Source organism: Ursus maritimus, unplaced genomic scaffold, assembly GCF_017311325.1.
Source record: "Ursus maritimus isolate PB19 unplaced genomic scaffold, ASM1731132v1 scaffold_19, whole genome shotgun sequence".
In the NCBI taxonomy this organism is placed as follows: Eukaryota; Metazoa; Chordata; class Mammalia; order Carnivora; family Ursidae; genus Ursus; species Ursus maritimus.
In genome coordinates this window covers 45142204-45211006 of record NW_024424341.1, presented here as the reverse complement: position 1 = coordinate 45211006, position 68803 = coordinate 45142204, and the positions used below count along the sequence as shown (strand labels likewise).

The 68803-nt window shown below is 50.3% G+C and overlaps 5 protein-coding genes across 8 annotated transcripts; 3 read left to right on the top strand and 2 right to left on the bottom strand.

Moving 5' to 3' along the window:
* Positions 1-9950: 9950 nt before the first annotated feature.
* On the bottom strand, positions 9951-38385 carry LOC103682497 (protein FAM187B). Of its 2 annotated transcripts, none has more exons than XM_008712090.2 (2): positions 12551-13706; positions 9951-10338 (listed from the first exon to the last, which is right to left on the bottom strand). In XM_008712090.2, exons 1-2 carry the CDS (start codon positions 13393-13395, stop codon positions 9951-9953), a joined length of 1233 nt encoding a protein of 410 aa, XP_008710312.2. In that variant the 5' UTR covers positions 13396-13706. The 2 variants fall into 2 exon arrangements, 1 of the variants encoding a protein (XP_008710312.2); XR_573413.1 differs by lacking the exon at positions 12551-13706 and adding an exon at positions 38320-38385 and having other exon boundaries at positions 10305-10338.
* LOC103682496 (protein FAM187B-like) lies at positions 27883-28602 on the bottom strand. The gene has a single exon (XM_008712089.1). It carries the CDS (start codon positions 28600-28602, stop codon positions 27886-27888), a length of 717 nt encoding a protein of 238 aa, XP_008710311.1. The 3' UTR covers positions 27883-27885.
* A 185-nt stretch (positions 38386-38570) lies between the features above and the next one.
* LSR (lipolysis stimulated lipoprotein receptor) lies at positions 38571-52482 on the top strand. Of its 2 annotated transcripts, XM_008712088.2 has the most exons (10): positions 38571-38942; positions 40061-40405; positions 45774-45893; positions 47702-47758; positions 48279-48425; positions 50762-50923; positions 51076-51135; positions 51235-51366; positions 51624-52252; positions 52346-52482. In XM_008712088.2, exons 1-10 carry the CDS (start codon positions 38834-38836, stop codon positions 52379-52381), a joined length of 1797 nt encoding a protein of 598 aa, XP_008710310.2. In that variant the 5' UTR covers positions 38571-38833; the 3' UTR covers positions 52382-52482. The 2 variants fall into 2 exon arrangements, with proteins under 2 accessions (XP_008710310.2, XP_040488716.1); XM_040632782.1 differs by lacking the exon at positions 47702-47758.
* A 1136-nt stretch (positions 52483-53618) lies between these two features.
* Positions 53619-63062, top strand: USF2 (upstream transcription factor 2, c-fos interacting). 2 transcript variants are annotated; one of them, XM_040632854.1, is made up of 10 exons: positions 53619-53702; positions 53977-54023; positions 54133-54251; positions 54387-54587; positions 55003-55153; positions 55285-55372; positions 55666-55724; positions 61992-62086; positions 62199-62327; positions 62415-63062. In XM_040632854.1, exons 1-10 carry the CDS (start codon positions 53641-53643, stop codon positions 62502-62504), a joined length of 1041 nt encoding a protein of 346 aa, XP_040488788.1. In that variant the 5' UTR covers positions 53619-53640; the 3' UTR covers positions 62505-63062. The 2 variants fall into 2 exon arrangements, with proteins under 2 accessions (XP_040488788.1, XP_040488789.1); XM_040632855.1 differs by lacking the exons at positions 61992-62086; positions 62199-62327; positions 62415-63062 and adding an exon at positions 60111-60235.
* A 2119-nt stretch (positions 63063-65181) lies between these two features.
* LOC103682498 (hepcidin antimicrobial peptide) lies at positions 65182-66490 on the top strand. Its single transcript, XM_008712092.2, has 3 exons — positions 65182-65288; positions 66153-66212; positions 66296-66490. Exons 1-3 carry the CDS (start codon positions 65202-65204, stop codon positions 66398-66400), a joined length of 252 nt encoding a protein of 83 aa, XP_008710314.1. The 5' UTR covers positions 65182-65201; the 3' UTR covers positions 66401-66490.
* Positions 66491-68803: the final 2313 nt, after the last annotated feature.

Sequence of the window (68803 nt, the reverse complement as noted above, 5' to 3'; positions counted from 1 at the left end):
TATCTGCCATGTGGGTCCGCACGATCTGAGCCGATGACGGAGCCTTGGAGGCTGCCGGCAGAGTGTGAGGCCGGAGGCTGGAGGCCTGGTGTGGTCCACGCGGGCACACCCATAGGGGCCTGGCCTGGCGACAGGCCAGCTCTCCAAAGCCGCCGTTGAAGACAATAGAGGCAATAGCCCCACAGCCGATGTTGAGAAGCATGTGCTCCAGGCCACGCACTGTTCTAAGTGTTACAGTCTTGGGCTGCTTGCCACTTGAAAATCAACACTCAAGAGACAAGCGATGGTGGGAAAGGAAAAGTTTCCTTGTGCAGGGAGCCGGCAACCTGGGAAGATGGTGCACTGAAGTCTCAAGACCACGTTGGCCGTCCAGGGGCAGCGGGAGGGTTTTAACTGGGAAGGCACGGAGGGGGGCCTGCATGCAGGAAACGCGGGTGCTGGGGCGGGGGGTCAGCCCTATGTCCACACCACCCTGAGCAAATGTGCTGGCACCCATGGTAGCTGTTTCCAATGAGGTCAGGCCTTATCTCCGGGGCAAGTTTGGTCTTTCACTTCTCAAGGCCAGTGATCCAAAATGTCAAGGAAAGTGGGTTCTGACAGAGCAAGGGCCTTAGGTCTGCAAGCGAGCAGTGCTGTAAGTGTGAAGCAAGCTCTCCCTGAAGACCTGTCGGAGTGCCGCTGCCGCAGCACGGCCTGGCATCAGCTTGCTCCAACCTCTCAACAAGGGCACGAGGCACGCCGTGGAGATCCCGGGAAAGGCCATGGCGCTGGGGCCTCCCACACGGCTCCCTGCAGACTAAGGCCAAATCAAACAGCAGACTCCCCCAAGGGCCGACAGTTACTTGACTCATTTGCGGTGCTCTGGCTTCAATCTCAGCCGTGGGAGCCACAACATCTGTGCAGAAGTGCTGAGCTCAGTGGCGGCGGGGGGGGGGGGGGGGGGGTGCAGCGTGGAGGAGCCACCGGGCAGGGCCTCGATCTGCCAAATGGCGATAATGAGGGTGTTTATTAGGGAATCCACTGAGGCTGGTGAGCTTCCATATGGGGAGAACTCAAGGCACAAGGGACCATCCCTGATGCCAGCTCTTGTGAGTGCTGTGATTATAGCCTTGATAGAAGGAAAGGAAGGAAGGAAGGAAATAGGAAGGGGGTAAGACCACAAGAGAGAGAAACAAGAAAGAAGAAAACATTTTCACATTCAAGAGGAAGAAAGGGAGTGAAGAAGGAGGGGAGGTGCAGAGGAAGAGACGTGAAGCAGGTGGAATGTTCCCAAAGATTCCCACAAACAGCTGGAAAGAGGGCTTTGTCCTTCATGGGGTAGATGGCGGGGTCCCGAGGAGGAGGTTTGCCAAGTGGGTTAAGAGTCCTCCTGGATCCATTTTCAGCCCTGCTGCATCCCAGCTGAGGCGATGAGCACCTGACCTTCCCCCTCTGAGCTTCAGTTTCCCCCTGCCCCCAGGTTGCCATGAGGAGCTGATGAGCCCATGTCGCAAAGCATGCTCACTGTCTTTGTTAAGGGCGGGCAGCCACGCCTGGATTCTGCTCACGGGATGTCATTACATTTACCCAGTTCTCAGTTGGCTGACAAATCAAAAGGATATAAATAGCCATGTTTGGTTTCTCATAAATGCATTAAAAATGACTTGGCATCTTGCCCAGGCTCCCTGTCAGGGCGGTGGGCAAGGATTGTTTTGCAGAGATCTAACGGGTGTCAAGGTCGTGGGTTCAGAAGGAATTCCAGCTGCCCAGTGGTACCAGGTGTCGTCTCAAGGAGCCCACGCCCTCCTTGGCACAGGCTCACGCCGCCACTCTGGGCCCTGGCAAGCCCTGCCGGGTGACTCAGGCCCAGCCACTGCCTGTTCGCCTGGACTCAGCCCTCTGGCCCAGCCTGCATTAGGTCAGTCTGCTCACAAGTGGGCTCTGGGAAGGCTGTGCCAGGCGGCGGGTGGAGGGGAGAGCAGAGAGAGGCACACACGGCGAGGGGAAAGACTGGGTTGTCCTGGGGCTTCCCTCTGTCTTTCTTCATGAACTTCTCAGAGGCTGACCTCACCCCTGGCTCAGGAGGGGGACCCTGGAGGCAGATGATACAAATTCTGGACTCCACTGTCTGGGTTCTAGTTCCTAGCTGCCCCACATGTGATCTTAGGCTTATTTACCCTATCAGTGTCTCAGTCTCCCCATCTGCAAAATGGACATAATAGCAATGCCTACCCCATAGGGTTGCTGGAAGGTTTAAATGATTACATGGATATTATTACTACTGTTACTATTATTATTATTATTATTATTATTATTATTTCCTGATGTGCCAGTGTCAGGTGCAGAGTATCTGCTCTGATTAGGATATGCTATTGTTACTACCTTTCTGTGATGTAGTTAAGAGCAAGGACTCTGGAGCAGCCTGGTTGGGTTCAACTCCCAGCCTCAACACTCATGAGCACCTGGATCTAACTGTTCCTGAAGCAGAACCTACTCTTGGACTTCTCCATTCCAAGAGCCAAGAAACACCTCGTTAGCTTAAGCAACTTTGCTGGGATTTCTGTTACTTGCAGCCACATGTGTTCTGACTAACACAGAAGGCTCCTGGGATTCAAATAACAGATAGGGAAGGCATCTGAGGAGACGAGGTAGCTAAGGAAAGGAACAGAAGTGATACAGCTTGAGAAGAGTTAGCATCCTCTTCCTGGGTTAGAATCCCAGCTGTGTTCCTTACTGCCACTGATAAAGTGATTACAGAGGGGGTGCAGTCCTTCACTCCTCCCTGTGTACATCCTTACAATGTGACTTTGCTACTCTTCCCATCAAGCGATAAGTCTACTTCCCCACCCTTTGAATTGGGGCTGACCTTGTAACTTCCTTTGGCCATGGAGAAAGTGATGCTGTGCCAGTTCCAAGGTTAGGCTTCCAGAAGCCTACGCAGCTTCCGCTGACTCTCTTGGACCCTTGCCGTGACCTTGCGAACACGTCCAGGCTAGCCTGCTGGAGGGTAGGAGACTGAAGGCTCTCCAGCCACCTGCCTCCCAGCCCCCCCACCCCCACCGAAGCAGAGCCATCTAGCTGCTCAGAGCTGACCACAGATGCGTGAAGGAGCCCAGCCAAGACCAGACGAACCACCCAGCTGAGCCTGGCCTATGTCACTAACCTACAGATTGGAGAGAGAAAGAAATAATCATTGTATCAAACCACTGCACTTTGGGGGTTTCTTATGTAGCAGGAGATAACAGATACATCTTGTCTAACCCAGCCTTGCCCAAGGGACTTCCCAAAACCTAACCTTTAAGGCACATGGCAAGCTAAGGCCACTATGCCCCAGTCCCTGGTCAAGTGCTGCCTCTGAGCCTGGCCCTCAAGAGGCCTTGCAGCTTCTGTTCGCTTTCTTGGAGCCCTGCCACCACCTTGTGGACAAGCCTGGCTCAGCCTCCTGGTGGGTGAGAGGCCGTGCGGAGAGCCCCGCTGCCCCAGCTGACGGCACCTGCTCCAGCCCAGCCCACCGACTCCTACACACGGAAGACACCTCAGCCAAGACCGGAGAGCCAACCCAGCCCACTGTTGATCAGAGAAGCACGAACCTTCTCTAAACTTGCATGCGGGCATGGTAGGCCGGGAAGATAGTCAGTCTGATTCTAGGAGCAAGGAATGGCCATTGCTGGGGCTTCAGGTACACATAGGGTCTCCTGAATTTGCTTGAGCATTCAGGGAGAGCATGGCCAGGGACTCTCATGAAGGCCAATGAGGGGTGCCCTGAGCTGTTGCAGAAGGATGTGGGCCCTGTCAAACTCTGTGTCTCATAAGTCTATGGCAGATTCAAAGCTTTATTTTTACCTAAAGATGAGAAGAGGTGATCTTTTTGTGTCTGAACAACAACAACAAAATGAGTATATCCACGTTTTAGGAATTCAGAAATGTCCATTTAAATAGTCCCCTCAGGTCAAGAAATTAGTATAAGGAATCAGAATTACAGAATTTTTTTTAGGGGTTAAAATTGCTTCAGAGCACACAGCCACAGTCTCTGAACCCTGGATTGCGGCAACAATTGGCCAGATGTTCACCAACTTACCTCCTCTTCCTGGCAACACAGAAGACCACATTTCCAAGGTTCCTTTGCAGTTAAGGAGGGGCTGCATGACCAGGCTCTGGCCAATGAAATGTGGACAAAATGAATGACGCTTGTAAGCCTGGCTCTAACCCTCACGCCCGATTCCATGTTCTTTCTGTCCCTTCTGTGGTGACCTTGGAAACCACACTGCAGATGGCAGCCTGTCCCCTCTGAGTCACTGCTTGGAAGAAAGCCCTGAGCTGCATCTGATCAACATGTGACCAAGAAATAAAACTCCGTGCTTATTCTGTGGCTTATCTGTTACTGTAGCAAAGCCTGTCCTAGCCTGACTTCTAGAATGATTTACAGGGCTCCTCTAATAGAAGTAATATTTGTAAAGGCAATTTCATGATGCAGAAGGTGTCTGTATTCAGGGTTACTGCGCAGAGGTGCATAGGTCAGCATCAGGCAAAGTGGCCGGGCAAGGGGCAAGTAGGGACCCACTCCACGCCTGACTCACCAAGCCAGTACCCTGATATAAGGCTGTGTCCGTGTGAAGGAAGCCCATTTTAAATTGTGCAGTAAGGTGACATGTAGGCTAATGGCAGCTTTGTCTGCCAAGAATAGTTTCTCCATTCTCCTTTCTTTCTCTAGCAGATGGTATAAATGATAAATTGTATTTATTAGTAATTATATTTTTTAAAAAAGTAAGCCTGAGGATTTTTAAAAGTTACAACGTGGAACACCTCACCAAAGAAGATATACAGATGGCGATTAAGCAGATGAAAAGGTGCTCCACATCAAATCTCATCAGGGAAATGCAAATTAAAACAGTGAGATAGCACGCCACGCCTATCAGAATGGCCAAAATCCGGGACACAGACGACACCAAACGCTGGCGAGGATGTGGAGCAACAGGAACTCCTATTTATTGCTGTGGGAATGGAAAACAGTAGAGTCGTTCTGGAAGATAGTTTGTCAATTTCTTACAAAACTAAGCGTACTCTTATCATACAACCCAGCAACTGCTCGCCCTGGTATTTACCCAAAGGAGATGAAAACTTAGGTCTATACAAAAACCTGCACACAGATGTTCACAGCAGCTTTCTTCGTAAGAGCCAACACTTGGAAGCCACCAAGATGTCCTTCAGTAGGTGAATGGATAAACAGCGGTGGAGCCAGACAATGGAAGATGATTCAGCGCTAAAAAGAAATGAGCCAGCAAAGGCCATGAAAAGACGTGGAGGAGCCTTATGTGCATATAGCGAAGGGAAAGAAGTCAGTCTGAAGAGGTGACGTCCTGTACGATTCCAACTATATGACATTCTGGAAAAGGTAAAGTCTGGAGACGGTTTGATGAGTGGTTGCCTGAGTCTGCTGGGAGACAGGGGTGAATGGCAGAGCACAGAGGGGCTTTAGGACAGCAAAATGACTCTGTTGGACACTACAATGATGCATGTGTGTGTCCAAATCCATAGAAGGGACACCATCAAGAGCGAACACGAGTGTGCGGTGTGGACTTCAGGTGATAATGACGTGCCAATGCAGGCTCGTCAATTGTCGGAGACGTAGCCCTCGGGTAGCAGGCATGGATGTCGCGGAGGCTGGGCCTTCACCACACGTTGATAATGCAGGGGGAGGGGAAATAGAGGCAATCTCTGTCCCTTCCTCTCGATTTTGCTGTGAACCTCAAACTGCTCAAAAAAAACCCAAAGTCTTAAAATTACAATATGACAAGGAGAGACACCTGGGTGGCCAGTCGGTGAAGCGTCTGCCTTCGGTTGAGGTCATGATCCCGGGGTCCTGGGATCGAGTCCTGCACTGGCTCCTTGCTCAGCAGGGACCCTGTTTCTCCCTCTGCTGCTCCCCTTGCTTGTGCTCTCTCTCTCTGACAAATAAAAAAATACATAAAATCTTAATAAAAAACAAGTTAAGAAAAGTAATATGACAAGGAAAGGGGCAAAATAGGATGGTTAAAAATGGAATATGGGGCACGTTGTGCCTTACCCTGCACTTGGAGGTGTGGGGAAGAGGTGGCAAGAGCTGGCCTCCCCACTTCTCCCGCGGGGTGACAGACGCTTCTCGTTGTCCAGTGGGCTGCATGGAGAGTGGCTGCTACCCCCCACCCTTACCCATCAGGAACTCTACCTTGTCAGAATCACCTTTTTAAATGGACATCCGATCAGGGGTCTCCACTGCTCAAAAGCCTCCTGTGACTCCTATCTCACTTCAAATAGAATCCAAAGCCCTCACCCTGGCCTACCGGGTCCTGCAGGATTTGGCTGTGCTCCCTCCCTCTTGTCCTCCCTGCCCCAGTCGGCCCCATCCACCATGTAGACACCCACTCCGGAGCCCTTATACACGTGCGGACTCTGCCCAGAACTTGTGACAGGCTGAATGACAGCCCCTCAAGGGGGTCTCCTCCAAATCCCTGGCATCCGTGAAAAAACGGTACCTTAACATGGTGGAAGGGACTTTGCAGTTATGCTTAAGGTCAGGATCTTGGGATGGGAACGTTATTTCAGATTATCGGATGGGCCCAATGTCATCCTAAAGGTCGTTGTAAGAGTAAAGCAGGAGAGTCAGAGTCGAAGAAGGAGATGTGACCCTGGAATCATGGGTCAGAGAGTCAGAGAGAGAGATTTGAAAATGCCCCGCCGTTGGCTTTGATGATGGAGGACATGTTAAGTTGCTGAAGAGGCAAACGAAGGACTCTCCCCTTCGAGCCTCCAGAAGAATCCAGTCCTGCCGACGCCTTGATTTTAGACCCATTCGAGACCCCAAGCAGACCCGTTTTGGACTTCTGACCTCCAGAACCGTAAAACTGTCCATGTGTGGTGCTGAAGCCATTCCGTTTGTGGTCATTTGTCGTGGCAGCCGTAGGAACCCCATACCTACCGCCCTAGACCCCTACTTGTCTGGCTCTTTCTTATTGTTCAAGACTCATCATGTCACCTCTTGAGAGACGCTGTCCCTGGCTACTCATTGCAGCTCAATGAATATTTATTGAATGAATCATTGAAAACAGACATGTCCATTTGACCTCAGTAAAGGTTGAAGCAAGAGCCTGCAGACTAACACCTGTGGGCTGATGTGTTTTATTTGGCTGGGTTGTGTTTGAAAACCTTTTCGAGCCAATATTTATGAGTTGAAACAGTTTTGCTCAGACACCTCGATTTCTGGAGGCACGTGAAGCTTTCGGAGGAACGAGAGGCCTCCATTCATGCCTGGTGGAAATTAGCTAGAATTTTCTGACGTGGCCCCAGAGCCCCTCCCCCTCCCAGTATAAAAACTCCTACACTGCCACAGCCCCCGCCAGGCCTTGGCCCTCTTGTAGGGTTTCTGCTTGGTCCAGGCAGGCCGCCAAGTTAGCAACCTTGGCACCTCAGCTAGGGTTCCCCTAAAAGCAAATATGAAAAGAGAAAGTATCAACAAGGAGGAAGGAGGTAGGTATGAACAATCAGATGGAAATTCGAGAATTACAAAATACACTAACCCAAGTAAAAGGCTCACTGGACAGACTGAAGAGCAGAAGGAAGATGACACAGGAAGGTGTCAGCAAACTCGAGAGATCAACAGACATTCTCCTACCCACACAGCAGAGAAGATGGGAGGAAGATCAAGTCTTGGGGACCTGGGGGGACAGCAACAGCTCTGACATCCATGTCCTTGGAGTCCTGGGAGAGGAGAGGGAATGTGGGCAGAGAAAATATTTGAAGAATCTAATCTCGGGGAGAGGAAGTGAGGGAAAGCCAGGCAGGGAAGGGGCTAACCTGATCCACGAGTGCCTTAACAAGCCGCTCGCTGCTGTATCCACCGGAAGCTCGGCGCCACAGAGGACCTGCAGAGGGAATGTGTAGAATGTGGCCCAGAGTTGTGGCTCCCACTCCCATGCCTTCTGGGTAAGGGTTGCTCTCAGGGGCACCAAGCACCCAGCTGCCAGCCCGGTCCATGCCTGGCGCAAGGGACCGTCTGCGTAACTGTTGAAGCTACAGGGTAACTCAGGGAGGACTGGGGGCGTGGGGGGTGTATTTGTTGCCTACCACTACATAACGAATTGCCAGACATTAAGGGGCTTAAAACAACCCACATGCATGATACCCCAGTGTCTGTGGGTCAGGAGTCCAGAGGCGGCTTGACTGGGTCCTCTGCTCAGGGCCTCCCAAGTCTGCAATCAAAGTGTCGGCCAGGCTGTTCTCATCCGGATGCTTGACTGGAGAACCTGCCTCCGACCTTCTTCAGATTGTCGGCCGTGTTCACTTTCTTGTGGTTGTGGCCTCAGGTCCAAAAGACCACCTCAGCTCCTGGAGGCCGCTCACTGTCCCCACCAAGCGGGCCTCCTCAACATGGGGTGAGCCTCTCTCGCTCCAGCAGGCTGAGACGGAGTCCGACGTGATGTCACCTAATCCAGGGCTGACATGCTGACCCCTTCACAATCGGAAGGGGGATATGGTTGGAAACAGGTCACAGGGGCCATCCGCGTGGAAAGGGAAGGGATTCACACAAAGGTGTGGACACCAGGAGGCGAGAATCGCTGGGATCCTGAGGGTCTGCCTGCCACGGTGGGACACAGACCGCCTGGGTTGTGGGTTGTGGGTTGTGTTCTTCAGGGCTATGCGTATAGGCCTGGGCGTCCGGCCTGTGCTCAGCTCTTGTCCCCCTCCCGCACCCCAGCTACTACACAATGTGCCCCTGCGTGTGCAGGACACAGGGGTTTCTGGGGAGCTGGTCAGGAGGGACCCAGAAGCCTCCTCCCAAGGTCACTGTGTGACTTCTGGCAGGGTGTTTGAAACTCCTGTGCCTTAATGTTCTCAGCTACAAATGAGGTTCGTAGGAAACTCAGCTTCATGGGTGGCCGTGAGGACATAATGTTCATAAGTTCTAATCCTGCCAGGAAGTTCACAAACATTTGCCCTTCCTGTCTTCATGATTCTCTGCCTCTGCTTCCTGATGGACCCCGTTTAGTTCTCCACGAATGTTCCCCCATTCTGCAGGAATCTTTGCGTCTCTGGGCACTGCACGAAGCCTTAAGTGTTTTGGCAACAGTGTCCAGTAAGTGAGGAGTGAGCTCTGCCCTCTACTCAGGGGCAGAAGTTCTGTTCTGGAAGTTTCAGATCTCTCCCATCGTGGCTTCACAATGGAATAGCAGGGCAATGAATTTTACAAGGCATTAATATTTTATTTCTCACTCTTGCATTCTGCTGAACAGTGTATAGAATTTCTGGGAAGAGTCAGGCTTGGTGATTCCCGTGGGCCAGCTGGGCCCCGCCTGGTGCCTTGTCCTGGTAGAGAGGGTCTGTTTCTCCTTCTCAGGGCCTGAGGGGGCTGTCTGCACTGTGAGAGCCAGGAAGGGTGACACGTGTCCAGCAGCTCTGGGCCACCCCCTGGCAGCACACTCTGCCTTGGAGAGCTATGGCTAAGCCCGAAGGCCCTAGGCGCAGTGGGACAGGGTGGGGCAGGCGACAAGCATGGAAAGGCAGCAGCCCAGAGCAGATCTCAGAGTCTGGGTGCTCCCCACCCCCACCCCATCTCAGCCCTTGTCCTCGGGGGAGTGCAGTCAGGAAGATGGCGACAGTTTACCAACTCCCAGGGACCCACCCTGAAAATGGCCTCATTCCATCTCTCCCTCCCTATGAGGAACACAAGACTTGAGCCAGGCAACCTGAGTTTGCCCTGGAAACTTCCCCCACCCCCACCCCCCACCAATCTCTAGACAGTAGTCTTGCCTCAGCTTCCCCATCTGTGGGACGGGGAGTGCTAATGAGGTAACAGAGCAGGACCTGGAACAGGGAAGGCTCGGCCTCAGCTGTGGCCATGGGTCAGTCTTGTGCCCCCCCCGCCCCAGTGCCATGGGAAGGACAGTTCACGGGATGAAGACACAGAGACCAGGTGTCCTGGGCACCGAGGGCTCGCTTTATTTCACCAGCAGCACCTGGTTGCTTCTTTTGTGGTGGGAAGGGTGGAAGAGCTTGAGCAGCAGCCCGAGCAGGCCCAGGACGATGCCCACCAGCAGCATCAACTTGAGTGCCTTGAGGACAGACCTGGCCTTCCCCTTCCAGGCCTCCCTTGACTCCTGCTGTGGTCTGGGTGCATCTTGGCTGAGGATCTCCGGCAAATCTGGAACGGGCTTGGGGTTGAAGCGAGCCACGAGCTCCTGCTTCACGAAGCACCTGTAAACGGCTGGCTCGAAGACCCGAAGTTGCCTGCCACCGTTGGTGGGTTCCAGAATGGTGTTGTAGTCCTGGTTGGAGAGCTGGCCCTGCCAGGTCAGGGGGATGTCGTTGGCTTCCCAGAGGATGGGCCTGCAGAGGAGGACAAGGTGAGCTGCGGCAGCCCGGGGATGAATGGGAGACGGAGGTCTGGAAGGAGGTGGAGACGGTGGCACCCTCCTCCCTGGGGAACAGCCGACAGGGCACCCCTCCAACAGGGCTTGGGGAAGGCAGGGCCGGGCTGGTGGGGAGCTCGGAGCCCCCTCCCCCACCCTAAATGGGCAAGGGGCATAGGCCTCTAGCTTTTTGAGCCTCGACTACGTTGCCTGAAAACTGGGGGTGTAAAGATTGTACCTGCCTCACAGGGCTATTTGGAGGAATGAGCGAGAACACTGTCTACGTGAGCACCCCCCACCCCCCACCCCTGCTCACCCTGCCTGGCCTCCTTCTCTCTGCTCTCCCTCTCTCTCACTCTGCCCCAGCCGCACTGGCCTCTGAGGTGGTCCTCCAACAGGCTGGGCCCCATCCTGCCCCAGGGCCTTTGCCCCTCCCTCCGCTGGGAGTGCTCTCCCTCAGCACACAGGGGCTCCCTCACGTCCTTTCAGTCTTGGCAACTTCTCAGATGGCTTCCCTGCCCTCCGTATTTAAACCGATCCTCTCCTTCTCTCCCATCCCCCCTCCCGGCCCTTACCACCATCTAGAATACTGTATGTTTTATTCATGAGATTGTTTATGGCTCCTGGAGGGCAGGAATCTTTTCTGGTTTTGGTCTCCGCTGCATGCCAGGTACCAAGAATAGTGCTTGGCTTGTAAACACTCAGTGAAACTATGGTAAGTGAACAAGCAAACTGGGGACATAACACAGCCATCATGGCGGAGGAAGAGAAGAAACACTCCACGGACAACACTGACAAGGCCAATAATCATACAAGCAAAAACTAACACCTCTTAGAGTGTGGAACTTTCGTCAGACACTGGTGTAAGTGTCTTTATAGGCATTTGCCCCCTCAGACATCACAATGACCCCATGAGACCGGGGCCAGCAAGACCTCTGTACTGAGCTGGATAATGTCCTCACCAAGTGCATGTTCTAAACCTCGGAATATGACCTTATTTGGAAATCGGGGTGTTGCAGATGTAATTAGTTAAGATGAGGTCTGACTGAAGTATCCCCGGGCTCTAAATCCAATATGACCTGTGTCCTTTTATGAAAAGGAAGAGACACAGAGACAAAAACACAGGGAAAAGGCCAAGTGATGATGGACAGATCGGGAAGACGTAGCTAGAAGCTAAGGAAGGCCAAGGATTGCCCGCCACTCCCAGAAGCGAGGAGGAAGCAAGGATGGAATCCAGCCAGCATCTCAGAGGGCGCGGGGCCCTGCTGGCACTTTGACTTTGTACTTCCGACCTCCAGACTGTAAGAGAATACATTTCGGTTGTTTTTAGCCACCCCAGTGCGTGGTACTGTAGGACAGCCTGAGGAAACGCATGCAACCCCCATTCAACAGACAGGGAGACTGAGGCCCAGAGAGAAGCCACAGGCCCAAAGTCACACAGCTGCGAAGCGTGGAGACCAGGCCGGGCTGAATCCGGAGTCCAACACATAAACCTCACATGGAATGCCACTCTACTCAACCCCCTAGAGACGTGGCAACTCTTGAAGCCTCAGTGACCTCCCTTGATTCTTTTTTTCTTGTTTTAAAGTGGGCTCCACACCCAGCATGGGGCCCAACGTGGGGCTTGAATTCACAACCCTGAGATCAAGACCTGAGTTGAGATCAAGAGCTGGATGCTTAACCGACTGAGCCACCCAGGCGCCCCACCTCTCTTGATTCTTCTCCGGGGTTCCCAATGACTGGCACTCAGGAACTGCTTGTCTGGCAAATGACACACAGCAGGTGTCCCTGGCAGATAGCAGGGCCTCGGGCACTTTCCTGAGCTGGGGGGGGGGGTTTGTAGAGACTACGGGCTACTTTTATACTTAAAGGAGGAGGAAAAAAGGAGGAAGGGAGACAAAAGAGAGTATGGGAAAGAGAAGAAGAGAAATCACAGCTGGAATAAGGAACACCAGACAGAGGTGGTGGGACCAGATTTGACAGAGCAGGTGGCTGCAGAGGCCCCAAGAGGTCATGCAGGCTCCCCCCTTGCAAGGGAGTGGCTGCCACAGGCCCGTGGGGAAGGAGGGTGAGGGGGACCCCAGGGCCAAGAATATAGGATTTAGGGTTGCCACGGCTCCCCCTGGACAAGGACTGCACCCCTCCAGCTATAGTTTCCCCATCTCTTAAATGGACCCCCGCAGAGTCACCTGTAGATAGATCCCTGGGGGCAGGTGAGCCACACGGATCCTGAATCCTCACTGATCTCAAAGTTGTCGAAGGTGATGACATCCAACGTGGATGTTTGGCACGGGACCTGGCAGGCCTCCACCTGCATCTCGGGCCGCATGCGGCTAGACCACAGTTTCATATCTCCCAGGTAGAGCCAGCAGGGCACGGGCTTCTGCGGGGGCTCCATGATGTAGCAGTAGCCCAGGCGCTTCCGCTCCCCCCGCTCCCCGCAGCGGTTACAGCCCTGCCAGGGCTCCCACCGGGTGAAGATGAGCTCCTCACCACCCAGACTCAGGGTCTCATTCCGCAGGGGCTTCTGGCCCAGGCCTTTGTGGGTAATATGCAGGGTGCTGACATCCTGGAAATCAATCTCGTACTGCACCACTTGGATGCCATTCTTGTCCCGGCAGCGGTAGAAGCCCGTCTGGGAGGGCAACGGGTTTCTGATGAGAATGCCGGATTCAGATATTATTTCTATGTTGGGAACACTGGAGACCTCGTTGGACCAGCTGGTCTTGTCTTGCAGGAAGAAGAAGTACCACTGCGCCCCAGAAGTGTTGCAGGGCAAAAAGATGTCATTATCTGAGAGGAGGGCTTTTTGGCATTGCTTCTCGTTGGGACAGTTGAAGGAAGCGTAGAACCCCAGCAAGGGGGCAGGGAGGCTTAGCAGCAGCCACAGGGTGGTGAGCATGGTGGACTGGGACCAGGGCAGTGGGCAGGGTACCACCCTGGCCATTGTGAAGTCACCCCTGAAACCCAGGGCCCAGCGAGGGTGAGGTGTCCTGTGGTCCACTGCATGGGTGTGTGAGGTCACAATCCCCATTTGGTTGGTGACAGTTTAACAACTCTGTTTCGTGTCTATTCCAAGTCCTCCACTCTGCTGGGATAGGAAGAAACTTAATTTATCTATTCAGGGTTTTCTCTACCATTCCCTGCTTTGGCATTCAAGCATCACATGTGAGCATTCGACACATTTTTCCCCGAACACTGACTATGTTCTGGGCACAATTCTTAGTGCTGGGAGTGGAGAAGTGAATAAAGCCTCCCTGGTTACCATTCTGACTTCCTATCCCTTTCTCCCCAGCCCTTCCTCCCCAGCCATGCTGGCCTCCCTGCCATCTTCTGAAAACATCAGGCAAGCAAAGGGCTCCTGCCTCAGGACCTTTGCACACACTGGTCCCAGACTCTTTCCACAGATAGCTGTGTGATTCAATTCATTTTATTTTTTTTTAAAGATTTTATTTATTTATTTGACAGAGATAGAGACAGCCAGCGAGAGAGGGAACACAAGCAGGGGGAGTGGGAGAGGAAGAAGCAGGCTCATAGCGGAGGAGCCTGATGTGGGGCTCGATCCCACAACGCCGGGATCACGCCCTGAGCCGAAGGCAGATGCTTAACCGCTGTGCCAGCCAGGCGCCCCTCAATTCATTTTAAACAAATAAATATTTTTCTCCTTCCCAAACCATTTCCTAAACTCCTTCTCAGTCCTGAAATTAAAAATAATTATCATGCAGCCTTGATTTGCCATCACTCACTCATTTCACAAATGTTTACCAAAGGCCTACCATGTGCTGGCCCTTATTCTAATCACAGCCCTGAGCAGGTTAAACAAAGCCTGCCCCCCCCCCACTTGGACTTACCTTCTAGTGGAAGAGACAGATAACAAGCAAAAATGGAATACATAATATCAGATACAGTCGATTCTCCTTATTCATGGCAGTTATAACTGTTCTATAAAGTTGCTGAATTAGCAAATACTGAAACATTGTTCCTAAGAGAAATGCAGGCTCAAGATCCTACAGGCCTTTGGTCTTAACATTTTTGTCAACTGCTGGACACATAACCTTGCTTTATGTGTATTTTTCTTTAAAGACCTCTTATTTAATATATATTGTTAATTTCATTAACATTGAACTTGTAACCAACAGCACTATTAACTCATGCCTGAACAAAGCTTATCTAATACACGTGTTTTCTTCATAAGACACCTCAGAGCCTTCTTGTGCTTAGGGGCACTGGCCAGCGCTTTCAGCACTGCCCGGGAGCCATTTTAAATAGCAGAATCAATAAAAAGTACAAAAATGCAACAACAACAACAACAAAAAGTGGTCTTAAACAGACCCTGAAAAGGGTACTTGTTACTAGTAAGAGAACTGAAACCAGAAGGCGGTCGCATGGTGTTGGACCTCGGCTGGGAATGTGCTCAACGTTTTCACCACTCCGTGCGTGTCTGCAGGTAACTACACAGCCACTGTGGGTAGTGCCCCGGGGCCACAATACATGTTAGCAAGCCGGTGAATTCACAAGTATGGAGTCCTCAAATCATGAGGATTACCCAATAATTGCTAAGGATAAGAAGAGAGCAGGGAACTGGGGCTAGAAAGTGACGTGTTGGTATATAGGTGTGAGCTCTTTCAGGCAGCATGATCAGGCCTGTCTCAGCACTCGCTGAGGAGGTGAAATTCCACAAACACGTGAATAAAGTGAGATAAAGAGCCATGTGGATAGTTGAAGGAAGAATATTCCCAAGAGATGGTTAGACCCTGAGACAGCTGCCATATTTAAAGGGCATAGAGGCCAGAGTGACTAAGCAGTAGTGGACAAGAGGGAGAGTGGTGAGTGGGTGAGGTCAGAGGTTCATGAGGTCTTTGCTAAGACATCCTGCGTTGCTCTGTACCTGGCTCCCTATGGCTGGGGGCTCTCTTAGTTGCGTCCCTGTCCCATGCGGGGACCTCTATAAGCTGTGCTTGGCATAAGCTGTTTGCTTAGACTGGAACTGCTGCTTCTAGGGCATTTTGCTGCCACCTTCACCCCAGGAGTGGGCCATACATCCCCTCTGTTCTCACATCTGTTAAAACCACCTAGAGTTTTTGTCTGCTTCCCAGGACCTTATAAAGTCCCTCTACTGCAGATATACTAACATCTACACTTCTGTTGCTTCTCCTCCAGCTCCCTCTCTCTCTCTCCTCCACCCACGTATCTTTTCTAAACAAGTAAGCAGGGCTACGCAGACACTGTGCGATACCTCACTTCTGATTTTCACATTGTCTAGGTGAGAAGTAACAAACTGGCTGGATCCAGCCTGAATAAATGTTTTCATTGGTCTCTCTAGGATGTTTTTAGAATATTTAAATCAGTGACCCAACATGTAAAATCCAAGAGATTTCATATGAGAATTCAGATTCCCTGCTATTCTTTAAATAGTGTGGGTAAGGTTTCCGCTTATGGCTACAATTGGGAAGCTTTCATCAGACCAACACTCTTGCTAATAACAACTATACACCTTAAGATAACTGTGATTAATATGTCCGGGAGATGACAAGATGAGGATTTTGAACCTACATAGAAGAATCAAATGGAAATACTAGAACTAAAAAATAAAATTTCTGAAATTGAGAATTCACTAGAAAGGGTAGCAAGCTATTAGACACAACAGAAAAGAGGATTAAGTAAGTAAAAGATGGGCCCACAGAAAAATATCTATACTGAAGCATGAAAAAAAAAAAAAGATAGGAAAATACAGAAAAGAGTGTAAGAGACATATAAGATATGGTGAAAAGTTCTAACATTCCTGTAAATGGAGATTCAGAACCAAAGGAGAGACAGGAACATAAGTAACATTTTAAGACACTGAATGAAAACCTTCCAAAACTGATGAAAGACATCAAGCAACAAATTCAAGATGGCCTTCAAACCTGGTGCAGAATAAATATAAATGAAGCCACCCCTAGGCAAGTTATAGGAAAATGCTACTGAAAACCAAAGAGGAAATAATAAAAATGGCCAGGGAGGAAAAAGATATATGCTTTCAAAGTAACAATCATAAGACCCTACATGGACTTTTAAAAATTATTATTACTATTATTATTATTATTATTATTATTAAGTAGGCTCCACACCCAGCATGGAGCCCAATGCAGGGCTTGAACTCATGACCCTGAGACCAAGACATGAGCTGAGATCATGATCCTACACTGACTTTTAAAAAGAAATGATGAGGGGCACCTGGGTGGCTCAGTCAGTAAGGTGTCTGGCTCTTGGTTTCAGCTTAGGTTATGACTGAGGGTCATGGTATTGAGCGCCCACTGGGCTCTGCACTCAGCAGGGAGTCTGCTTCTCTCCTTCTCCCTCTGCCCCTCCCCTCACATGCTCTCTCTCTCTCTCTCTCTCTCTTTCTCCCTCTCTCTAAAATAAATAAATAAATCTTAAAAAATAAAAAAATAAAATAAATAAAAATAAATGATGGAAGCTAGAAGACAAAGGAAAGCCACCTTCAAAGCACTAAAAGAAAATGACTACCAATCTAGAATTCTATATGTAGAGTTCTATATTCCACAATAAAAATACTCTTTAAAGATAGAGGCAAAAAATAAAGATATTTTCAGATGAAAACTGAGAGGATTTACCACAGCAGAGTACACTAAAAGTAATACTAAAGAGAATTCTTCAGGCAGCAGGAAAATGATCCCAAAAGGAAGCAAGGTAATGCAGGAATGAAAACTACCAAAGAGCAAATATGTGGGTAAAATTAAATGAGTATTTAGAGTGTTTAAAAATAATGTTTTGTGGGGGCGCCTTTGGCTCAGGTCATGACCCCAGGCTCCTGGGATCAAGCCCCACATTGGGCTCCCTGCTCAGCAGGAGGCCTGCTTCTCCCTCTTCCACTCCCCTTGCTTGTGTTCCCTCTCTCACTGTGTCTCTCTCTGTCAAATAAATAAAATCTTTAAAAAAAAATAATATCTTGTGGGGTTTAAAATATATTTAAAATAAAAACACCTGATAGTAAGAGCACGACAGTTGAAAGGGGAACAAATGGAGCTAAAAAGTTATAAGGTCTCTACATTATCTAGGAAATGGTACAAGTACGAATTTATATTATATTCTAATGAGTGAGAATTAATTTTGTAATCTCTGGAGAAAATAATAAAAGAATGCATATCTAATAAAGTAATAGAGGGGAAAATGAGATAATTAAAAAATATTCGGTGAAAAAATATACTTAGTGAATCCAGTACTATGTTGAATAAAAGTTGTGAGAGTGGATACCCTTGTCTTGTTCCTGACCTTAGGGGGAAAGCTCTCAATTCTTCACCACTGAATATCATGTTCACCGTGGGTTTTCATATATGGTCTTTGTTGAGGGCTTTTATCATGAATGGATGTTGTACTTTGTCAAATGCTTTTTCTGCATCTATTGAAATGATCGTATGGTTTTTAACCTTTCTCTAATTAATGTGATATATTACATTGATTGATTTGCAAATATTGAACGACTCTTGCCTCCGAGGAATAAATCCCATTCTCAAGTACCAGAAATCAATTAGATAGAAAACAAAACTACAATAAACAAAACCAATAAACCCAAAGTTGGTTCTTTAAAAGATGAATGAGATTGATAAAACCCTAGCAAGACTAATCAAGAAAAAAACAGGAAGAAGGCCTAAATAATAAATACTAGTAATGAAAAAAGAGATTACTACAGATCTTACAGGCATAAAAAGATAAACAGATGATATTAAAAACAACTTTTGGCCAAAACCTTTAAAAATTTATATAAAAAGGATAAATTCATTGAAAAACTTAACAGCACTGGCACAAGAAAATATCTGAACTGTTCTATATTTATAATGAAAGAAACTGAATCTGTAATTAAAAACCTATGCACAAAAAACTGTCTAATGCCAGAAAGCTTTACCACTGAATTCTTCCAAATATTTCTTAGAAATTAGGAAATGGCATCAATCTTTCAAAATCTTTCCAGAAATATAAAAAGATGAAACACTTCCAAACTTCTATGAGGCCTGCATCACCTTAATACCAAAACCATATAAGGTTATTACAACTAAGGAAAGTATCAGGCCAATCTCTGTCATGAACAAGGACACAATATCCTAAACAAAATATTAGCAAATTTCCTCTAATGATAAACAAAAATAATAAATAACATGACCACATTGGGTTTATCCCAGGAAGGCAAGGTTGGTTTTACATATGAACACAATAAATGAAATTCACCATATTATCATAGTAAAGGAGAAAAACCATATTATCATCTCAGTAGATGCAGAAAATGCATTTAATAAAATTCAACACTCATTCATGGATCAAAACTTTTGGAAAACTAGTAATAAAAGGGAATTTTATTAATAGTTTTTCTATTAAAAACCTAGGGCAGGGGCACCTGGGTGGCACAGCGGTTAAGCGTCTGCCTTCGGCTCAGGGCGTGATCCGGGCGATCTGGGATCGAGCCCCACATCAGGCTCTTCCTCTATGAGCCTGCTTCTTCCTCTCCCACTCCCCCTGCTTGTGTTCCCTCTTTCACTGGCTGTCTCTATCTCTGTCAAATAAATAAATAAAATCTTAAAAAAAAAAAAACCTAGGGCAGTATTATTTACTAGTGAAATATTAAGAACAACATAAGTATGTCTGCCATCAACTTCTCTAGTCAGCATTTTATTGGACGTAAGTGAATTTAGCAAAATAATTTGATACAAAATCATATACAAATGCCAAATATAGGGACACCTGGGTGGCTCATTTGGTTAAGCATCTGCCTTTGGATTGGGTCATGATCCTGGGGTCCTGGGATTGAGTCCTGCATTGGGCTCTTTGCTCAGCGGGGAGCCTGCTTCTCCCTCTACCTGCCACTCCCCCTGCTTGTGTGTTCTCTCTCTCTCTGACAAATAAATAAATAAAATCTTAAAAAAAAAACAAATACCAAATATATTTTTATAGACCAACAACAAACAATTAGAAGATGAAATTTAAAAAATACAATTTGTCTCTCTAGTTGCCCCTCCAAAGCTAACAGGCATGTGTTCCAGCCCGGCACTCACCTGCAACCCTGCTAAAGCTGATGAGTGCACCCAGTCCTGTGCTCCCCTCCTGCCTCATGAAAGTTAGCAGGTACACACAATTGACACAGGGGATCCTCCCTTGATTGCCTGGTTCTGGTGGCTGGTTGGGGTGTGTGTGTGTGAGGATTTGTGTTTCTGGGCTCCGTGGGACTGAAACAAATGGAGAGACAGCTCTTGGCAGGCTACTATCCCCAGGGCACTCCACAGACAGCAGAATGAAACACATCACAGTCTTCCTGTGAAAAAGACCTATTTACTCATCCTAGAGATTTAGCCTGAGGGCCAGGCTTCTAGTTTGCCATACATCTAGAGGCTATGATGGAGTTCTCAGGGAATGTAGGGCAAGGGACACCAACTATTTGCTCTCCCTTGGTCTCACTACAGTTCACTGTTACCTCCAAGAAAAGAGCTTATATACTCACCTGGAGCCCCAATTATCAGTACTCTCACAGAAGGGACACCTTCAGATCACCTAGTCTAGAGATCAGCAGGGTTACAATTGCAATCTGATAGGACTCTATAAATTTGCATAATTTAAAAGCTGCTGCCAGAGGGTCTGGCTTTCAATCAGCCAGAAACCAGGTGCTGACTGAATTCCTCACTTTGAAACTCTGACAGGTCTTGGCACACCCTCAACAACTGGGACCTATTGAGATTAATTCAGGCTGCTTGGACATTCACAAAGGTATGACAGAAAACCAAGAACTAGGACAAGGTTGAATGATAAAGGTTCATCTCCTACACATTCAAGACTGGGAGAGGTAGCTGTTTCACCTAATACACAGAAACAGACACAGATAGTTGAGCAAGATGAGGAAACAGAAGAGTTTGTTCCAAATGAAGGAACAAGATAAAACTTCAGAAAAAAATAAAATAGAGACAATTAATTTACCTGATAGAGTAAGAGTTCAAAGTAATGGTCATAAAGATATTCAGGAGAAGAATGGATGAACACAGTGAGAACTTCAACCAAAAAAAAAAAAATTAATTAATAAAATCTAAGAAAGTACCAAACAGAACCCACAGAACTGTAAACAATAACTCAGCTGAAAATACACTAGAGGGGTAGAGAGGTTCAACAGCAGACTAGATGAAACAGAAGAAAAGATCAGTGATCTGGAAGACAGGGCAGTGGAACTCACACAAACAGAGCAGCAAAAAGAAAAAAAAAAGAATTCCAAAAAAGTAAAGATAGCTTAAGGGACCTACAGGGCAATATCAAACAAAATAATATTCATATTATAGGAGCCTCAGAAGGAGAAGAGAGAGAGAAGGGAGAAGAAAACTTATTTGAAGAAATAATGGCTGAAAACTTCCTTAAACACACATCCAGATCCAGGAGTCCCAGAGAATTAAAAAAAAAAAAATAGATGAGCCCAAAGAGATCCACACAAGACACATTTATAACTACAATGTCAAAAGTTAAAAATAAAGAGAGACTTTCAAAAGCAGTGAGAGAAAAACAACTTGTTACATACAAGGGGACCCCCCCCCCCAATAACACTATCAGCAGATTTTTCAGCAGAAATGTTACAGGACAGAAGAGAGTGGCATAATATATTCAAAATGTTGAAATGAAAAAACTTCCAACCAAGAATACTCTACCTGGAAGGGTTATCATCTAAAACCAAAGGAGAGAAAAAAGAGTTTTCCAGACAAGCAGAAGTTAAAGAAGTTCATTGCCGTTAAACCAGCCTTATGAGAAATGTTAAAAGAAGTAAAAATCTCACTGGTAAAGATAGGTATATAGTAAAGGTAGTGGATTAATCACAAAGCTAGTATGAAGGTTAAAAGACAAAATTAGCAAAAACAACTGTACTCATAATAATTAGTTAAGGGATACACAAAAATAAAAAGATGTAGAATGTGACATCAAAAACATAAAATGGAAGTAAAAATGCAGAGTTTTAGAATGTGTTCAGCTGGGGTGTCTGGGTGGCTCAATCAGTTAAGCATCTGCCTTTGGGCTCAGGTCATGATCCCAGGGTCCAGGGATTGAGTCCCTCATGGGGTTCCTAGCTCAGTGGGGAGTCTGCTTCTCCCTCACCCTGCACGTGCGCTCTCTCTCTCTCTCTCTCTCTCTCTCTCAAATAAGTAAATAAATCTGAAAAAAGTTAAAGAAAAAAAAAGAACGTGTTCAACTTAGCTTGCTATCACTTAAAATAGACTAATATATATATATGCCATTATATGTGAAGCTCATGGTAAACACAAAGCAAAAACCATATATTAGATACACAAAAGATGAGAAAGGAACCTAATCATAACACTAAAGAAAGTTATCAAACCACAAGGGAAGAGGGCAAGAGAAGAATAAAGGAACAGAGAGGAACTACAAAACAGCCAGAAAACAATGAACAAAATGGGAATAAGTATAGACCTATCAATAATTATTTTAAATCATTAAATGGACTAAATTCTCCAGTCAAAAGACATAGGGGGTGCCTGAGTGGCTCAGTCAGTTAAGTATCCAACTCTTGATTTCAGCTCAGGTCACGATTCAGGGTTGAGATCAAACCCTGTGTTGGGCTCTGCCCTGGGTGGGGAGTCTGCTTAAGATTCTCTCTCCCTTGCCTTCTGCCCTTCCCCTGCTCTCTCTCTCTCTATTGTCTCTTAAAAAAAAAAATACATAGAGTGGCTGCATGGATTTAAAAAAAGAAAAAAACCCGGATCCATTTATATGCTGCCTATAAGAGACTCACTTCAGATGTAAAGTTACATACAAACTGAAAGTGAAGGGATAAAAAAAAGATGTTTCATGCAAATGAAAACAAACAAACAAAAGGCTGGTAGCTATACTTATATCAGACAAAATAGATTTTACAATAAAGACTGGGACACCTGGGGGGCTCAGTTGGTTAAGGGTCTGCCTTCAGCTCAGGTCATGATCTCAAGGTCCTGGAGTTGAGCCCTGTACTGGGCTCCCTGCTCAGCGGGAAGTCTGCTTCTCCCTCTCCCTCTGCCTACCCCCTTTTTATGCTCTCTCTTTCTCAAATAAAAAAATAAAATCTTTTTTAAAAAGAGCGCAATAAAAGAGTAAGATGGCATTACATAATGATAAAGAGTTCAATCCAACAAGATATAACAACTGTAAATATTAATGCACTCAATATAGGAGCACCTAAATATGTAAAGCAAATATTAACAAGAAGAAACTGACAGTAAAACAATAGTAGGGGACTTTAATATGCTACTTATATCAATGGATTGATCATTCAGACAGAAAATCAATAAGGAAACATCAGCATTAAATGACACATTAGACAAGATGGACTTAATAGATATGTAACAGAACATTCCATCCGAAGCAGTAGAATACACATTCTTCTTAAGTGCACATGGAACATTCTCTAGGATAGATTAAACGTTAGGCCACAAAACAAGTCTCAATAAATTAAAGACGATTGAAATCATATCAGGCATCTTTTCCAACTACAATAGTATGAAACTAGAAATCAATTACAAGAAGAAAACTGGAAAAACTCACAAATATGTAGAGATTAAACAATATGCTACTGAACAATCAAAGTGTCAATGAAGAAATGAAAGGAGAAATAAAAAAAAACACCTTGAGACAAATGGAAATACAACATATCAAAATCTATGGGATATAGAAAAAGCAGTTCTAAGAGGAAAGTGCATAGTGATACAAGTCTACCTCAAGAAAAAAGAAGAATCTCAAATAAGCAACCTAATTTTATACCTAAAGGACCTAGTAGAAGGAAGGAAATAATAAAGTTCAAGGCAGAAAGAAATGAAATGGAAACTAAACAGTGGAAAAGATCAACATAACTGAGAGCTGGTTCTTAGAAAAGATAAAAATGACAAACTTTTAGCTAGACTCACTAAGAAAAAAGTGAAAGAGTTCAAATAAATAAAATCAGAAATGTAAGAGGAAAAGTTATAACTTATAACACAAAAATATAAAGGATGGGGCGCCTGGGTGGTATGATCAGTTAAGCGTCTGACTCTTGGTTTTGGCTCAGGTAATGACCTCAGGGTTGTGAGACTGAGCCCCACATGGGGCTCCACACACAGTGTAGAGTCTGCTGAAGATTCTCTGCCCCTCTCCCTCTGCCCTTCCCACTTGTGCACACTCTATCTAAAATAAACGAATAAATCTTTAAAATTTATATATAAAGGATCATAAGAGACTACTGTGAATAATTATACGCCAACAAATTGGAAAACCAAGAGGAAACAGATAAATTTTTAGAAATATAAAATCTTCCAAGACTGGATCATAAAGAAACAGAAAATCCAAAAAGACTGATTACTAGTATGGAGATTGAATCAGTAACCTAAAACCTCCAAAAAACAAATGTCCATGACTAGACAGTTTCGCTGGTGAATTCCACCAAACAGTCAAAGAAGATTTAATACTTATCTTTCTCAAACTCTTGCAAAATATTAAAGAGGAGGGAATGCTTTCAAATTTAGTTTTGGAGAAGAAGAAGGAGAGGAAGGGGGAGGAGGGGGAGGAGGAAGTGGTTGGAGGGGGAGGAGGAGAAGGAGGAGAGGATGGAATGGAAGAAGGAAGGAAGAAAGAAAAGAAGGGAGGGAGGAAGAAAGAAAGAAAAGTAATTACAGGCTAATCTGATGAACACAGATGCAAAAATCCTCAAGAAATTCAACAATACATTAAGAGGATTATAAACCATGATCGTGTGAGATCTATTCCAGGGATGCAAGGATGATGCAACATCCACAAATCAATCGATGTAATACACTACATTAACAAAATGAAGGATAAAAGTCATATGATTATCTCAGTAGATACAGAAAAAGCATTTGACAAAATTCAACATCCATTTATAATAAAAATTCTCAAAGTGTGTATAGAGGGAATGTACCTCAACATAACAACGACCATACATGACAAGCCCACAGTTAACATCATAGTCAATGGTGAAAAGCTAAAAGTTTTCCTCTAAGATCAGGAACAAGACAAAGATGCCCACTCTCACCACTTTTACTCAACATAGTATTGAAAATCCTAGACAGAGCAATTAGACGAGAAAAAGAAGTAAGACATCCAACTTGGAAAGTAAGAAGTAAAACTATCACTACTTGTGGATAATACAGTTTTATATATAGAAAACCCTAAATACTCCACAAAAAAAGTGTTAAACAAATCCAGTAAAGTTGTAGGGTACAAAATCAATGTACAAAGATCAGTTGCCTTTCCATACATTAACTATTATTAGAGAAATTAAGATGACCCCATTTACAACAAAAAGAATAAACTATATAGGAATAAATTTAACCCAGGAGGTGAAAAACTTGTACACAGAAAACTATAAGTCACTGATGAAAGAAATTGAAGGAGACACCAATAAATAGAAAGATATTCTGTGCTCATGGAATTGGAAGAATTAATATTATTAAAACGTCCATATTACCCAAAGCAATCTATAGATTCAAGGCAATCCCTACCAAAATTCCAATAGAATTTTTTGCAGAAATAGAACAAATAATTCTAAAATTTGTCTGGAACCCCAAAGGCCCCAAATAACCATAGTAAACTTGAGAAAGAACAAAGCTGGAGGCATCAAACTCCCTGATTTCAAACTATATTACATGGCTTAGTAATCAAAATAGCGCAGTATTGGCATAAAAATAGACACATAGATCAATAGAACAGAACAGAGAGCCCAGAAATAAACTCACGTGTATACGGTTAATTAATTTATGATAAAGGATCAAGAATACACAATAAGGAGGGGTGCCTGGGTGGCTCAGTCAGTTAGACGTTTGCCTTTGGCTCGGGTCATGGTCCCAGGGTCCAGGGATCAAGCCCTGCGTTGAGCTCCTTGCTCGCTGGAGAGCCTGCTTCTCTCTCTCCCTCTGCCTGCTGCTCCCCCTGCTTGTGCTCTCTCTGTCAAATAAATAATTAAAATCTTTTTTTTAAAAAAAGGGAAAAGCTGATAAATTGGACTTCATCAAAATTAAAAAAACTTTTAAAAAAAGAATATACAATGAGGAAATGACAGTCTCTTTAATAAATGGTGTTGGAAAAAACTGGACAGCTACATGCAAAAGAATGAAACTAGACCTCTATGTTACACCATACACAAAAATGAACTCAAATGGATTAAAGACTTAAATATAAGACCTAAAACCATAAAACTCCTAGAAGAAAACATAGGCAGTTAGCTCTTTGACCTTGGTCTTGGCAACAAATCTTCGGATGAGACTCCAAAAGCAAAGGCAGCAAAAGTGAAAATAAACAAGTGGGACTACATTAAGCTAAGATGTTCTGCACGCCAAAGAAAACCGTTGAATTGAAAAGGCAACCTACTGAATAAGAGAAAATATTTGAAAAATATTTTTCCGATAAGGGGTTAATATCCAAAATACATAAAGAATTTATACAACTCAATAGCAAAACAAAACAAAACCAAAAAAACCCAAACCCACATAATCCAATTTAAAAATGGACAGAGCATCTGAAAAGATATTTTTCCAAAGAAGACATACATATGGCTAACAGGCACATGAACAGGCACAGGCTTTCACGAATCGTCAGGGAAATTCAAATCGAACCCACAATGAGATATCACATTACACCTGTTAGAATGGTTATTATTTAAAAGATAAGAAGTAAGTGTTGGTGAGAATGTGGAGAAAAAGCAACCCTGGTGCACTGTTGGTGGGAATGCAAACTGGTGCAGCCACAATGGAAAACAGTAGGAAGGTTCATCAAAAAATATAAAATAGAACTACCATATGATCCAGCAATTCCACCTCTGGGAACTTATCTGAAGAAAATGAAAACACTAATTTGAAAAGATAGATGTATCCTTATGTTCAGTGCAGCATTATTCACAATGGCCAAGATACAGAAACAACCTAAATGCCCATCAATGGATGGATGGATACTGAAGACAGAGTATATACGCGCAGCAGACTACTATCAGTCATTAAAAAAGAATGAAATCCTGCCATTTGCGATACTATGGATGGACCTGGAGGGCATTATGCTAGGTGAAATAATCAGACAGAAAGACAAATACCATACGATTCCACTTATAACGGAATCTAAAAAACTAAACAAATGAACAAACAAAATAGATATGAAGAACAGATTGTTGGTGGCCAGAGGGGAGGAAGGTTGAGGGGTGGGTGGAATGGGTCAAGGGAGTCAAGAGGGGCAAACTTCCAGTGATAAAATAAATAAATGGAGATGTAACGCACAACATGGTGACAAAGGTCTATAATATTTTATTGCATATTTGAAAGTTTTTAAGAGAGTAGATCTTAAAAGTCTTTATGGCAAGAAAATTTTTTTTATAATTTTGTATGGTGATGGATGGTATTGTGGTCACTATTTCACAGTGTATAGAAATCTTGAATCATTACGTTGTATACCTGAAACTAATATAATATCATATTTCAATTATACTTCCCTATATATGGTGGGGATGTTTAACTGAAATATAAGATATATTAGTTTCAGGTGTACAACGTAATATATAATAATATAATAGATTATAATGATTAGTAAAATATATATTGTGTGTGGTATTTATAATATATATCTGTGACTTGAATCAGATTTTAATATCAGGTATATTAAAATTTTGTTAGTAGTCAAAACACTGTTTACAACCTTGGATTATTTTATTTCATGTACCAACTTATTAAATCACGCATTACATCCGTAAAAAAGACAATTTATAATAGCATGAAAAATCAATTACTCAGGAATAAATATAATAAAATATATCTAAGATCTCTATATTAATAACTGTACATTACTGGGAGAAATTAAACAAAGCCTAAATAATGGGAATATTTATGATGTTCATGGAGGGGAAGTGTGAATATTGTTAATATATTGATTCTACCCAAATTGATCTTTAGATCCAATGAAGTCCCAATTTATTAAAAAATATGACTGGGGGGATGGAAACAAGAAGCTGATTTCAAAATGTTTATACAAAAGGCCAAGCAAGAATAATCAAGACAATCTTGAAGAACAAAGTCAGAAAATCTATACTGCCGGATATCATGACTTATAATAAAGGTATAGTAATAAAAATACTATGGCATTGGTGCAAGGATGGATAGACAAATTGTATCCGTCAGAGTCCAACGAAGAGACAGAAACTACACTAGTGATGATGTTGGCATGAATAAGGAACAAAGTGTCTTGGTCTCTAGGTTTTACATTTGGTCACTCCTAAATATCAGGAGCCTGGGAGAGCAGGGGCTAAACCTTTTTGGTCACCACTGTGTCCCCAGCATCACCTGCCCAGGGCATAAACAGTTCCTACTGAATGAACATCTGAACAAGCCAGGGAAGAGAACCCTTCCTAGACAGACTGACCATGATGGCTTATGGCCTGGGAGATAGAGCCTGTGTTTCCGTTGGAAGGCAAACTCCTTCCCCAGGTGGGCATAGGAAACAAAGCCTAGCGAGAGTCAAAGGCAGGGCGGATGCCCTGGTCCATTTACCTGTAGATGGAGGCCAAGGGGCAGGTGAGCCACATGTTGCTGGTCAACCTGCCCAACTGATAAATGTCAAAGATGAAGTATGGCTGGTTGGTTTCTTTGACGTGGTCGCAGGGTACAAGACAGGCTTCCACCTGCAGCTCAGGCCGCATGCGGCTGTAGCGCGCCTTCTCCACTCTCAGATAGAGCCAACAGGGCATGGGTTTTTCCAGGGGCTCTTCAATGTAGCAGTAGCCCAGGCGTTTCCGCTCCCCCGGCTCCCTGCAGCGGTTACAGTCCTGCCAGGGCTCCCACTGGGTGAAGATGAGCACACGGCCACCAAGACTCAGGGTCTCATTCTGCAGGGGCTTTTGGCCCAGGCCTTTGTGTGTAATATGCAGGGTGCTGACATCTTGGAAATCAATCTCATACTCTACCACAAGGGCACTGTCACTGTCCTGGCAGTGATAGAGGCCTGTCTGGGAGGGCTGAGGGTTGGTCAGTTGAAGGCTGCCCCCAGGCAGTTTCTTTACGTTAGGCATTGAGGAGAGCAGAAAGGGATCTTCCCCCAGAATGGAAGAGAAGTACCAGAGTGCCTTGGGATAGTCACACTGCAGGACAACATCATTGCCCGAGACTAGGGCCTGCTGGCAGAGGCTCTTATAGGCACACCTGATTAATATCTGGGCCCACAGGGTGGGGAGAGAAAGGCTCATCAGCCATAGGGGGGCCAACATGGTAGCCTGAGACTACAAAAGGATGCTGGGAACCATCCTGGGCATTATGAAGTCACCCACAGAACTCAGGCATCAGCTCTGAATGGAATGAAACCTGGTCCTGCTGCACTTTCTGGAGGACACAGAAATCACTGGTCTGTACCATTTCTAAAAATCCACTGAGGAAATACTACAAGGTCCTCCTGTCCTGTAATGGGGGAGGACTGCTTAATTAACATAGCACCAGATCAGCTCATTGAGGTGGGGTGGGGGTGCTTTCTAAATCTTTGTTCCCCGTGGTTCATGTCTTCACTCTCCAGAGAAATCTCTCTTTTTCCATTATTTTTTTTTAAAGATTTTATTTATTTATTTATTTAACACAGATAGAGACAGCCAGTGAGAGAGGGAACACAAGCAGGGGGAGTGGGAGAGGAAGAAGCAGGCTCATAGCGGAGGAGCCTGATGCGGGGCTCGATCCCATAACACCGGGATCACGCCCTGAGCCGAAGGCAGACGCTTAACCGCTGTGCCATCCAGGCACCCCTCTCTTTTTCCATTATTAAGCTTGGCTACATCTGAGGTGGCATTGAAAGATGTGCCCTCCTTCCCACATGAGCAGTGTTCTTGGCCTTCTCCCTGTCTTCCAAGTTTGGGACCTAAGGATTCTTATAATCCTCCAGCCAACTCCATTGCAAAAAACCCACATCCACAGTTCTGCTCAAGATGTTCCCTATCTCTCTTCCTCCCTCTCCCTCCCTGTATCTCCCTCCCTCTCTCTCTCTCTCTCTCTCTCTCCCCCCATCATTGCAGAGGCACCATATCGGGCATCTGGGGAGAGCCATATTCTTCATCTCTCTTTCACTGAGCCCTTCTGCCTACCTGGGAGTATCTTAAGGATTTTCTGGGAATATCTTAATTCATCCAGAGATTTTAACAATGGTTAATAATGATTTAATTAGGGATGTACCCTTGATTTTATCCTTGGCAGAATCTGCATACTAATTGGATTTTGTCTCTCAAAAGCCTTCCCAATTTTTGGCCAACTTTAGTGAATTTTCATTCCTACTCTTCTGTATTCCAACTCCTTCCCCTAAAGCTGCAAGTTCATGAAGTATATTATTTGTGTTTAAAAGTATCTCAGGCAACAGTCTCCATCCTGCTGCTTTCAAATAAATTTTCTTGTTTCCTTTGCTCTGTGTCAAAGCCAATGTCATGCATTTTTATTTTTGGTTACAGCAGCACCTCACTCCTGATATTGATTTCTGTATCACTCAAGATAGTCTATTTGCTTCTATAGTAAACTACTCCAAATCTCAATGACTTACAAAACAAAGGTTTACTTCTCACTCAAGTCCATTGTGGGTTGGCATTATAATCAGTCAGGGGCCCAGGATATTGGAGCAAAGCCACCTCAAACATTTCTAGTTTCATGCCAGAGGAGGAAGAAAGACAGCTCTGTAGGATTTCATGTCTATAATTAAATGCTCTGGTCTTAAATGACACCTGTCACTTGCTCACAAACCACTGGCAGAAACAGTTACATGAGGCCACCAATCCACCAGGCCCAACAAAAGAAATGGAATTCTACTATGCCCAGGAAACATTTGGCAAAAGGAAATCAGTAATGATTACCGCAGTTGATGTTTACTACAAGGAGTGTTCTTTTATATCATAGAGTTGAAATCATTTCCAAAATCACCCCAACAGATCTCCTAAGGTCTCATTGGCCAAGATTGGGTCCCATGAGCAGACCCAAACCAATCCCTGAGAGAAAATAGAATTTCCATGATTGGCTTAACAATCAGAATGTGTCTCCAGGACTGGGGAAGTAGAACCTTCTCTGACTACACAAGTCATCGAAGACAAACAAAATCAGGAGAGATGTAGAAGAGAATGCTTATTTGGTGAGAGTAATTCTATATTATCTAGAAGCTGAGAAGAATGCAGTGAAGCTAAAGCAGTAGTCATTCATATGACCTGGGAGAGGAGAATGTTTGGTATTTTGTGGCTTGGACAGTGTTCCTGTCTTGTCGTTTCAGACATGATTATAGATTGATCTCGTTTTGTCTTGGGTCACCATAGTCACAGAGAGCCTTTGCGTGATGTTGGCGTTCGGTGGAATTGTTGATGTTCAACAGCATAACATGATCTATCTGTGAGTTCTAGGCCAGCTTCTAGTAACACCAACACTGTTATTAGTGTCAGGTCAGTTCCCAGCTATGAGAGGCTGCCTTTTCTCTTTCTCACACATTTAAAGAACTGCAATGAAGTCTCTTCCTGCAATGGAAGGCTGATCAAATGGCTTTCTCTTTGGGAACCTGTTTCCTCATTTTTTTTTAATTTTCTTTTAAAAAAAATTTTTTTAATAATATTTTTTATTATGTTAATCACCATACAGTACATCCCTAGTTTTTGATGTGAAGTTCCATGATTCATTAATTGCGTATAACACCCAGTGCACCATGCAATACGTGCCCTCCTTAATACCCATCACCAGCCTATCCCATCCCCCTCCCCCTCCCCGAAGCCCTCAGTTTGTTTCCCAGAGTCCATAGTCTCTCATGGTTCAGTGTGGAGATGCCTCAAAAAGTTAAAAATAGAGCTACCCTATGATCCAGCAATTGCACCACTGGGTATTTACCCCAAAGATACAGATGTAGTGAAGAGAAGGGCCATATGCACCCCAATGTTCATAGCAGCATTGTCCACAATAGCTAAATCGTGGAAGGAGCTGAGATGCCCTTCAACAGATGACTGGATTAAGAAGATGTGGTCCATATATACAATGGAATATTACTCAGCCATCAAAAAGAACGATTTCTCAACATTTGCTGCAACATGGACGGGACTGGAGGAGATGATGCTAAGCGAAAAAAGTCAAGCAGAGAAAGACAATTTTCATATGGTTTCACTCATTTATGTTTCCTCATTTTCAAAATAGGGATTTCAATGGTACTGGCTACAAAGGGCACTTATGAAGATTTGATGAGTTTTTTATTTATTTTTTATTTATTTTATTTATTTTTTTTTAAAGATTTTATTTATTTATTTGACAGAGATAGAGACAGCCAGCGAGAGAGGGAACACAAGCAGGGGGAGTGGGAGAGGAAGAAGCAGGCTCATAGAGGAGGAGCCTGATGTGGGGCTCGATCCCGGAACGCCGGGATCACGCCCTGAGCCGAAGGCAGATGCTTTAACCGCTGTGCCACCCAGGCACCCCTGATGAGTTTTTTAAAATAAAGTGCTCAGCCAGTATTGTTATTGGGGAATGCACAAGAAGGACCTTGTCCTCTAAATATCAGGGTCCTATATTCTGGTTGCAGAATACTACTTCTGATCACAAAATAGCAGACACAGAAGCAGACCACCATTGTTTTGACTCTCACTGGCTGAAGCAGCTTCCAGGAGATTTAAAGGGACAGCCTCTGGGTTATCTCCCCTTTTCCCCCTTTTGGAAGCCAGACATTTAGGGATTAGGACATTTGTAAGCAACAACACATACATAATGTAGGAGAACTTAGAAAGTCATTGCATAAACCCAAGGAAAAATACAAACTCACAAGAGATCTGAGATGACCCTAAGCTTTCACCTCAGGCTGATCCCCAGCATAGAGACACCCTACAAGAACAACAACAATTGCTAGCAAGCCCTGGGGGAGGGGATACGATTTCCAGAGTACAACAGCTATAAGATTCAAATGTCTGTTTTCAACAACAGCAACAAAAAAAGACAAGATACAAAGAAACAGAAAAGTATGGCCCATTCAAAGGAAAAAATATCCCCAAGGAAGCCCAGGTGGTAGACACACTAGACAAAAACTTAAACAAAGTCTTCAAATGCTCAAGGAGCTTGAGAAGACGCAGGAAAATAACGTATGAACAGAGTGAAAATATCAAGACAGACATAGAAAAACATAAAAAAGAACCAAAAAGAGATTCTGGGGCTGAAAAATACAATTACTGAGATGAAAAACTCATTCAAGGGGTTCAGAACAGAGGTGAGGAGGCAGAAGACACAATCAGTGAACCTGAAGATAGGATAACTGAAAGTATTGAGTCTGAGGAACAGAAGAAAAAAAAAGATTGAAGGAGAGTGAAGAGAATCTAAGGGACCCGCGGAACACGATCACGCAGGCCAACGTACGTATTGTTAGAATCCCAGAAGAAGAGAACGAGAAAGCTGTTACAAAATTACATTTGAACAAATATCAGCCAGAGACCTCCCAAATTTTATGGAAGACACGAATCTACAAATCACAGAAGCTCACTGAACTTCAATAGAATTAACCCCAAAAGATCCACACCAAGACGTATTGTAATCAAAGTGGTAAAAGCCAAAAGGAAAGAGACAAACTTGAAAGCAGGGAGAGAAGCAACTTGTCACATAAAGGGGTCCCCGGTAAGAGTTTCAGCTGATTCCTCACCAGAAACCCTGGAGGCCAGAAGGCAACAGGTTGAAATTTTCCAAGTGCTGAAAGAAAAAAAAAATTCAACCAGGAATTCTATAACTAGCAAAAGTGTCCTTGAACCATAAGGAGGAAATCAAAACATGCCCAGATAAGCAAAAGCTGAGAGTTTGTTGCCACTAGACCTGCCCTGAAAGAAATGATGAAGGGGGCCCTCCTGATTGAAATGAAAGGATGCTGAACAGTAACCAGAAGCCATAGGAAGAAATAAAGATCTCCAGCAGAGGTAAATACACTGACAATGATAAAACTAGTATTATTGTATTAAATTCCACTTTTAATTATCTACATGACTTAGAAGAAAATCCATAAAAATTATTATTAATCTTTGCTATTGGGAAAAGTGTATAAAGATGTAATTTGAGGGGCGCCTGGGTGGCTCAGTCGTTAAGCATCTGCCTTCGGCTCAGGGCGTGATCCTGGAGTCCTGGGATCGAGCCCCATGTTGGGCTCTTCCGCTGGGAGCCTGCTTCTTCCTCTCCCACTCCCCCTGCTTGTGTTCCCTCTTTCACTGGCTGTCTCTATCTCTGCGTCAAATGAATAAATAAAATCTTTTAAAAAAAAGGATGTAATTTGAGACACCAATACTAGAAAGGAGGTGATAGAGGTGAACAGGAGTAGAGTTCTTATATGATACTGAAGTTAAGCTGGTATAAATTCAAACTGAAGCATTACAACTTTAGGGGGTTTTATATGTAATGTAATTCCCAGGGTTACCACAAAGAAAATTGCCATAGAATATGTACAATAGGAAATGAGAAGGGAATCAAAACATTTTATTATAAAAACATTAAACACAAAAGAAGGCAGTAATGGAGTAAATAAGGGGCAAAAAAAAGCTATAAGGCGTACAGAAAATGAACAGCACAAGCAAAAATAAGTCCTTCCTTATCAGTAATTTCTTTAAATCAAAAGACAGAGATTGGCAGAATAGATAAAGAAAACATTATCCAACTATAGGTTGTCTATAAGAGACTCACTTTAGATTCAAAGACACAAATAAGTTGAAAGTGAAAGGATAGAGAGGGACAGTCCATGCAAATAGTAACCAAAGAGAGTTGGAATGGCTATGCTAATATCAGACAAAATAGACTTTAAATTGAAATAGGTTTCAAGAGACAAAGAAGGATAGTATTTATTAATAAAAGTTTCAACACAGCAAGAAGCTATAACCAATATATTTATACACCTAATAACAGACCCTCAAAATATGAAGCAAGTGTGGATAGAATTGACAGAGAAATGGAGTTCTACAATCATAGTTGGAGACTTCAGTATTCCACTTTTGATAATGGATAGAACAAACGGGTAAAAAGTAAGGAAATGAAAGACTCAAACAACACAGTAAATCAACTAGCCCTGACAGACATATACAGAACACTCTACCCAACAACAAAATATAAGTGCACATGAGACATTTTTCAGGATATACCATATGTTACGCCACCAACTTAGTCTCAGCAGATTTAAAAAACAGATATCACATGAACATCTTCTCTGATCACAATGGGATTAAGAAATCAATAACAGAAGGAAAAATAGAAAATGAATAACTGTGGAAATTAAACACTCTTAAATAATAAGTCAAAAAATCAGAAGGAAAATTAGAAAATACTTAGAGATAAATGAAAATGCAATATACCAAAACTTGTGGGATGCAGCAAAAGCATTGCTCAGAGAGAAATTTACAGCTTTTAATGTCTATATTTTTAAAAATCTTAAATTAGTAACCCGACTTTCTACCTTAAGAAACTAGGGGGGAAAAAAGCAAATTAAACTCACAACTAGCAGAAGGAAGGAAATAATGAAGAGTAGACCAGAGACAAATAAAATAGAGAATAGGGAAAAAGAGAAAAACATTGAAACCATAAGTTGTTGTTTTTTTTTAAATATCAACAAAACTGATAAACCTTTGGCTAGCCTGACAAAGAATAAAAGATAAAAGACACAAATAATTAAAATCAGAAATGAAAGTGGGGACATTTCTACTGACCCTACAGAAATAAAAAGGATTATAAGAGAATACTAGGAACAACTAGATGCCAAGAAATTAGATAACCTAGAAGAAACGGACATATGCCTTGAAACATATATTTACCTAAACCAACTCAAAAAGAAATAGAAAATCTCACCAGACCTATAACAAGTAAAGAGACTGAAGCAGTAATTAAAAACCTCCCAGCAAAGAAAAGCCCTGGCACAGGTGACTTCACAGATTAACCAAATATTTAAAGAAGAATTAACATCAACCCTTCTCAAATTCTTCCAAAAAATCGACGAGGGGGGAAACATTTCCTAACTCATTCCATGTAGCCAGCCTGATACCAAAGCCAAATAAAGACATCACAAGAAAAGAAAATTACAGACCAAAGTCCCTTATGAATACAGATGCAAAAATAACAACAAAATATTAGCAATGCAAATCCAACGGCATATTAAAAGACTACTCACCATGACCAAGTGGACTTTATCCAAGAATGTAAGGGTGGTTCAACATAAGAGAACTAATCAAAGTAATACATCACATTAATAGAACGAAAGGAAAAGAGGGGCACCTGAGTGGCTCAGTCAGTTAAACCTTCGGTTGAGGTCATGATCTCAGGGCCTGGGATCGAGCCCCATATCAGGCTCCCTGCTTGGAGGGGAGTCTGCTTCTCCCGCTCCATCTGCCCCTCCCGCTCCTGCCCCCATTCATGCGCTCTCTCTCTCTCTCAAATAAATAAACAAAATCTTTTTTTAAATTTTTAAAAATTTTGAAAAAGAATGAAAGGAAAAGAAACATAATTATCTCAATTGATGGAGAAAAGGCATTTGACAAAATCCAATATCCTTTACTGACAAAAACTCTCTGAAAACCAAGACTAGAGAGAAAATTCTCAACCCGATAAAGGGTATCATGGAAAAACCACAGCTCACATCACACTCAATGGTGAAAGACTGAATACTTTCCCTCTAACGTCAGGAACAAGACAAGGATGCCTACTTTCACTGCTGCTATTCAACACTGTACTAGAAATCCTAGCACAGCAATCAGACAAGAAAAAGAAGTAAAAATCATCCAATTTGGAGAGAGGTAAAATTAATAAACTTGAGTCCCATGTAGGGCTCCCTGCTCAGCGGGGAGCCTGCTTCTCCCTGTCCCTCCGCCCCTCTCCCTGGCTTGTGCTCTCTCTCATGTGCACGTGCATTCTTGCACTCTCTCTCAAATAAGTAAAATCTTTAAAACAACAACCACAACCAAAAGGTGGAAACAACACAAGTGTCTAATGATAGATAAACAGATACACAAAATGTGGCATACACATACAATGAAATACTATTCAGCCATAAAACAGGAGGAAATTTTCATCCTACAACATGCATGAACCTCGAAAACATTACACTTAGTGCATAAGCCAGTGTCCCGAGCGCACTATGAAGGCACACACACGAGTTGTGTCTTTCCACAACGTTAGCTTTGCTCAATCATAAAGCAAAGTTAAATCACAATTATAAAGCAGGTTCAGGATTCCAGACTCAATGACAATTCACCATGTGATTAAACCTGGCTTCTTACACAGCACACAGAGCAGGACAGAAGACAAACCACACGACAACAAGATAACAGAAGGGTGCAGGAAGTGAACGAACCAAACGCGAAGTCGCTCTTTGGGGCACAGCTGAGATAAGGCCTCCGTCTGGCCCAGATCAGCTCCTGGCACTGACTTCTTCTGATGTTCAAGCAGGGAAGGATCTCGGTTCTGTTCAGAGATCCATCTGGCAGAGCCTTCGGGGGCGTTTGCCTTGTTAAAGTGGTCAGACATAGAGGGGTCAGGTCTGAAGAGTCTTGAGAGTTTACTGACCGAAATCTCTCCCTTTTTAAAGGGATTTAATCAGTTTGGGGTCTCTGCAGATCTCCTCTGGTTCTGCTCCTTATGGGTTCTGGGGTGTCAGCTGACATTGGTCCCAGGGATATCTCCTAGCTACAGGACCTTACCTGCTCGCATCATTGCTTGACACAGGCTCCTGCTTGACATGAGAGACTCCATTTTGCTCTCTACAGCCAGACATAATAAATGTTATATGTTTCCACTTACATGACGTGCTCTGAATAGGCAATTTGATAAAGAACGTAGGAAAGAAGTTACCAAGGGCTGGGGGCAGGTAGGAATGGGGAGTTATTGTTGAATTGATACAGAGTGTATATTGGAGTTTATAACGTTATGAATGTAATTAGCGCCACTGAATTGAACACTTACAATGGTTAAAATGATTAAGTATTATGGTATGTATATTTTACCACACAGACACAAAAAATAAAGAGGTGAGGGAAGGACATGAAAGGGTTGAAATTTTATCAGAAGTGACCTCTAGTTAAAGCCCTAAAGGAGGTGGAAGGTCATGTGGCCATCAGCGGGAAGGGTGTGAGGGCAGAGGGAGTAGTAAGGGCAACCGGCCTGAGGTGGGAGCGTGAGAGGGACATTCCAGACCGGGGCGGGGGTGGGGTGGGCGCCAGTGTGGTGAAGTTGAGTGAGCCAGGGGGAGAGGGGAAGGAGGGGAGGACAGAGAGGGCTCAGGCCACTATAGTTTGGTTTCTTCTGGGAAGTGGAGCTACAGGAAGGTTTTGAGCAGATGTACGCGATCCGACTTGAATTTTAACAGGATGCAGTCGAACACAACAACCCTGGGTACTGCACCGGCCAGCCAGTGGCCCGTTTGCGACCTCCAGGGAGCCTCTCAGAGAAAGCGCCTAGGGTTTCCCGGGAGGCGCTTCCCCTAGCCGCCTTGGGGGGGCAGAAGAGCCGCGCCGAACGCCCCGCGTTCCGGAGCCTCGACACGCCCAGCCCTAGGGCGCAGGTGGCCCAGGCCCCGGCAATCCTGAAGCGGAAACCTACCCCGACTTCCGCGCCTCCATCCGGTCCCTTTAAGACCCAGAGTGTCCAGGGCTAGGGATGCCCGGGGGCTGAACCGCGACTTGAGAAGGGAGGGGGGAGGCGGGGAAAACTTCCGAAAGAGAATTCCAACTTTTCCTGGGCCCGATGCCCCTCGGGCGTCCCTAAAAGGGTAGAGCTTCCTTTCCGGAAACTTCAGTCGGTCTTTTAAGTCATCTAACAAGACGCCCTTGGCGCCTCGGTCCCCCTGGACGGGAGACTCTCCCCGCCCAAAGCTCCCTTAGACTCGCCCCTCCCCGCAGGGTGTACCTAGGCGGGTCCATCGCCAGCCCGGGAGAGGGGTGTGGGCAGAGCGGGGACAGGTGCAGGGAGGGACCCGCCCCCCTCAACAGGTGAATCACCGCAGTTGAGCCTCGGTTCCCGTGAGTTACACTCTTCTCGGCTCCGCCCAGGGAAGGATAGGGCGGGACAGGATCCCCAGTCTGCAGGCGCCCTCCCGGCGGGCTGGTCACTTGGTTCCGACCCTCGGGGCCGGAGCGCACCTGGGTCGGCCCACTTCCGGGGAGGGAGGTGGAGGAGCCCCTCCCCGCCGCCCACCCCCTGGCCCAGCCCTCTGTTCTCACCCCTGTACCTGGGCCGATCCATTCCCCAGAGCGTGCGGGGGGTGGAATGGCTCGCAGAGCCACGGTGGGTCAGGCAAGTTTCTGCGCGAAAGCTGGAAACGTCCTCCTCATCCACGTTGTTTCCTCTCATTAAAGCCCTGGAACAGGGCAGGGTGGGCTTGGAATAGGGACAAGGAACGGAAGCGGGAAGGGGAGGAGCACGCACCCCTCTCAGCCTTGGTGCGCGCCGCGCCCCCTACCCTCACGGTACCAAGTAGGGGACGCGCGGGCCGGACGCGCCCAGACGGCCGCGATGGCGCCTGTGGCCCGCGGGCTGTCCTGGGGGGTGGGCCCGTACCCTGCCTTTCGGGGCTGGGGCGCGGTCATCTTCGTGTGGCTTTTTCTCAGCACCTTGTGCACAGGTACGGAGAGCGGGGCCTCTGGTGCGGTGGAACGGCGGGAGGGCACTATAGAAGGGGGATGGATGGAGTTCTTCACCGTCGAGCAGGCTGGAGAGCTGGGGAGGGGGAGAGCCGAGACTAGGATCTCCTGATTCCCAGGGTCTCGGGAAATCCCTTGGGTGCCAGAGTGAGGGGAAGTGCCCATTGGAGTCAGGGAGCGCTCCCCCGCCCTTGTTCAGAGATAGCAGGAAGTGAAACTCCCCGGACCGCGAACCCTGGAGCGATAAGGAGAATGGGACCCTTTGTGGTGTAGGGGTGAAGGACCACCCGATCACTGGGAAAGGCCGGGATGGGGACTTGGGCGCACCCCAAGATTTCTAAATCTTGGCGTAACGGGGAGTGGGCACTCGAGGGCTGGATCAGACGCTTCCTGGACTGAGAGTTCAGGAAACCGTGCCCAGGCCTCGGGTGGGTGTAGGACTAGGGACTTTCCGGCCCCGAGTCCCACCCGTGTCCCGAAGTATCTGCTTAAGGGTCTGGTAAGATGGACGTATGGACTTGGTGTGAAATCATCTTCTGCTGGCAAGCTTTCACCGGGATCTGGTGTGTGTTGGGGTGGGCGGGGTGGGGGAGGGTGGAGGAGACTTTATCTCTCCCCAAATACTTTTGGTGTGTTCCTTTGAGATGGCTTTGGGTAGGGTGAGGTGCCACAAAGCCCCGTGAAACTTGCAACCTGTCCTAGTTGTTTTTGCAGTCGGGCCTTGAGCGTGGTGGCTTTGTGGTCATTTGTGCTTTGCTGGACAGGCCACAGAGAGAGGTCCTTTCCATGAGAGAATGGCTAAGGGAAGAGGGAGCTGGGTTTAGAGGCCACACTCTGGGAAGAGGGGTGGACGGGGTGTTCCAAGAAATCTGGCCATATGACCTTGTACTTGCCACTTTAGCCCATGGGTCTAGAAAATGGGCACGATTATCAGAGCTTACCTCTCTGGTCCCAGGGATTAAGAAACAATGTGTGCTAGGCACTCTGTAAAGCCATTACACTTGTAAATGTCAAGCGGGTGACAAGTGCTGTTGCTCTTTCCTACTGTAGTACTTCCCTGAGCTCACAGAGGCCCTGCTAACTCTCCTCTCGCCCTCAGCCCCTGCCAGCGCCATCCAAGTGACGGTGTCAGACCCCTACCACGTGGTGATCCTATTCCAGCCCGTGACCCTGCCCTGCACCTACCAATTGACCACGACCCCAACAGCACCCATTGTGATCTGGAAGTACAAGTCTTTCTGCCGGGACCGCATCGCCGATGCCTTCTCCCCGACCAGCGCTGACAACCAGCTCAATGCCCAGCTGGCAGCGGGTAACCCAGGCTACAACCCCTATGTGGAGTGCCAAGACAGCATGCGCACTGTCAGGGTCGTGGCCACCAAGCAGGGCAATGCCGTGACCCTGGGAGACTACTACCAGGGCCGGAGGATCACCATCACAGGAAGTATGTTGGGCGGGGCAGAGGGTGGGGCGGGGCTTGCTGGGGTGGTGGCGCGGGCTCCCTTGTACCCAACCTGGTGTCCCCACCTGGCAGTTCTTGAGCACCAGTGCCCGAAAGGTTCATGAGGGAGGGATCCATCCTTCCTTCCTTCCTTCCTTCCTTCCTTCCTTCCTTCCTTCCTTCCTTCCCTCCTTCCTTCCTTCCATCATCCATCCATTCATTCGTCCATCCATCCATGCTTTATTTAACAACAAAGATTTATTGAGCACCTAAGATATGCAGGTGCTATTTGAAGCTGGAAATAGAGCAGTAAACACATTCATGAAATCCCTTCCCTCCTGGTGGAAGACGAACAGCATAACACAACATAGGCTATCAAGTGCTTGGAGCATAAAACTGGGTAATGAAGAGAGGCAGGGGTTCTATAATAATACGAATGCCAGCAACAATAAGTAACATTTATGTAATAACTTGGAAAGGGCCTTCTATGTGCGAGGCTCTAATCCAGGTTTATGTGGAGTAACTCATTTAGACCACACAGTGATTGTGTGAGTAGATTCTGTTGTCATTTTAGAGAGGTCCAGAGAGGTAAAGCGACTTGCACAGGGTCACAAAGCTGGGAGCAGAGCTGAGATTCTAAGTCGGCCACTTTGGGTCTCGTCTCCAAGCTTGTAACCCCTTTACTTGCCCAGGGTGGTCAACAAAGGGCTCGCCAAGGAGGTCACTTGAGTAAACAGGCTAGATGAGAGATTTTAATGACTTGCCAGGCACCTTAAGCACACTTTCCCCTGTGGAGTCCTCAATGGCCACATTATACACTCGCAGGAGTCGTTCATTCATTCTGTTGCTTTTACCGAGCATCTCCCAAATGCCAGACGCTGTTGGTGCTGGGGATGTAAGTGGTGATCAAGACAGCCAGGTCCTTGCCCTCAAGAAGGTGACATTCTAGTGGGGTGAGGCAGGCCGTAAACAGGCAGATAAGGAGTAAGAGAATTCAGGGAGTACTAAGTGCTACAAAGGAAGCCAACTGGGACCATGTGCAGTATAGAATGACTCGGGGGTGTAAGATCTTTTGCAAATGTGATTTTAAAAGGACCAGACCCTAAAGAATTTTGAGGAAGGCGATGGGCTGCAATGGGCAAGGGATGAACACTCAAACCACTTAATACATTTAGCCTTTCACTGTCTCAGACAGGGATTAGAGTTTTAATCTTGGGCATGGGGACAGAGTGGGGAAGGGAGCGTCCCTTTGCAGACCCCAAGAGACCAGGCAGGCCATGGAGCACACTCCCGCACTCCTTCTAGAGACCATGGATGAAAGGCAGGCTTCCAGGGACCCAGCCTTTCAGTCGTGTTTGGCGGGAGGGCTGGGACCTACTTGCCCTGAATTTTCCTGAGCAGCTCAGCTCGAAGCATCCTGCTGTTCTGGTGGTGGGAGAGCTTCTTGGGGGTTCGGCCTGGACAGGCCCCTCCCCTATAACTCCGTGCCCTCTCGGGCCTGGACCAGGCATGATGGCCCAGCAGCCCGGTCGGGACACCCCAAAAAACGGAGAGTGCCCTTGAAGGCTGGCTGGAATCATGCCTCCTCTGCTGAGTTCCAGAGTGACCCTCAGGCTCTCCTGGGGGGTAGACTCCTTGTGTTCCAGAGGCCCTGCGGCTTGGGTGTTGCAGGCTGCCTTGACGTGCTCTTGTGTGTGATACAGACTGTAATTTGTAAATATCCATTGTGTGTACGTCCTCTCAGGAAACCCGGGAGCCGCGGGGGCTTCCTCCATTCCAGCTTTGAGGATGGAGAAAAGTGGACCTCCTTTTGGTGCTCCTGGGGTCACCAGCTATCCAGGTTTTAACTGAAAGTTGTCCCTAGGCAAATTATAATGGTGCGCACCCTCGGGGTCCGTCCGCCCAGGGTGGCTCCTGCTACCCCTCCATTCATCCCTGCTCCGGGTGACACAGAGCACGGGGATAGGAGCCTTCTTTCTGCCTCGTCAGGCTGCTTGGGGCTCCTGGGACCCCTGAGATGAGGGCTGCCTCTGCTCTACGTGGATAAGGAAGCAGAGGCCCAGGGGTATGGACAAGACCTGGCTTCTGTTCTCAGCGGAAGACCCACATCTTCTCCTGGCACCTGAAACAATGAGGGCAATGCCCAGCCCAAGTGATGTCAGGACTAGACACAGACCAGGAACAGGGTGTGCCTTGCAGGAAGGAGGTGGGCCCAGGCCTTAGAATTGATCAAAAGAAGCTGGAAGGCCATATTTTTTGTGGGTTTTGAAAACATTATGCAGGCCAAACAAAACACATTGTGGCGGGGATCCGGCCCCCTGGAGCCCAGATTTCAACTCCTGGCCTAGGAACTTTTGCAGTAGCTGGGGTTCCCATCCAAGCCCTCAGCATTGCGCAGGGACCTGCCCCTGAGCTCTGACTGGGGAGAGATGTGGTTGGAGTCTGATTAAGGATGTAGGTGGGAAATCGATGGGCCGACGGGGTGTTAACGGAGAATCAGGAAGATTGGGGAGCGTGTAGTTCAGCGTTGTATGAGGATTTGATGGAAGAGTACGTGTATAGGGACCCAGCACGGAGAGAGCTCGATACTTAGCGGGTAGATGCGTGACCACGGAGGGGTCGTGTCCTCCACCCCTTCGCGGCTCCTCAGAAGGTCACCTTACATGAAGGGCTTCCCCTGGTTACCCCTTGAATTTATACAACTCCCACCTCCACTCTGGTACTTTCTGTCTGCCTTCCCTGATCAGTTTTCTCCATACCCCTTATCACTCTCTGATATGTGATCTATTTACATTTTTTATTTGTCTTTCTTTCCCTGTTAGGATCTGAGCTCCGTAAGAGCTGGGATTTATGTCTGCTCTCTGTCGCAGTGCTTCTCAAACGTGTTGGTTGGGGGGCCTCTATGCTCTTTTTTTCTTTTTTCACTCTTAAATTCTTCCCAGAACCTTATTTTTATAACTAGCAAACTGGGAGAAGTTTGAAAAATATTCAAGATGATAGTAACAAACTCATTATAGGTTAACATAAATAATATGCTTTTTATGAAAAATAGCCATGTTTTCCAAAACACGGCAAAAAACCTTAATGAAAAGTATGGCCTTGCTTTAGCTTTATATTTTTGCACATCTCCTTCAAGTCGGCCTGAATAGAGGAAGCTGGATTCTCAGAGCTGCTCTGCATTCGATTTATTGTGACAGCACATGCCCTGTAGCCTCTGGAAGACTTCAGGGCACACGCATGAGCATGTCAGTGAAAAAGGCGAATAACATCTTAGTATTATTATGATAATAACTTTGACCTCAAGGATGCCCTGAAAACATCTGGGGGGAACCCCAGGCTCCATAGATCAGGCTTCGGGAGCCGTCGTTCTCCAGTATACCAGGTGCCTCAGATACTGCCAGGAACATAGGGTGCATTCGGTAATTATGTGTTGAATATTGAATGAGTGTATCAGGTGCCTATTTGGTTGTTTTTTTTTTTTTTTAAGATTTTATTTATTTATTTGACAAAGAGAAAGACAGCCAGCGAGAGAGGGAACACAAGCAGGGGGAGTGAGAGAGGAAGAAGCAGGCTCCCAGCAGAGCAGGAAGCCCCACATGGGGCTTGATCCCAGGACCCTGGGATCACGCCCTGAGCTGAAGGCAGACGCTTAACGACTGAGCCACCCAGGGGCCCCACAGGTGCCTATTTGAGTATAGCCGTGTGTCCAGAATGCTGGAATAGACGACATGATCTAAGAAAGGGGAGCATGAAGAGGGAGGGGGTTCATTTCCAGGTCCTGGCGAAGCCCCGGTGTCCAGCACTGGGGACTTGGCAGTGGCTGAGAGAGGCCAGATTCTGCTTGCGTGGAGCCCACATTCTCCTGGGCGTGGGGTCATGGAGGGTCAGTCCCTAAGCTGGCTGACAGTTCAGTAGTCAGGTGGAGGTTATGCTTGCAGGATGGAAGCAGCCGTGTTCGCATCAGGGAGCCCAGTGCCAGCCAGAGGGAGTAGCACGAGCCCTGGCACGATGGGCCCAGTGTCTTGGAGGCCAGTGTGTCTAGAGTCTGGTGAGCGAAGGAGAAGAGCAGGGTTGAGGCTGTTGTAACCAGTAGCCAATCTTGCCAAGGGCCTTACACACTGGGGTTAGACACTTGGAATGGTGTAGGAAGACATCAGCTGGAGGATTTTTCTTTTTCTTTCCTTCTTTTTTTTTTTTTTTTTTTTTTTTTTTTTTTTTTTAGAAAGGGAGTATGAGCATGGGGAAGGGGCAGAGGGAGGGAGAGAGAGAGAATCTCCAGCAGACTCCCTGCTGAGCACGCAGCCTGATGTGGGGCTCGATCTCACGACCCTGAGATCACAACCTGAGCCGAAGTAAGAGTCAGATGGTTAACTGACTGAGCCACCCAGGCACCCCAGGAGCACTTTTCTGTCGATGTGAGGTCTTTGAAGAAGGAAGAAGACTCCCGTTCTTTCATTCCCTCAGCAATGGACTGGTGCCCTGCTGGGTGCCGGGTGGTGCAGACGGGGGCGCATACAGTTACTACCCTCAGCCGGCATGGAGAAGGGCAGTGGGTGCTGGGGCCAAGAGGTGGGCAGGTCAGCAGGAGCCAGGGAGCAAGAGTGGCTGGGGAGCTCTGGGAGTGCTCACCTCGGCCCCTTCCGGTCTGCCATCCTCCACGAGTCGCCCGTGGTCCCACCTGGTCCCACGTGAGTGAATGGCCGAAGGGATTTAACTAATTAGGGCTCAAGGAGCAGAGAGGAAACCGGATGTGCTGGAAGACTTTCATTACTGCCCTAATTGATGGGCTCCTTGCCCGCCTGAGCGTCCCAAGCCCTGGGCCTGACCTGGAATGTGGGGCTGACGACTCAGGAACCGGGGGTGGCCCTTGTCTCCCTCTCACAGCCACTCTTTCTGGTGCCTGGGCAGCCACCTGATTCTTGGAATGTGGCCTGTTTATCTCTGCCTTGCCACCCAGGCCTCTGGCCCCTGGGGCTACACCAGGCCGTGGGGTGCTTCATGTCGGGGGAGTTACCTTTCCTGGGAGGAGGGGTACGAGGATGGCTAGAAATCCGCAGCCCAGGCTCTAGAGTCGGCCCATCCAGCTCCACCACTGACGACACTGTGACAGGGCGGATTCTGTAATCTTGCCAGACCTCTCTTCTCCTCGACAAGACAGGAAAGGTAACAGGACCCACCTCAGAGACTTGCTGAAATACCCTGTGTTAAGTGTTTACAAGAGCCTGAACAGGAGTCCACCCTTGCTGCAAATGATTGAATGTCCCCTTGGTCCCTCTGCGGTCCCGCTCTCTTGCCCCATTCCTTCCTGATGTGCTCGTGGGGAGGCTCCGGTCCTCTCCCCCACGGTGTCCTCACCCCTCTCCTGTTGCAGACGCTGACCTGACCTTTGACCAGACCGGCTGGGGGGACAGTGGTGTGTATTACTGCTCCGTGGTCTCAGCCCAGGACCTCCAGGGGAACAACGAGGCCTACGCAGAGCTCATCGTCCTGGGTGAGTGGGTTGGGCCCTGAGGGCCTGGGAAGGGCTCAGGAACAGGGATCAGGGCCCCTTCCTCAGCTTCTTCTGTGTGTCTGCCCTCTGCCCTTCAGCTCACTCTCTGGACTCTGTTGCCTGCTTCGCTCTCCTCTCGTGGCACCGCCAGTCACTGGGGCTTCTCTGTGCCCTGCACCCCAGGCAGGGACTCCTCCCTCCAACATGTCAAATAAGCCAGAGCCAAACTGAGAGTGGAGAGAACTGGGGACTCTACCTCTTCCCCGTCTCTTTTTTTTTTTAAATCCAAATTTTCAGAGTTAATTGGCACTGAGTGCGGAGGGAAGATGGTGTGTCTCACTGAGGGGAGGCTGGACCCGCCCCCCACCCCCTGCCACATCCCCAGGGCCGCAGCTCATCCCGGGTCCCTTGCTCAGGAACCTCACCCTCTGCCCCGCAGGGATGGCGTTGTGTGGCTGACACAGTGAGGCCACCGCCATATGCTCAAGGGCAGGGTGGGGTATCCACTAGCAGCCCCCCCCCCCCGGGGTCTGGCCGCGAGGTCCCCCTGCTGTGTGCGGAAGGGCCCTGCCATTAGCCAGACGCTCTGTTCTCAGCCAACACACGGAGTCTTGGGAGGCGCGTGCTCTAAGTGTGGCGCTGCGGGGCTGTACGTTGCCATCATCACACGCATGATGCAAGGAAACGCATGTGTGAACGAGCACACATGACAGGGGCTGTGCTCCAGGGTGTTCTGATCACGACAGAGCTCACGTGTGGGTGACAGAAACACATGCAGCAGGGACCTGGAGAACTCCGTGTGTCCTTGGGCCAAACGCCCAGCCGACATCAGCATTTCTCAGAACGCAGCGTCAGGACCTGCGTAACACTGTAAAAAACTCTTGAGGATCTCCAAGAGTTTGTGTATAAGTTTTTGTGGGTGATGTTTATAGTTGCTTAACGTCACAGATTGAGAGCTGGAAACTTTTAAAGCACAAGGCCCGTGAGCACACAGTCCACTATCATCAGAGCGATGAGGTCACCACTCCTCTCGGAGCCTCTGGAACACCAGTGGGAGAAGCAGCGCGAAAAAGGCAAATGAGACTTGGTGTTACTCTGGAGACCGTCCTGGCCTCACAGGCAGGACCACGCTTTGGGAGCGAGCCCCTGCTTTGCATGCTAGAACCTACTCGTTGGGGCAGGTGGTGCAGAGTCCAGAGCTCTGCTGGCGGGAGCTTTGTGGAGGGAGAGCCGGGGGCGTGTGGGTGCCCCCGTGCTACGATGCTCATGGGGCGCAGAGAACCGGCAGCACTTAAGGGAAGGCACTGGCTGGGCCGCGGAATTTGTACAGGGGACAGTATGTGTGAAATGAGCTGGAACTCAGGGCCATACTATGACTTTCATGGGCCCTAGGGCACTGTGCCTACCCTGCCTGATGAAACAGGACTATCCCTCTCACAGGAGATGGAACCCTTTGGGGTGATAGGACCCATGTATGTGGAGAAGATGGGGTGCCCACACGAGGCTGAAACTTCAGAACCCACGGGATGTATTCTGGAACACTTTGGGGCCACAGAATTCCCCGTGGCATGAGAGAGTGGATGAATTATGGGGTGGAAGCCTTCTGGAAAACAGCACTCACATGGTCTGGGGCGGCGGCGGCACAGGGGCAGGAGGGGCAGGAGCCATGTGCTAGGACCCTCCTAGGCCACCAACCCCTCTGCTTCAGGACATACCTTCACCCTGAAGAGCCTGGAGCGTGACTTCAGGGTGGGGGCGGGCTGGGCTGGCCCTTGCCAGCATAATCTGTCTCTCTTTTGTCCCTCCAGGCAGGACCTCGGGGGTGGCAGAGCTCTTACCTGGTTTTCAGGCGGGGCCCATGGAAGGTACGGGGTGGAGCCCCCCCCATCCTAAACACCGCTCGCTGTGGACCCCCACTAACCCCACCTGACTCCACCTCCGTGGCCTCTAGTGACCTGGCTCTGGGATTTGGGGTGGGCGGGCTGGCTGAGGAGGGGCCTGGGGTGTAGGCAGGGGGCTCCTGTTGACTGGCGCCTGCGGTGCTCTTCTAGAAGGTGGGCTCTGGGCAGCTGGCTCTCTGTCGCTCCTCTGCGGCTACGTCCCGTTCTTGCTCCAGCCAGGTCACCTCTGGTTTTCTGCCTTGCCGGAGGAGCCCAGTGCAAGTTCCTAAATTCAGGGCCGGCCTGGGTGGTAGAGGGTGGGCGTCCGTCTGCTGCTGTGGCCCCTGCATCTGGCTGGAGAATCCAGCAGGGGTCGCAGCTTCCCTGGCAAGCTTCACGAATCGCCTCACCCTCCCCCTGATTCTGCATCGCCCCACTGTGCCTGTGTCCCTGTGTCCCTCTTCCCTCCCAGGCCTCCCGCTCACGGCCAGTTCTCTCTCTGCAGACTGGCTGTTTGTGGTCGTGGTCTGCTTGGCTGTCTTCCTCGTCTTCCTCCTCCTGGGCATCTGCTGGTGTCAGTGCTGCCCCCACACCTGCTGCTGTTACGTCAGGTGCCCCTGCTGCCCGGACAAGTGCTGCTGCCCAGAGGCCCGTAAGTGCCCCTCACGTGCCCACCCCTGCAGGCCTCCCTCCTGGGTTCCGGGGCCGGAGGCAGCCAGGTGCTGGCTTCCCAGGACAGCGCCACTGGTCTGGAGGGTGTGAGGTGAGCAGTGGGCCAAGGGGGATCTTCTGTTCTAGATGATCATTTACATGTACTCCAGCTTTGCATCATTTTGAACTTTCACTTATTTTGAGTTGTTTGTTTTGAAAGCATCATTTATGCACATGACAAAAAAATGTCAAATAGTACAAAACGTCATTCACTGGGAAGTACAGCTCCCCCCCTTTTTTTTCTTTTTCAAAGATTTTATTGATTTGAGAAAGAAAACACGAGTGGGGGTGGGGGGGTGGGCAGAGCGGGAGCGAGAAGCAGACTCCCTGCTGAGCAGGAAACCTGACACCGACCTGAGCCACCCAGGCACCCCAATAAAGCTCCCTTTAAAAATAAAATCTGAAATGAAAAAGGTAAGAAACCAAACGAAGGTTTACAGCACTAATATAATTTATACAATTTTAAAAACCCACACCCACACGAGGACTCGGGTTTACACAGATACTATGTGTAAGGACCATCTCTAGCACATCAGAGTAGGTACCTGGGAGGCTGGGGGTAGAAGTGGGACCAGAGATGAAGAGGGAAAGAGCAACAAAACAGAGAAGGGGGAAGCAAAGGAGAAGGCGGGCCTCCCTTTTGCCACCATCCCCATTTCCCCTCCTTGGGGATGGCCACACCTCTGCTCAGTCCAAGAGGCTTTCACCATGAAATTGCAGGAGGTCGTCATAGGCTCAGGCAGGTGGAGGTTGGAGGCCTGGCTGGTTGTGTTACCTTCTCAGAAGCCTAAGGAGCAGCTTCCCCTTACGTGGCCCGCACTTAGTGCAGGGCCCAGCCTACATAAATGCCCCTCACCCACTAGCTGTTGGGAATGACTGAGGGCCAGGAAGCACATTGGAGCCGTGCCATGGCCAGTGTGTGACCTCAGACAAGCTCTCTGAGACAGTTTCCTTCTTTATAAGGTTCCCACAAGGTGTTGTGAGCTAAGGGAAGACTGTGGTGTAAGCACCCAGCACAGGGCTGCCAGTCGATCCATACTGGCTAACTTCCTGATCACTGAACTCACCAGTGGACAACCTGGTCCCTCAGAGTATGGCTGGCCTGAGAAAAATCCACTGCTCTCTGGAGGCGGATGCCGGCCATTGTGTCTCTTGTCCTTTCCGGTTAAGGGCTTCAGCCTCAGGCAGTGGGGGTTAGTCCCAGTCACAGGTGAGGAGGGACCCCCAGGGGGCTGCCACCACTGATTTGCAGTTACCCCACTGATGAAGGCTGGGGCCGGGATGGCCAGTGTCTGTCCCAAGGCCATGCTCCTTCCCTCCCGAGACTCTCATACCTCAAACAGAGGACCCATTAACTCCCTGCCAGAGGCCCTGTTACTTTTGCTGGGGCCACGCCCCTGCTGAGGCGGCTGGGACCAGCACACAGCTAGTTAGAAAATGACAGCTCCCCCAAGCCACAGAGGGGCCTCTGAGCTGCTGAGCTTTTGGCTTCCAAACTGAATCAGAGGAGGGAGCTTCCTGAGCCTGCCGTTTCCCTCTCACAATCCCAGGGAGGAAGCAACTTGCTCAGTGGGACCCAGTGACTTTGACACAAGAGCAGCCACCTGAACCCTGCCTCTTGCCTGGGGAGGAAGGCAGCAAGGAGGATTTGCCCTTGAGCTGTCATGCCCGGCTCCAGGCGGGGGGCGGGCTGGGAGTGGGTGTGGCCGTGGGGTTGGAAACACTAGAAGGACTTTGAGGAGGTACTTGGCTGCTTGGCCGAGGCAAGTGAACTCTGAGGCTCCCACGCTTTTGCCTCAGAATGATTTCCATTGCATCTGGGCCTGGAGAACCCTGCACCATGAGAGGGAACTAGAGGGTCCAGCACATGGGCTTTATCTAAAGGGGCATCTTTGCCTCCTATTGCTCTGTAAGAACTCAGGCCCAGGGTGGCCACATCTCCTGATGAGGCAGCTAGAGAGCTGGGATTTTTAGGTAAAACCTTGTCAAATGTAGGCAAACCATCATACAAACAGACATATTGGCTAGCCAGATGGGGGCCGTGGGCTGCCAGTGTGTACTCCCCTGCCCCAAAACCTGTGTGAGGAAACACAAAGGAGGTGTGGATTCAATGAAGCTGAGGGCCCGAGTCTCTGGAACTCTGCAGAAGCCAATCCATGGGAAGCCCCACAGCTCAGGGGTTGGGAAGAAGGTCCAGGCGCATGTCCCTCCAGACCCTCTAACGCAGCGAAGGGCAGCATGGCTCCTGGCTGCTTTCTCATACTGTGTCCTCCCCAGTGTATGCTGCAGGCAAAGCAGCCACCTCAGGCGTCCCAAGCATCTACGCCCCCAGCACCTATGCTCATCTCTCCCCTGCCAAGACCCCGCCCCCACCAGCCATGATTCCCATGGGCCCTGTCTACAACGGGTACCCTGGAGAGTTCGACAGGAACAGCTCAGGTGAGGCCTGGGGGAGCCGGGAGCAGCTGGGGCAGGGGTAGGCTGGGCCTTTGGGCACTAAGGGGTCTGGGGCTGGAAGAAAGGGGATTGGAGGCTGGGTCTGGAGGGCTTTGCCCCAGGTGGGCGACCACTGACAGACAAATCTCCCTCAGTTGGCGGCCACAGCTCCCAGGTACCCCTGCTTCGTGACACAGACAGCAGTGTGACCTCTGGTGAGAACCAATTGTTACAAGGTTGAACACGTCTTTACGGGAAGGGGCTGGTTCAGCATCTGTTCTCCTAAACTGATCACCTCCATCTCCTGTCCTTAGAAGTCCGCAGCGGCTACAGGATTCAGGCCAGCCAGCAGGATGACTCCATGCGGGTCCTATACTACATGGAGAAAGAGCTGGCCAACTTTGACCCTTCTCGACCTGGTGCCCCCAATGGCCGTGTAGAGCGGGGTGAGTGGGAGCCTTGCAGTTTGAGGGGTTCCTGAGTGGGGAGGGAGAAGCCCCAGGTATGCTTGTTGCAAATCCTGGACATAGTACCTCCTTCCCTACCATGGCCGCAGTGAGAAGTATACAACACCTTTCATGTCAATACTTAAAAGATGAGAAGTCTAGGGCCTCCCAGAAAGTGTGTGAGCCAAGTGGGTGACTCTGCTGGGCCCTGGAGTTCCGGACCTCCCAGCAGTCAGTGACACCCCCCTTCCCTACAGCCATGAGTGAAGTCACCTCCCTCCATGAGGACGACTGGCGATCCCGGCCTTCCAGAGGTCCTGCCCTTACCCCAATCCGGGATGAGGAATGGGGTCACCATTCCCCTCGGAGTCCCAGAGGGTGGGAGCAAGAGGCCCCCACAGAGCGGCCAGGGAGTGGCTGGGGGGCCGGGCGGCCCCGTGCCCGATCTGTGGATGCTCTGGATGACCTCACCCGACCGAGCTCTGCTGAATCCGGGAGGAGGTCTCCCCCAAGTAGGGGGAGGAGAGGTCAAGCCTATGGACCACCAAGAAGCCGAAGCCGAGATGACCTCTATGATCAAGATGACCCAAGGGAATTTCCACACTCCCGGGATCCCCACTACGATGACTTCAGATCGAGAGAACGCCCTCATGCTGACCCCAGGTCCCGCCACCACCGCTCCCGGGACCCTCGGGAGGATGGCTCCAGGTCTGGGGACCCCCAATATGATGGGCGGCTACTGGAAGAGGCCTTGAGGAAAAAGGGGCCAGCTGAGAAGAGGCGACCTTATAAGGAGGAAGATGAGGAGGCGGCCTACTACCCTCCAGCGCCTCCACCTTACTCTGAGACGGACTCCCAGGCCTCACGGGAGCGGAGGCTTAAGAAGGTGAGTGAACAATCCTTCCTGGCTTTAAGACCCTTCCTGGACCCTCTCCTCTTGTCGTCCCCAGTTCTCACCCTTTCTCTTTCTCCCTTGCAGAATTTGGCCCTGAGTCGGGAAAGTTTAATCGTCTGATCTCACGTTTTGTATGTACCTTTTGTACTTTTTTTTTTTTAATTTGAGGGACTTAACTGATGATCTTGCCCTCCTAAGTCTAATAAAACTTATGATCACAAGGCCTGTGTCTAGAGGGAGGTGTTTCTTTTGCTGCGCGAGGTGGGTAGCCCGGGCAGCTGCTGTGTCTGTGTGTGCGTGTGCGTGCCTGCGAGTCTGCAAAAGGCCGCGTGTCCAGCTTTCTCCCAGGACTCGCATCCCGGGCCAGGAGGAAAGCACCGGCTCTGCCTTCCTCCCCAGGCCAGAGTACGTGCCCCACGCTGACTCCGCCCGGCCCTGCGTGCGCGCCCCGGCCCCGCCCAGACGTGCGCATGCGCCCCGGACCCCCGCCTTCGCGCACCTCCGACCGGCCGCCGGGAGCGCGCGTGCGCGCTCCTCTCCCCTTCAACCCCGTTCACCTCCCCCCCAACTCCGACCTACTTTACTGTTTCCAAATCCCGCAGCCTGCCTCGTCCCCGGCGACCAGAGCCCCTCCTCCGGGTCCCCCGGCGTTCTATCCGGGCCCGTGTTCCACTCGGGCGGCCCGCCGGCGGGTGCCGGCCGGCCGTGGAGGTGGCGACGGCGACCTCGCGCCCCGCCGAGACCCGGGCCCGCGCGCGCCCGCCCGCCATCGGAGACACACAGCGCGCGCGCTCCCCGGGGGCTGCCCTCCCCGCGCCGTCGGCCACGGGCTCGCGCCGCCGCCGCCGCCGCCGCCGCCGCCGCCGCGCGCGCGCAGCTCAAGTAAAGGAGGAAAAAAAAGGGGGAAAAAATAGAAAGCAGCGGCGGCTGCACCAGCGATCCGCCGCCGGACTGGGCCAGGCCGGGCGGCGGACGCGCAAGCCGGCGATCCAGGGGAGAGGCGGCAGCCATCCAGGGCGGGCCGGGTTAAAAAAAAAGTCGCGGCGGCGGCGGCCGCTGCTCAGGGAAGGAGGCCCGAGGGCCGCGTGCAGCGGGCGGGGGGCGGCCGCGCTGCGTCCCGGAGCCGAGAGCCGCCGGGAGCCGGCGGGCGGGCGGGCGGAGGCGGCGGCGGCGGCTGCAGGAGCAGCGGCGGCGGCGGCGGCGGCATCTCCTCCTCACATGACCCCACTGTTTGTCCCCGTGATCAGCGCGAGCGGCTCCCGTGTCTCCTCCGTCCTCCTGCCGACGGCAGGAGGCTCTGGGCTCGGGCCCCGGCCGCCCGCCCCCCTCCCCTCCCTCCCCCCCCCGGGCCCCGCGCCCCCCCCGCCCCCACCCCCCCCATGGACATGCTGGACCCGGGTCTGGATCCCGCTGCCTCGGCCACCGCTGCTGCAGCCGCCAGGTAAGAGTGCCCGACTGGTCCGTGCCCCCGCGCGCCCTGGCCCCGGCCCTTCGGCCTGGCGGCGGCCGGGCCGCCATGATCCCGAGCGGCCGCTGGGCCCAGCTCAAAATGGAGGCTGCGAGGGAGGGGGGACCCGCGCTGATACCCTTGGCCCCGGGTCCCGGCGGTGCCCTAACTCCAGACTGGGCCGGGCGGGACGGGGGCCGTGCACCTGGGCAAAGGGGCGGGGGCGCGGGCGGCCCTGACCCCCCTCTTCTTCCCGTCCTCCCCGCAGTCACGACAAGGGACCCGAGGCAGAGGAGGGCGTCGAGCTGCAGGAAGGTGAGTGCTCGCGGGGCTTACCGGGGCCGCGGCCTGCGCCCGGGGAGGGGACTGGGGGCGCCTTGGCCGCGTGACCACTACCATCCCCCCCACCCTCCTCCGACCGCAGGCGGGGACGGCCCTGGGGCGGAGGAGCAGACGGCGGTGGCCATCGCCAGCGTCCAGCAGGCGGCGTTTGGCGACCACAACATCCAGTACCAGTTCCGCACAGAGAATAATGGAGGACAGGTGAAGCTGCGGGCCCGGAGCCCGCGGGCAAATGGAGGGTTGAGCCGAGGGTCGAGCGGGCGGGCTGGGAGGGGCTCAGAGCTGGTCCCGGCCGGGACCCCAGAACCGATCTCGCTGCTCTGCCGCCCCCTGCAGGTGACGTACCGCGTAGTCCAGGTGACTGATGGTCAGCTGGATGGCCAGGGCGACACGGCTGGCGCCGTCAGCGTTGTGTCTACGGCTGCCTTCGCAGGGGGGCAGCAGGCTGTGACCCAGGTGGGCGTGGATGGGGCAGCCCAGCGTCCTGGCCCCACTGCTGCCTCTGTGCCCCCAGGTCCCGCAGCGCCCTTCCCGCTGGTAGGTGCCCACAACGCCTGGGGGATGGCGAGAGGAACTGACGCTGTTCTAGGGAATCCCCAGGGGGTGGGGCAAGTGGGACACTGATGCTGCCTTTAGACCCTCAGGCGGTGTGTGTCAGATCCCTGTTCTGCGAGGTGAAACGTGGGTCAGGGGCTTTGAAATACCATTTTGTCTTTCTGTAAAATGGGGATGATAGTAACAGGAAAGTCTCTTAGAGGTAAAAGGGGATCAGCTCATCAAATGATTGCTAGGCATCTGCCGAGTTCGGGGGCTAGGAGACAGGGCAGAGTGGCACACAGAGAGGGGTTTCCTGCCCTCCAGAGGATGCGGTGAACGTCAGACACGACATGAAGGGGATGGGTTGGTGAACAAAGATGGCTAAGGGTGGCCTCTGTGTCCTCCTACTCCCCAGGCCGTAATCCAAAATCCCTTCAGCAATGGCGGCAGCCCGGCAGCTGAGGCTGTCAGTGGGGAGGCACGGTTTGCCTATTTCCCAGCATCCAGTGTGGGAGATACCACAGCTGTGTCCGTACAGACCACAGACCAGAGCTTGCAGGCCGGAGGTAAAGGGAGGAAGGGGCCAGGGCGGAAGGCAGGGGAGGCAGCAGGCCTAGCAGGGAGGGAAGCCCCCCCCAACTGGTTCTAACTGCACCACCCCTCCCAGTTCTTGCACTAACCCCCGCTTTCACTGCAGGTCAGTTCTATGTCATGATGACGCCACAAGACGTGCTTCAGACAGGAACACAGAGGACAATTGCACCCCGGACACACCCCTACTCCCCGTAGGTGCAGGAGACCTGGTCCCAGGAGCCGGGGCCGCTGGAAGGGGCTGGTGTGAGGGGTCACAGCAAGGGAAGGTTTTCTGGAATGGGAGCCAGACAGTTGAGCACACAGCAAGCAGTCAGTGTATTTTTTGGTCTGTTCTTGCTTCTTGAGTGTAAGTAAGAGAATTAGCATTTTTTCTCTTTTTGCATAAGAGTTTATTTTGCAGCGGTAATTTAAAGTCTGACTCCTTAATAGATGTTTAGGCAGATGGGACCTGAGAGAACACGTGCCCATCTTTTTCCTCTTCTAGGAAGATTGACGGAACCAGAACACCACGGGATGAAAGAAGGAGGGCTCAGCACAATGAAGGTAAGGTCCGGGTGGAGTTTCTGGGCCCCATGGGCACCGCTAGGCCTGGTGCTTGGTGTCACGATCACTAGCACGCCATGAGCGCATAAGAGGTGTTTGTTGAATGCCAGAAAAGTAGAAACAGGTAGAAGTTCGTCATCAGGAGCAGATAGGCAGGAGGTTGAACTGGAAAGTGTTTTGTCATGCTGGCTAGTGATCTTGAATTCACGGTCCACAACTGAAGTGGCAAATTTGATGTTCACGTGTGGATTTCCTGCCTCTCTTGAAAAATCGGTTTGATTTGGTTTTCCCATGTGGCAACTATTGTGCTCTTGTCCCTCATTCCCCCCGTCCCCGCCCACCTGACTTCCGGAAGCTGTGCCTCTGGCTGCCCAAGGCCAGAGCATCATGCCCTTCCGTTACACACCAGATCCCACCCTATGGTCATCTTGGCCGTTAGTGCTGTCTCCCTTAGTCCTCCACCACCTCCCTGTGCGTCCAGTCTGTGGCCACTGCAGCGGACATGGTAGCATGCAAGTGTGGGGGAGCATTTACACCTAGACCGTCCTCTTGCAGCAAATGTTTCCTAAAGGCGGATTCTAGGCTGGGCAGTGTGCACCCTGGGCCTGTTCTGGAGCCTGGTCTGCGGTGTTAAGGTGGCTGAAAAGGAGTTCAGGCTGGTGTCTTCCCCAGAGAGCTGGCCTTTGGGAGAGCCTGTCAGGCAGAGGGGAGCACAGGCTGGAGGGAAGGCAGGATGGGGTGAGGTTGCTTCGGTGAGTGCTGATGTGGTCAAAGCGGAGGTTCCAGGCAGAGTGCTTGGGGAGGGGGGGGACCAGGGAGGACTAAGGAAGGCGCTGAATGTCAGGGTGAGGCCCTGAGAGTTCTGCAGGTGTTCAGCTGGGTTTGGGCCTTTGCAACTGTGACCCGAGCAGCTCACTGGGCTCGGCCTTTAGTATATCTGTACCCCATATCTGCCTGGCTTTTACATCCTCTGGTCCAGGGGATGATACAACGGACACGATCTTGGCTCTCGCAGTGTTCCTTCTGGTGAGAGAGACAAATTACACAGTGTGACGTGAGGTCACGTAGGTTACAAGGACGAGATAAAGCTGCGTGAGAAGCTGGGGAGTCATGGCGGCAGTGTGCTCCACAGGCCTCTCTGAGAGGTGACACTGGAGCAGAGGCCTGAACGGGCCAGCCAAGGCCCTGAGGGAGAGTGCCAGGCAGAGGGCTGAGCAAGTGCAAACACCCAGGCCGGAGCCAGAACCAACTTGCTGTGTTTGGGGAAGAGCAGAATTCAGAGAAGGAAAGAGGAAGTTGGTGGCGCTGCGGGAGGGCTGGCCAGGTCATGCGGGGCCTTGTAAGAACAGCATCCCTACTCCAGGGTTTTTTTCTAGTTGGAGGGGAAGCCAGCAGCGGGGTCTGTGTACGGAGGTGATGGGACAGCAGAGGCTGGGAACATCAGAGGAGACTGTGGATATTGTCCTGAGACAGGACAGGGCATGAAGTAGGGGAGTGCATGGGGGAGAAGATTCCAAGGCTGGAGAATCAGGGTTTCGTGATGGCGTCAGGTTCATTTGAAGGGAACGGGAGAGTCTGAGCTTGGTTTTGGGGTGTGGTATGTTTGAGGGGCCTCTAGTGGGCAACCCAGTCAGTCCCAGCCCTGCTGCTTACTGGCTCTATGACATCAGGTTGCTTCTTGGTCTCTGCGCCTGTGTAGTCGTGTGTGAAATGGTGTTAGCTCGACTACCCCCGACGCTCACGGCGAGTTCAGCCGGTGCAGACACACGAGCCCCCAGCAGTGCGGTGCGCCACCTGGTAAGGCCGCAGCCAGTGACTCGGGGATACCATCCAGCCACCCTCTACCCCGCTCTTTATTCTCCGCCTCTCACCTGCAAAGTCTTGAATCGTTCTCATCCTGCAGAAGGCAGTCAGCGGTCTTTCTCATAACCTTGTCCTTAGGCTCCAGCTGCATCCTGCCTTCCGTCTCCCAACCTGCACAGTCTTTGACCCACCCTCTGCCCATCCTCCCTGTACCCTTGGCAGTCTGGCTCATTTCTCTACCAAAAGAGGTCCGTCTGAGGTCACCTGTGACGACCTCATTGCCAAATCCACTGGCTTCCTTTCCTGTCTGTGCTCCAAGCATCTGACCCTGCCTATTCCCCTTTCGGGAATGTTCCTTTCTGTTCTATGCGCTCTGATTTTCCTGCACTTTGCTTTTCCTTCCCAGCCTGCTCCTCAGAGCAGAGCTTCCCAGTAGCTCCGGGAAACTTTTTAACAGTCATGATCTCCAGGGCTGTCCTCTCAAGGTTCAGAACGAGTAGGTCGGAAGGAGGCCCAGGTGCCTGTATTTCAACAAGTTACCCAGTGATTCTTCCCACTGGGCAAGGCTGGCAACTACTTTGACTTGCAGTGTCCCTTAAGGTCTGGCCTGTCTTCCGTTGGCCTCAGGAGAGTTGAAGCCTTTGGCCCAGAGATGGTCAGTATCTCCCAAACCCTGTCCCCGATTGTAGGTGTTCATTATTGCTCCAGAAAAGAGTGTGTTTCAGACAAGGTGAGAACTGCTCCTCAGTGTCCTCCCAGGGCTGCCCCTCGCCCCGGCCCCTGGCTGGTCTATTCCGTTCTTCTGTCTTGAACTCCAGAGCTATCGTTTGAACTGTCCATTCAAAATCTTCATTTCCCGATATCCTTGAGACACCCCATACTCAACTTGTCCAAAACAAGCTCCCTGCCCCCCTGCAAAGGGTCCAATGCAACATTTCTTTTCCCAGAGGGCAAAAGGCACCCCTGTTAGAATTACCCAAGCCAGAACAGAAAGCCAGGGCCACCCTCAACTCTGCCCCGTCTCCTTCCCTCACGTCCTCGAATCCCGAGATTCTGTGTTGAAGTAGACCTCAAATCAGCTTCTCTCTGTCCTTTCCCCTCTTTCCCACCGTTTCTTGGGACTCGGGAGCCCATCTCCAGGCCCCATGGGGAATTGGTGCCGTGGGGCCTGCCCTTTGCAGCCGGGTCAGAATTTGGGCCCACTGTTGCTGGGAACCTCTGAGGAGCCAGAAATCCAGATCTTTATGTGAAATCTGGTTTTTAAGTGCCGGGTGGGATTGCTTTTTCTATTACGTTAGTTTCTACTCTTAATGTTGCTAATTCATTCCATCGACTTACTTTGGGTTTAATTAGCTTGGGGATTTGTCCTAGTCTTTCAAGATGATTTAAACCTTTCTTTTTCCCAACACAAGCCTTTCTAGTTGCAGAGGTCACTCCGGTGCTCTTCGGCTGCATCCCATTTGCCTATATGTATTTTCATTATCATTCGGGTTAAAGTACGTTCCAGTTTTCCTAATGATTTCTTCTTTGACCCATGGGTTATTTAAAAGTACGTTGCTTATTTTCCAAACTTTTGTGGGTTTTCTGGATATTGTTTTGTTACTGATTTTTAATTTAGTTCTGTTTTGATCAGAAACATACTCTTATTATATAATTTCAAGTTCTTCGAAATTTGTTGAGACTTATTTTATGGCCCTGAATATGGTCTGTCTTGTGAAAGTTCCCACGTGCGGTTGGAGAGAATGTGTGTCTCTGCGGTGGTGGTGGAGTGTTCCCTTGGGGTCGTGGAGCTCAAGTTGGTTGACACTCTTCAGGTTTTCTATCCTGAATTGTTTGTCTATTTGTTCTGTCAGTTACTGAGAGAGGAATGTTAACATCTCCAAGCGGGTCTGTGAGTTTGTCCGTTTCTCCCTTCAGTCCTGGTAGATTTTGCTTCTTGGATTGTTTTCAGCGTCCTATGGGTGTAACTGAAGCACGTGTATGGAGTAGACGTGGCCTTGGTCTTGACTGGTCATCCTCCCTTTCAAATGTTCCAGGATGGTCTCCCCGAGCCACAGGCCTGACCACCTCACCACCTGCTTGATGAAAGGGCGTGGGCCCATCAACAGGGCATTCGAGGCCTCACAACCTGGCCTTCCCCAACCCCCGCCCCACCCCCATTGGCCCCCCAAAATATTTCCATGTCCCCATTTCTGCATTTTCCACAGCTGACTGATGCCCCTCCCCTTAGAAACCAGCCCAAGTCTTCCTCTGAAGGCCCACCACACCCCAGCACCATGCAGAAATCATTGGCTCACCCTGTTATTCCACAGGCACTTGGTACAATCTTCAATCATAACACATCTAAGGTGTCAGTATCCCCCATCCACAGACATCGCACAGAGGTGCCGTGAGCACCAGCAGGGCAGAGACCGAGTCCACCGCAGATGGGGCTTGTAAGGTGCCCTGCACACAGTAGGGCAGGCAGTAAGGTTTTTTGTTTTCTGGGTTTTTTAAATTTTATTTATTTGAGAGAGAGCGTGTACACGAGCAGGGGGAGGGGCAGGGGGAGAGAATCTCAAGCAGACTCTCTGCTGAATGCAGAGCCCGCCCGACTTGGGGCTCAAGCTGAGATCGTGACCCGAGCCGAAACCAAGAGTTGGATGCTGAACCGACGGAGCCACCCAGGCGCTCCCGGGCGGGCAGTAAGTTGAAAGCAAATGAAAACTGGAAAAGATGGGCCTGGCCCTCCATGCCTGCCCTCTGGTGGCCGGAGGGGAGGAGTCCGAGGGATATCTGGCTGGAGAATGCCAGACTGTGTGAGAGGAGAGCAGGAAGCGGAGAAGCCATGTGCTGTTGGGTTCCTCTGCTGAAACCTTGGGAATAGAGTGCACCGTTGGGGGATGTGGTAGGCGGCGCTGCCAGGCCTGGGCTAGACTCCTGGATCCATCGCGGTTTTTAGTCACAGAGTTCCCGGGCGGTAGGACGGGGCCATCCTCGGTGCGGGGGTGCAGCTCTCCCCAGCAGTAATGGGACCCGGGTACTGCGCACTCCCCCCAGGGCGTTGGGTGGGTAGCGTGCAGTCCTAGAGAGCAGGGGAGGAAGAGGGACCAGGGAGGAGAGTCCCTGGAAGAGGCTGTCCTATCCCAGGCCAGAGCAGGGGGCACCTGGACATGGGGAAGGACTGGTTGGCAATGAGCAGACAGAGCCAAGTGCCAGGAGCCAGCAGTGGGATTTGCCGATTAGTGGCCGGGCGTGTTTGTGAGAACGGCGGGGTCATGGGAAGGTACCAGCCTCAGGCCATGAGGAGTGAGGGGTGTGATTGTGGCCCACCCTCCATTTTCACTCTCACCCAGACCCCTTCTGGCAGCCCCCACCAGCACTGCCCAGCCCGGAGAAAATACTCCTTTGCCCCACTTTCCAAATCCCACGTATAGGCTTCGTATCCTCCACAAACGCCGCCTACATCTGTCCGTGAGCTGTCCTGGCAGGAGGGATGAGGGCGTGATGGTTGGGGAAGGTGACTGGGCTTTCTTGTGTGTGTCCACACTGGTGCCTAGTACTGTGCTTGGAAGGTAAGGAAGATTCTGGCACAGCTTTGCTTCCGTAGGCCCTGAGCCCTGCTCTTAGGTGCCAATGCAGGCAGACCCCAAGCGGCTGTCATCAGGCCATGACATGAGCCCGATGAGAAGCCAGAGGGAAGGCACATGCCCCGTCTGAATGGGGTAGCCGCCCCTCCAGTCGGCTGACAGAGTTTGGGTGAGATTGCTGCGCGTTGTGGAATAAAATCACAAATCTGGATTTTTCAAGCGTAGCCTTCCATTAGTCTGCCGGCCCTGGCTTTCAAGGCAGGGTTCACATTGCTCTCAGGTGACCCAGTGCCTGGTGGGGGGGCCATGCCCCTGAGAGCCACTAGGGCCAGCCTGGGCAGCTTGGGACTCGCTACCCGGGCTCTGGAGAAGGATTTTAACTGGGGGTGACACGTGGTCAGACTGATTTTAAAGATGGAGAAAAAACAAACTTGTGCAGCCCAAAGCTCGGGGGAGGCCTGCGGACCTCCAGAAAATCAAAGGCACGGCCGCTGTGGAGGACCAGACAGGGGCCCCGGGGTCTTCCGGCTGTGAAGGGCTCTGGCCCATTCTTGCCTCCCAAGAACACAGGCCACAACTCCCCATTTTTCAGAAGATGCCAGTTATTACGTGAAATTTCCTAATTTAAAAAACGTTGGCTCAGATGTTAAAAATATGCCGGGCAGGTAAACCAAATGAACCCGCCGTCCCCAGCTGTTGGTTCTGCCCTAAAGGTGTGCGCGCGCCTCACTGAGGCCGAGACCTTGTTCCTCTTGAGAAGCAGCGTGAAGCGGGCACGGAGGCCGGCCGCCTGCATCTGGGCCCTGCCCCGGCCGGCACCACGCACGGCGGGAGGGCGCCGGGCGCGCAGGAAGTCCTCGGAGCGCGGCCGTCCACGCTGCTCTTACTCTTGCAGTGGAGCGGAGGCGGAGGGACAAGATCAACAACTGGATCGTCCAACTCTCAAAAATCATTCCAGATTGTAACGCAGACAACAGCAAGACGGGAGCGGTGAGTGCCCCCGCACCCGACCCCTCCGAGAAAGGCCGCCTGGTCTGGGCCCCGGGCGCGGGCGCGGTCCGGGCAGCGCTCACTGGCGCTCTTGTCTCCCCCCACCCCCAAGAGTAAAGGAGGGATCCTGTCCAAGGCCTGCGACTACATCCGGGAGCTGCGCCAGACCAACCAGCGAATGCAGGAGACCTTCAAGGAGGCCGAGCGCCTGCAGATGGACAACGAGCTCCTGAGGCAGCAGGTGAGGGGCGGGGCGGGGCTAGGGGGAGCCAGCCCGGGAGCGGGGAGCCAGCCCCTGGCTCCCCGTCCCGTCTGTCATGTGTGCCAGATTGAGGAGCTGAAGAACGAGAACGCCGTGCTTCGCGCCCAGCTGCAGCAGCACAACTTGGAGATGGTGGGCGAGAGCGCGCGGCAGTGACGCCCGCCCCAGCGCGCAGCGGGGGCTCCTCCGGCCGCTGCTGCCCCTTCCCCAGCCCTTAGCACAGAGAGGGACAGACGCCCCTCCCCCAGCTGCGTTTTTTTATAGTAGATTTTTAACAAAACGGGGAGAAATAATGCATTTCTGTGGATAAGCGCCCACCGCTCTCCTCAACTTGGGAAATGATACCCTCCCTCCCCCTTCTGTCTGTCTCCCTTCTCCCGGCCCCCACTAAGCCCCAGCACTTCTAGTGGTCTCGCCTGGAGGCAAGAGGGAGGAGGACAGAGGCCCTGCCACATCCCACTGCCTCCTTGGTCTCTAGAGGTACTGAGACAGGGTGCTTTCGGGAAGGAGGGGAGGCTTTAGGGGGGCCATCCCCGGGGCCTGGACCTAAGCAGGGAGGCCATGTCCCACCCCACCTCTTGTTTCTGGATCCCTGCTCCCCTTTGAGTGTGTGTGTGTGTTTTAATTTTCTTTATGGAAAAGTGGACGAAAAAAATAGAGAGAGAGAGAGGTATTTAACTGCAATAAACTGGCCCCATGTGGCCCCGCCTTGTCTGTCTGTGTCTCTGTCCATCTCGGGTATGCGGAGGGGGCCCGGCGTCCGTGCGGAGCTCCACAGGGGCAGCGCCTCGGCTGCCATGTACACGGCTGTGTGCCAGTCCCTGGCATCCTGTACCTCTTGGTCCCCAGTCTGGGGGGCGGTCGGGTGAAGATGAAGGACTGTCCCCTTTGAGGCTCCAGGTGTACATAGGTGGTGTGAGGGCATGGGGAGCTGGGGTCAAGGACATGTCCCATGTTTTTGGAGGAGAGGCTGGGGTCTCTCCTGTCATCTGTTGCTAAAAACAGCACTGGCTCCTGACCCTGCCCTGAAGGGGTGAAGCCCTCCCCTCTGCACCAGCCAATGGTGGAGCCTGGCCTTGAGCCCCCCACCCCCAGGAAGGGCAGATGGCCAGGAAGCCAGGGTTGGCCCGTCTGCCTGTCGCCTCACACCGTGGCTCTGGCGCCTGCCCTGTGACCCCTGCCCTGGCTGGTGACGAAACCTGGCCTGAGCTGCGATGCCGTGATGCCTGGCGAGGCTGGGGGACGCTGCTGCATCTCCCAGGGGGAGAGCGAGGGGCCTGCAGCTGGCCAGCCTGCTCACCTGGCCGAGCTCTCTGCCTGGTCCCATCCCAAATGCTCCCAACTGTCCTGCCCTCTGATGGCCCGACTCCCTTTCCCCCTCTGTCTGAGGCCATCTTTGAGCAAAGGTGTGTGCCGCAGGCAGTGGCCTGCACTTCCCAGACTCCACACCCCCCATTTTCGTGGTTTCCAGTGGGCCTTGGCAGCAGTCCAGGGCGGGGAAGAGAGTTCATTCCTTGGCTGCATGGTCCACAGGCTCTCAGGCTGGCGCTGACCCTGCCTGGGTGGTCCCCGAGTGGGTCAGGGAGGCAGCATGGCCAGAGGCCTATCTGTGAACTCGGGGTGTGTGGTTCCCTGGGCCACGTGCACCCAAAGCCGGTTCAGAAGCGGTGGGAGGGAGGTTGCCACAGTCAGGCACCCTGCTTCAGCTCTCCATCCAGTGACCTGCTGGAAAACCGGCTCTCAAGAAAAAAGGCCCAGGTTTGTAGAGTCAGCGATGTCTGCGGTTTAAATACTCCCACTGCTGCTGGATTCCAGGTGCCGGTGCGGGCCCTGGTCTAGCATGCTCCCTTGTGCTTGTGGGGAGACAGGAAAGCCAAATGGTGAGCGCACAGGCCCCAGAGTCAGGTTGCTCAGGAGGGAACCCTAGCTCTTGCCTCCGACTGGGTGAGCTTGGGCATGCCCCCATCTCTGCCTTTACTTCTCCTAGAAAGTGGAGAAAACCAGTCTTGGGGTGAGCGCGGCGCTAAGAGGGAGCAGGGTCTGGGCAGCCAGGGGACTGGTGCCGAAGAACGCAGCTGGGGCCCCCGAATACAGAGCAGAGCCCAGCATGGGGCAGGCGGGAGCCACTCAGAGGACAGGTGGCACGGAAGTGGGTCAGTACATCTGCATAGAAGAGGCAGGCATCCAGTGTTAGCAATTATGAACGAACACTGCTGGCTTCTGTGGTCAGAAATTCCAGAGACCTTTTCTGATACTCAGAAAACCACCTGCACGCTGGGGGCACGTGCCGACACAAACCCGTGCGTCTGGCTGCCCCCGTGTTTCCTGTGGGGATCGATGCCCTGTCTGAAGGGAGCTTGAAGCGGTAGGAATTATGCTGGGCACCCCCAAGGGGCCCGTAAGTGACAGCCAGCCTCTCAGGGGATGAGGACATCAGGAAAGGGTGGGTAATAGGTCACCTCGCTCCTGCTCATCGACCCGTTCAACTTCTGGGGCAAAAGGGGGGGCGGATGTTTTCTGAGGTCAACAGGGTGATGCCATGTCAGGGCAAGTGTTTCCCAGGTGGCTGGCTGGAGGCGCGTGTCTGCGGCCCGTCTGCCCCACCCCCTGGACACACCTCTGCTAAGGGTGACATAACACTGTTCCCTGTCACTCTGTTCCCGCTTATCTCCCGTCTTGTCGGCGCCACCACCTTCTTGGAAATGAGTTAGGACAAAGGGGAGGGGGCTTAGCACCCCCGCCTCCTCCAGAAGGACCCATAAAAGCAACTGAAACGGGGCCCCCGACACCACAGCAGGTCCTAAACCTAACAGTGGGACAGCAGGACACCAGGACAGCCAGCCAGACGGCACGATGGCATTGAGCATGCGGATCCAGGCTGCCTGCCTCCTGTCCCTCCTCCTGGCAAGCCTGGCCAGTGGCTCGGTTTTTCCGCACCAGGTGAGCTCCCAGGGCCTGGGTCCGGCTCGGCAGCCGAGACCACCGGAGAGCCAGGCCCTGGGAGGGGAGTGCTGAGGGCAGCTGGAGACCCCTTAGCGCGGGGCAGAACTCACGACAGGGTGAGGGGGACGGACAGCTGCTCGAAGTAGAGAGCTGGGGCCTGAGCATCAGGGACTGGAGGCCCCAAATGAACTCCCCAGTGACGGCGTGCTGCCCCATGGGAAGTCCTATTCTGGACAGTGGGGAGCACACAGCAAACAAGGTAGATGAGAGAAGAGTTTCGCTCTCGCGGAGCTAACGTTCCGATCAGGGAATGAGTCCGTGAACCATTAAAACATAAATAACACCATTGTGTTTTAGTAAACGCGCTCTTCACGAATAATGGAAAAGTATGATGATACTCCAGTGACCGGGAGGGGTGGGGGGAGGACTTTAGATGGAATCAGGGGCTGGCAGTGAAGCAGGAGTGTTTGGTGAGAAAATGGAATTTGACCTAGCACGGGGAGGATGAGAGAAGGGGACAGCAAGCGGAGGCATGGGAGAGGGCAAGTGTGGCGAACATCCCCAAGGATCAGAAGGTGTAGTGAGTGAAGGGGATGGTACTTGGAGAGGAGACCAAGGGGCGGATGGGCCAAGTCTTGTGGACAACTGTGGAAATACTGACTTTCCTCCACGTGCAAGGGGAGCCCCGCAGACTTTTAATCTGACTGATAAGGTTTGAGGAACAGAACGGATGGGGCAGGACGCAGGGAGACGTGTTCCAGGCAGGGGTGGCAGCAGGCTGGGGAGGAGCCGGTGTGTGGGGGCAAGTCTGAGAGCCCCGCTGGGCCCCGGCCATCTTCACCACCCCTTCTGCTCTCGCAGACAGGACAGCTCGCAGCCCTGCAAGCCCAGGACGCAGCCGGAGCCGAGGCTGGCTTGATGGTGAGAGCGCCTGAGACTCCCTTCCGGGCCTCCCCAGCCCTTCCCAGGCCCAAGCTCTGCTCACTCTCCCTTCCTCCCCGCAGCCCGTGCTCCCGAGGCTGAGGAGGCGAGACACCCACTTCCCCATCTGCCTGTTCTGCTGCGGCTGCTGCAATAAATCAAAGTGTGGGATATGCTGCAAGACATAGAGCCTCCCCGGCTGGACCCCCGGGCCACACCCCCACCCCTCTGTATTTATTCCTGCCTCGCCCTCCACCCCTCCGTGACCGGACTTGGAATAAAATGGTTCTGTCTGTTGTTTTCCATACTAGAGTGTCTGTTGCCCTTTCTTGCTGCCTGAGGCCCATGCCAGAGGCTTGTTCCGGCCCCTGTCTGGTCCGGTGTGCAGGGCTGGTGGGTACTGGGGTTGGCACGGAGATTCGGCGAAGGAAATCTCTTTCCTGCTCTTCCCTTCCTTCCCCTCTTCAGAAGACCTAGAACCAACCTATGTTGCAACAGCAGGGGCTGGAAGTTAAAAACCAAGTTTCCTCTCCTTGTAGCCTTCCTGAAACAAGGGTAACAAATTCAGTCCTCACACGGGTTCTCAAAGCAAGGTCCGGGGAACCCCTGGCAGGGCTTCACCAGGTGGAAGCCACTAAAACGTTGCTTGTCTTTCTCACTCTCCTCCTGTTGAGGGTATACAGCTCCGTGACGGATCAACCACATCTCTCTGACGGGAATGGGTCATGTGCTGGTGTGCCTTGTGCTTTCAAAATGTCCTGGGCTCAGTTTCTAAGACATTGAGCAGCTATAGAGAGAACCCACATAAACCAAAGTTTTCTGGGGAGTACTTGATAATTTTGCAGAGTAGAAAGGGGTCCTGACACTGGCCTTCCAGGCAGGCACCGCGAGCAGTGAGGGGTGGTGGCTGGGTTTCAGAGGAGCACAGTAAGCGGTAGCCTCTCAGTAAGGACACGCTGCTCGTGAGACACGTGGGAGAAGACCGCTCACCTCCACAAGGAGTGAAGTTCCCTCCCATTCTTCCTGAAATCGTGTCCCTCTCAATATATGCCATTTCCCCACTTTTGACAGAAACAGAGAAGATGCATTTCACTCTCTTCTTAGCCCCTAAGAAAACGTCAGCACTAGCACGGTGATAAACGACCACGGCTACTTGGCCCCTATGTTGCACATCGATGGGGAGGCCTGGGTTAGATCGTTAGGGGGACCAGGAGATGGCTGTCACGCCCAAAGGCAGGCCAAACATGCTAGAGCTTCTTTTCAAGAAAAGGCAGCCATGCTTATTTTGACAGGAAATTTCCTGATTTTTAAAATATTGGCAACTGATTAAAGGGATTTTGTTTTTTCAATCAACACTCTGGGAGCCAAACTAAACTCAGCCAGGAGCCAGCTCAGTCCTGTACCTTTTGTCTTGGAAGCCATGAGAGGCTCATCCTCTGGGAGAGGTTTTCCTGAATGGAGGCTGAAGGGTGGGGAGAGGAAGGCAGGTGGACAGCTTGGGCTCCCATGAGCTGTGGGACCTTGCCACCATCCTCTCTCCACTCTGCAACCCCGCCTCCTCATCTGAAAAAGGAGAAGGGTCTGCAGCGTTCTGCTCATCAGGCTGTGTGGCTGCTTATGAGTTATGAGTTGAACTGTGTGTCCCCCACTCTCTCAAAGTTCAATGTTGAGGTCCTAACTCCCAGTACATCAGATTGTGACCTGATTTGGAAATAGGGTCTTGATAGAGATAGTCAAGTTAAAATGAGGTCAGTAGGTTGGACCCTAATCCAAGAGGACTGGTGTCCTTATAAAAAGCGGGGATTTGGATACAGAGGCCTGTACGCAGGGAGAACGCCATGTGAACATGAAGACCGTCATCTATAAGCCAATGAGAGAAGCCTAGAACAGATCCTTCCCTCCCACCCCGCCCTCCATCCCCCCTGCCCCCACACTCAGAAGGACCAACCCTGCCAACCTCTTGACGTCAGACTGTGGCCTCAGCACTGTGAGACAATAAGTTCTGTTTTTGAAGCCACCGAGTCTGTGGTACTCTGTCACAGCAGCCCTATCACACCTGCCTGGTTTAGAAGGCTCAGCTGGATCGGAGTGGTGGCTCCCGCTTTGGACAGGCACAGGCTCTCCAGGGCCTCAACCTCCTGGGGCCTGGGGACCTGGAATTGCAGATTTCAGCGATGGTTGCCAGTGCTCTCTGTGGACACGCTGGCCTGTGCGCCCTGCCCCCAGGGACAGCCTTTGGTTCACACCTAGAGAGGGGATGGACCCCGAAACCGCACAAGCACATGACCCCAAGGGGGTTGGCATTGAGGTTGAAGGCTGTGACATAGGAGAACCCCAGGATCTCAGCGTCCTCCTCCAAAGCCCAGGCACCAGGGCCCTCACTCCTCTAGGACCCAGGCGTTCAAGCCCCACCCCGCTCTCAATGGGCCTTTGTCCGTGTCTGGGAAAGGCACGGGCAGAGTCTGACATCATGAAGCCTGAGGTGGGGGTGGGACTCCCCCTCCCCCTCCATGCAGCCTTCTCTGACTCCACACGCCTGGGTCTGAGGGATTTCCCTGCCCCTCACCCTCCCCACCCCAGCTGGGTTCTCC

Bases quoted from the DNA above. Each gene is read 5' to 3' on its own strand.
- LOC103682498 (XM_008712092.2), top strand. From the start codon at position 65,202: ATGGCATTGAGCATGCGGATCCAGGCTGCCTGCCTCCTGTCCCTCCTC. The intron at 65,289-66,152 runs GTGAGCTCCCAG...CTGCTCTCGCAG, and splicing joins GCTCGGTTTTTCCGCACCAG to ACAGGACAGCTCGCAGCCCT. The intron at 66,213-66,295 runs GTGAGAGCGCCT...TCCTCCCCGCAG, and splicing joins GAGCCGAGGCTGGCTTGATG to CCCGTGCTCCCGAGGCTGAG.
- LOC103682497 (XM_008712090.2), bottom strand. From the start codon at position 13,395: ATGGGGATTGTGACCTCACACACCCATGCAGTGGACCACAGGACACCT. The intron at 10,339-12,550 runs GTGACTCTGCGG...CCTCCTCTGCAG, and splicing joins CCCCAGGGATCTATCTACAG to GCCCATCCTCTGGGAAGCCA.
- LOC103682496 (XM_008712089.1), bottom strand. From the start codon at position 28,602: ATGTTGGCCCCCCTATGGCTGATGAGCCTTTCTCTCCCCACCCTGTGG.
- USF2 (XM_040632854.1), top strand. From the start codon at position 53,641: ATGGACATGCTGGACCCGGGTCTGGATCCCGCTGCCTCGGCCACCGCT. The intron at 55,373-55,665 runs GTAGGTGCAGGA...TTCCTCTTCTAG, and splicing joins CGGACACACCCCTACTCCCC to GAAGATTGACGGAACCAGAA. The intron at 62,087-62,198 runs GTGAGTGCCCCC...CCCACCCCCAAG, and splicing joins ACAACAGCAAGACGGGAGCG to AGTAAAGGAGGGATCCTGTC.
- LSR (XM_008712088.2), top strand. From the start codon at position 38,834: ATGGCGCCTGTGGCCCGCGGGCTGTCCTGGGGGGTGGGCCCGTACCCT. The intron at 47,759-48,278 runs GTACGGGGTGGA...CTCTCTCTGCAG, and splicing joins TCAGGCGGGGCCCATGGAAG to ACTGGCTGTTTGTGGTCGTG. The intron at 52,253-52,345 runs GTGAGTGAACAA...TCTCCCTTGCAG, and splicing joins GGGAGCGGAGGCTTAAGAAG to AATTTGGCCCTGAGTCGGGA.